Source organism: Podarcis melisellensis (genome assembly GCF_964234715.1).
Source record: "Podarcis melisellensis genome assembly, chromosome: 10".
Classification (NCBI taxonomy): domain Eukaryota; kingdom Metazoa; phylum Chordata; class Lepidosauria; order Squamata; family Lacertidae; genus Podarcis; species Podarcis melisellensis.
Window position 1 is genome coordinate 32,591,081 of NC_138542.1, and position 56,235 is coordinate 32,647,315.

At 42.6% G+C, this 56,235-nt stretch overlaps 1 protein-coding gene across 1 annotated transcript; it reads right to left on the reverse strand.

Annotated features, from left to right (window-relative positions):
• Positions 1 to 16,442: 16,442 nt before the first annotated feature.
• TSPAN8 (tetraspanin 8) lies at positions 16,443 to 39,405 on the reverse strand. The gene is made up of 8 exons (XM_081928113.1): positions 39,191 to 39,405; positions 33,029 to 33,091; positions 30,417 to 30,545; positions 23,862 to 23,936; positions 23,670 to 23,777; positions 20,152 to 20,277; positions 18,461 to 18,544; positions 16,443 to 16,684 (listed from the first exon to the last, which is right to left on the reverse strand). The coding sequence occupies exons 1-8, from the start codon at positions 39,248 to 39,250 to the stop codon at positions 16,631 to 16,633; spliced, it is 699 nt and encodes a 232-aa protein (XP_081784239.1). The 5' UTR covers positions 39,251 to 39,405; the 3' UTR covers positions 16,443 to 16,630.
• Positions 39,406 to 56,235: the final 16,830 nt, after the last annotated feature.

A 56,235-nucleotide genomic window follows, 5' to 3' on the forward strand; every position in this document is an offset into this window, starting at 1 on the left:
AAATCCAGGTTCTCATCATGTATTACTTGGAAAATAAATACAACCCAGGTGGTTAAGAAAGCCCAGCAGAGACTCCATCTCCTCAGAGTATTGCGGAAGAATGATGTCAATCAACATCTGATGATCTCCTTCTACCAGTCAACAATAGAAAGTGTCCTTTCGTACTGCATCACAGTGTGGTACACTGGTTTGATACCATCTGATAGGAAATGCCTACAGAGGGTGGTGAACACAGCACAGGATTTTATGGGCTGTCCCGTGTATCTGCTGGATGAAATAATGGAAGAACATTGCCTCAGGAGAGTGAGGAAAATTCTCAGGGATGATTCACACCCTGGCTGGCACTTTCTTGATCTCCTGCCCTCAGACAGAAGATATAGAAGCATGACTAGTCGCACCAACAGGGTAAAGAACAGCTTCTATCCGTGGGCTGTTAGGCTGCTAAATGAAAAGATAACAACAGGGCAACTCACTTTCGGGTTTGGTGGGTGTGCGTCAGTAAAAGAGGGGAATTAAGACTAAGAAAGCTGAGTGGGGGGTGCTCGTGTAATCTCACTGTATACAAGTTATACAAGTGACAATAAAGTATTTCAATTATTTCAATGTATGAATTGTAATTCAGACATAATTACTTTCATTAAGACAGTCGTGGGAGCAATCATTACACTAAAATGGGAGAAAAACTGTATTACTGACTTCATTGGTTCCAGACTCTCTCAGTTTTTTCCCCATGCATAAGATCCAGTGTTTAAATTAAGTACTATTGACATCCAGTGGAGAGTTAGAATAATCGCAGGCACATAAATTGATCATATAAAGATTATCTTTCAGGCAGGATGCATGTATATGAGAGCGAGAGAGAGAGAGAGGATTGAAACGCATCTAAATTGCTAAACAACCTTAAATAGCATTTGTGTCCATTTTTAATGGACAAAATGCTGCACTTTTTACTGGTATTGGAAAACAGAAGAAGGGGGTGCTCTGCAGGAGTGGGACTCTATCAGAGACGTTTAGTTATAAAATCAAAGCAACAAGACATATAGGATGTCTTTAAAGATGACTTTAAAGCTCAGTGCTTTGGCTCTTTGCTATGGGCAAAGGGATCAATTTGTCATCACCATCTACTGCTCTGGAAAGATCTGCTGGGATACAAGGGAAACATTATTTTGCTCAAATGACAGGAAAAGTAGTTATTTATTTACCTGTACCTCAGCTGCGGCTCTGATGTATCATGTATTGTTGATGTTACTGTTAAAAGCTAAACAAAAATACACACATGCATGTACACACACACACACACACACACATTTCTGAGGAAATCTGGGAATAAATAGAAATGCAAACTCTGTTCTTCCAAAGAATTTATTGCTTTGAACACTTAGATTGTCGGAGAACAATTGCTTTCTTGAGTATTTGCCATCCCTTCTTTTCTACGGGGAATCCTAAAATTATGATAGATAGCTGGTGATGTTCCTAAAACAAGTTCTCTCTTGATATCCTCCTCTCAAAAGAAGATCATGAGGAAAGATGGCCCCATACAGAGAGATGCTTATTTTGTTTATGCTAAGGTTTCATGCTGAACAAGGGGCTGATGGGGACCACAAGTCAAAGAAAGCAAGCAATAAAGGGGGAGATGTTTAAGTAAACTATCATAACCCTCAATTTTTATTAAATGAAATTTATTTGAATATATGTATCACTAGCAGTCCTTGTGGGACATGGGTGGCGCTGTGGGTTAAACCACAGAGCCTAGGACTTGCCGATCAGAAGGTTGGCAGTTCGAATCCCTGCGACGGGGTGAGCTCCCGTTGCTCGGTCCCTGCTCCTGCCAACCTAGCAGTTCAAAAGCATGTCAAAGTGCAAGTAGATAAATAGGTACCACTCCGGCGGGAAGGTAAACGGCATTTCTGTACGCTGCTGTGGTTTGCCAGAAGCGGCTTAGTCATGCTGGCCACATGACCCGGAAGCTGTACGCTGGGTCCCTCGGCCAATAAAGCAAGTTGAGCGCCACAACCCCAGAGTTGGTCACAACTGAACCTAATGGTCAGGGGTCCCTTTACCTTTTTAGCAGTCGTTATGTAGTCAAAATGGCACCATCCGTGTAAAAAGAGAGAGGCATGAGCAGGCATTTACTGGTGGATTAGAAGCATTTACTGGTGGAAAAATGGGGAAGATATAGTTGTTTCTGGACTTTCAGGAAATCCATCTAAGGTTGTCAGCATTCCCATATGAATGTTGACGTTCACCAGATTTGGGAGATTCCATACAACTTGTATATTCCGCATGTATCAAGCTTGCTAAATGGGATGCATATTATGATGAAATTATGCACGATACATGATTCATCCATCACTCACATCACCTATCAAATCATAATGATGCTTATATGGGCTGCCTCACACACTCCATATGATATACATCACATCACCACCTTAGAACATCTGCTCTCGCCTGGACTTAAGCGCCTCACCTTCAAAAGATGCTGGCAAGTGACTCATCTTGGGTATGTTTCAAAATGATCAAGTCCCTGCGAGAATGATTGATTATTTCCAATTTCCATCTGTCTCCGGGTGTAATGTTCACGGATTCAAGAAGCTGGCGCAGTCCAGGTATGAAGCAAGTAGCCCACCTGGCTCTGCTTATATGTTTCCTTCTTCTTCTTCTTCTTCTCCTTCTCCCTCTCTCTTTCTCTCTCTTTGAATTAAAGGCTGTGTAACCTAAAACCTCTATCTTCTGCTTTTTAACATTTCACACAAGGCTATTTGGGAAATTTATGGTGGTTTTTAAAAGATTGGACTTTTTCATTTGGTGTGTCACACTACAAACACAATACAGTACCTGCTAACCAGATGGTTTGGGAATTACCAGCCAAAAAAAAAAGAGCAGGCAGAAGAGAGGGGGAAAGTACAATATCTCCTATTTAGAAGTTGCTGCATGCCATACGCATGGCGTTCAGGTGATATTAAGGGGGGGGGGCGTCCTGAAAAAATTGCAAGGCATTATTTTAAACACAAACAGCATTCCGCCTCCCCGTTTTTACAAGTACACACAATCTAAATAAGCTTTGAACTTCCAGATCTGAGCGTTTGCAGGGGTTGGCTTGTAGCAGTTGCTCAGCCAATATGACGGCAACGTTGGAATGGCTCCAGGTATTTTTAATCAGGGAAACTGCACTGCGCTGCATGAAACAGATGGGTCACGTTTGCCTTTTACATGGCTAACATTTTCTTTAACTTAATAGAAAAATCAGTACAAACCATACACTGAGTTCCAGAAGGATTTACAGCTTCCCGGCAGCACATATAGTACTGCCGTCATAACTGCAAGGCCTAATAGGATCTTGTAACGTTTTTATAGAACACAATTTATTTTTAGAGATTGTAAATGATACAATGACTGTGTCAGTATAGGGCCAATCAAACCGGTTTACTATCATATCAAAATTAATTCTGTGTTTTCTTTTCTTCCCCCCACCTCCACCCCAAGCTGGCATTAAAGCAAACCAGATGTTTCCCATGAGTAGTTCAGTATTGTTAACCACGACAAAGCAGAAAGCAAGCTTTGCAGGGACAGTCCCCGCTCTCAAATTCTCAGAGAAATGGAGGAAGGTGGTAGATTTTTACTTTCACTGCAATGTAAGGATCAGGCCCCATCTGCACTATACTGTACACTGAAAGCAACATCATACCACTTTAAACAATCATGGCTGGCTTCCCCCAAAGAATCCTGGGAAACGTAGTTGGTTAAAGAGGCTGAGAGTCGTTAGGAGACCTCCTATTCCCCTCACAGAGCTGGCCGAAGAAAAGTCTATTAAAAACCCAGAATACTTTGTAGAGAGCAAACTGAAGCCTCTTGATGAGAGCATCAAATTCAATGAGAGATTTTTGTAAAAAATATATTTATCGGACAAGATTTAAATACAGCTCAATCCACAAAAACCTCTAAGCAGTTTCATATCCATTGCAAATACCAATAAAATCAAACATTGACAGCAAATGGGCATAAACATAATCAAAATATAAATAAGAGCAGAAGATTTAAAAAACATATTTAGAATAAAATGGCACGCATATATAGAATAATACTGGCATGTCCAGTAGTTTTCAGTACCTATTTTGCCATGCTTTTGAAGATTACTGAGATGTAGCCTGTCTTATGGGACATGGGTAATGCTGTGGGTTAAACCCCAGAGCCTAGGACTCTGGCGGGAAGGTAAACGGCATTTCCGTGCACTGCTCTGGTTCGCCAGAAGCGACTTAGTCATGCTGGCCGCATGACCCGGAAGCTGTACGCCATCTCCCTCGGCCAATAAAGTGAGATGAGCGCCGCAACCCCAGAGTCGGCCACGACTGGACCTAATGGTTAGGGGTCCCTTTACCTTTACCTTTTAGCCTGTCTTATTGTGGTTCTTGGTGCATCTTAATCTGTTTTTATTGTGATGTGTTTTTACTTACTTTGGTTTATTGTATTACCTTTTAAAGATGTGTTCTTACTGTTGTAAACCACTTTAGGATTTATATGAATTTTTAACATCAATCAATCAATCAATCAATCAATCAATCAATCAATATGCCAAGACTGCCTTTTAACAAGTCAGATAATTGGTGCACTTAGCTCAATAATGTCTTCTCTGACTGGCAGTTCTGCTGCAGAGTTTTCCCGCCCTGCCTGGAGGTGCCAAGAATTCAACCTGAACCCTTTGGTGTGGATGCTCTTCAGAGCTACTAGAGCTCTTCACCAGGATTCAAAATAAGAATCTACTCCAAGACTCAAATCGGATTGAGAACTAGCTGTTAGTGAAAAAATAACAACTGTAGAATGAATTCAGGTGCTAATTTTCTTTCTAGACTAAATATGAGGAAATGGTTCCATAAGCATAACCTTCAGAGATGTTTAATTATTGTTTACAACCTACAATTAAGGGATTTACTGACGTATATATTTCTTAAATTTCTATCCTGCCCTTTCTACCAAAGGAGACCAGAGCAGCAAACAACCAAGCATCAAAACAATACAAATAAAACAAACATTAAAAAACACCTAGAAACTTGTTAAGAACACTGTTGAAATATAAACACTAAAATAAATTTCCATAACTTCCTCAAATTCAGAATAAGATCTTTGTACTTTGTACTTTGTACTTACTTACGCGGGTGGCACTGTGGGCTAAACCACAGAGCCTAGGACTTGCCGATCAGAAGGTCGGTGGTTCGAATCCCCGCGACGGGGTGAACTCCCGTTGCTCAGTCCCAGCTCCTGCCAACCTAGCAGTTTGAAAGCACGTCAAAGTGCAAGTAGATAAATAGGTACCACTCCGGCGGGAAGGTAAACGGCATTTCCGTGCGCTGCTCTGGTTCGCCATAAGCGGCTTAATCATGCTGGCCACATGACTCAGAAGCTGTACGCCGGCTCCCTCAGCCAATAAAGCGAGATGAGCATCGCAACCCCAGAGTTGGTCATGACTGGACCTAATGGTCAGGGGTTCCTTTACCTTTTTGCTTACTTAGTCATTCTTCCCTTAATATTTTCCCCACTCATTCCCCCCATTTTTAAAAAATTAACACTCACCCGTCTTCCTCTTCTTCTTCACCTGCCCCTGAGCCTTTCTCTTTTACAGCTGCAGTGTTCTTTGTGTATGTGTTCAATTTTAGAATCAATTCCTAAAATATTCATCAGAAATGTAATTTAATTATGCTACAAGTGTAATCATCATCATATTTCTTACCCACCCTTCACTGTAAGTTCATGGGATGGCGTCCTTAAAATACAACATTAACAACTTTTTAAAATAATTGTATTGCTAATAATTGCTGCTGCATTCTCTCCCAGTGGTTAACATCCAATAGTTGTAGAGGTACAATTACTTGTGTGTTCTTCTATACTGTTGTGTGACTTTTCCTCTGTATGCCACTCTAATTTTATAGACATCCCAAACCACAAGATGCAGAGCACTAATAATGTCACAGGCATTAGCACAGTAGATGGTGATGGGTATGCTCAAACTAGAACCCAGCTCAGAGGACTTACCATTTTGCATCACAAGATGTCACGGAATGGTAGGGATGCCGGGGCTGGCAGGATGAGGACGACCCGGAGGAAGGCATCAGGTCAGGAGACCTCAACAGCCTCGTAGAACATGAAGATGTGACAGAAGGGCTGGGGGTCAACGGGGCAATGGGAGAGCAGGAAGACAGCATGGAATGCTAGGAACACAGGGAAGCAGAGATTACACAGTCCTCCATCTCAGAAGGAACCAGGACGCTGGGGGAACATGACTCCTTCCAAGAGCCAGGAGGAGGATTAGGAGGTAGGAACAGCTGGAGCGGTGGTAGGAAGGAGCACTAGATTGAAAGCACATGACTCACCCCCACCTGAAGCCAATTAAGAGCCAGGCCAACAGCTGGAGCCATTGAAGCCAAGGCACACACACACATGGTGGTGAGTCTCTCCCCAGCAACTAAGGGCTATATAAGTAGAGACGTAGCAGGCACTTGGATGTTCACTTGATGTGAGAGATGCGTGGGAGGAGGGACATCAGAGACCGACAGAGGCAACAATGATGGAGGCAAATGAGGAGAAAATCACCTGAACGATGGAGGAGCACATGGGTTGGGCCAGGGAGCTGCTGTGTCGCTGGGTGGCAGGAAAAGGCCAAGGCCATGGGCGCTTTGGGAGAACCATCATTGCCAACATTCAGGAGCCACAGCTAGCCAATGCATAGGAACCTCAGTCCTGGTGTTGGGACTGAGAAATACGTCTGGGGCCAGTGTGGCATGTGGTCCACTGACCTCGGCACTTAGTAGAAGAAAGTTGTTCATGTTTGAGTTGACTTGAAGTGCCTAGAGTCAGCTTTTAAGAAAGTCAGCCCTGCTGTAGAACATGTAGCTCCAGTGGCATAGTGTGTGTGTGTGTGAGAGAGAGGGGGGACATATGGGCAGTTGCTGTTGCCCTGGGCTAAAAATTCTTAGGGGCACAGAATTTCAACACCTGGTGCTGCCTCAATACATCTGTGTGCTTCTGTCCCTGGGCTCCGTTGAAAATGCTTTCTCCATTTGAACCAGGAAGTGACCTCTCCAGACACCAGAAGGACTCTTCTCTTCTTATCTCTGTGGCTGCAATCTCCTGGGTGATGCAGATGCTGTTAGGCAGTTGAATGTCCATGTGAACTCTGTCCATTCCTCCCTCCCACCCCACTTTGCTCAGGGCACTGACAACCCACACTGCACCTCTGTGTAGCTCCCCTCCCCCCAAAAAACCTCTGCCCACGAATAAGTTAGAGAATTTTGAGAGTCCATTTGGACATACCCTATGACAAACCTACTCACCCTCTGAAGACTCGGGGCTGGCTGCAGGTTTCCCAGTTTGGTATACAGTGGTCCCTCAGGTTAAGTACTTAATTCGTTCCAGAGGTCCGTTCTTAACCTGAAATTGTTCTTAACCTGAAGCACCACTTTAGCTAATGGGGCCTCCTGCTGCTGTCGCACCGCCAGAGCACAATTTCTGTTCTCATCCTGAAGCAAAGTTCTTAAGCCGAGTTACTATTTCTGGGTTAGCAGAGTCTGTAATCTGAAGCGTATGTAACCCGAGGTACCACTGTATACCAGCAGTGCAGAAAATCTTCACTACAATGTCCTTTTTCATGAGGGGTCGTGCGTCCCTAGAGAGTACTTCTTTCAGCTCTCCTCCTGCAGTTATCGCCACACCTTACAATTATATGCTCATGATCAAACAAGTAGTGTAGCAAATGAGCCATTTTCTGTAGCACTTGTAAGCTCACATGCTGGCAGCCAGAGCTGCTAGAGAAAGCCATGGAACGCTTTAAAACAAAACGTTTAGAACTATTATTAGCGCCTGCGTTATATGGCTATTGGCTTTTTCTGCAGAGTTCTGTTCCAGAATAATTCTCAGCAATATCCATCCCAGGCTACATAAATAAGCAAACTCGAGAGGATTTGTAACCATAAAAATCTATACCACCTATGGTTTCAAAATAATATGAATGCCTGCCATATAGCAGAACACATGCCAGCTGTCTCCCTCGGAAGATTTAAAATGCATTCTTCCTCACCACCAGGTTCTCTCCACCAGCATGAAATCTATGACAATTGAGGTCCCTCCCCCATAACTTTGTTGCAGTTGTTATAGCTAGAAAAGAAGTTTATTAAATTCAACTTGCAGTTACCTCCATCCAAAAGCTGAGTTCGGCTTTTGGGAACCCTAACAGTGAAGCCAAGTTGAGCTCTGAGAAACTTATTTTTGTACATTTTTAGTTCATGGTCCCCCCCCCCAAAAAAAACCCCCTCCTGAAGTGAATATTCTCAGCCAAAGGCAGAGATTAATGGAACGTTTATGCCTTGTCATACATTCCAAATTTATGAACTCATAATTTAGCAAGATGACTGGAGTGTCAGTCACAATATTTACAATCCTGTAAAACTGCTTACAGTGGGGAAGATTTTGTATCCCTTAAAAGAGAGATTGGTAAGCACCGGCCATGTTGTAGAAAGGGCTGCAGAAGAGTAATTAATTGAAAATTATCCACTTCAGGAAGGCACCAGACAACCTAGATTCACTCTCATGTGATACATATTTAAGACGCTGCACAACTCCAAAGAGTAATAGTCTTTTTGCTAACATTTTGTGCTAATGAATAACACATATGATCTGTTTCCTACAGAACTCGAAGACTCTGGAATTCATATTTCACTCCTTGACATTGATGTAGGGCAAGTAATGTGTATTAACTATAAACAGAAAGAAGCTGGATGATATTGTTTTCATCTGTAACATGTAAAGTATCCAGTCTGCTCTCCTTATTACTATCCAGCTACCTAGCAGAGATGAGCCCAGTGGGTGTGAAGACAAGATGAATTTAGCCCCACTGAGTTATAGTGTATGGTTACCAGATATTTTTTCAATGAATCTGGGGACACTTTAAAAAATAAATGAATTACATGCTTTATTATCCCTAATTACATCTATACATCAGCTGTTTTGCTGTCTTGAGAAATCCAGAGGAGAAGAGAAACCTGGGGGGTGGAGTTGGAAGCAGAGTTTGAGAATACGACAGTGGGATGATCACAGAATCACAGATTTGGAAAGGACCTCTGAGGGGTATCTAGGCCAAGCCCCTGCAATGGAGGCACCTCAACTCAAGCAGCCTCAACTTAAAAGAACATAAGGCTTCCCTGCTCCAATTTGACTTCTGCAGTTCCCAGCCATCAGAGACATTCTCTCATTCACGCTCTCTCTCACACTCAGCTGCCCGGCTCCACGCCAGCTCCGCCGCCACTCCAGTTGGCCGAGGGGATCGAAGTCATCTCACCCCTCCGTGCCTTGCCAAGCAGAGAAACCGCACACCTTGCGCACCCTCTTGGACAACGGCGCGCCTCCCACCCATGACTCACGAGCCTCCCTGATCTCCTAACCCCTTCCCCTTTCCTTTAGCACAGCGGTTCTCAACTTGTGGGTCCCCAGATGTTGTGGGACTACAACTCCCATCATCCCCGAGCTCTGGCCTTGCTAGCTAGGGGTGATGGGAGTTGTAGTCCAACAACATCTGGGGACCCACAGGTTGAGAAAGGCTGCTTTAGCAGATTGGGGGAGGCTTGGGAGTCGTGGGCGGGCAGCTGTTTCCCGTCAGGGGCGCAAGGCAACTCTGGAACCTCACCTGATCTCCTGCCCCTTTCCCCCTTCGTTTTGAGAGTTTCACAGGGTGCGAAAGAAGAAATTTGCACCTTGCCCAGCAGAGAAACCACGTGGGCAAAGGCCGCCCACCCGCGATCTCTCAAAACAAAGGGGGAAGGGGGCAGGGGGCAGGAGATCAGGGGTGGCGTGCTGTTGCCCAGGAGGGGCGCAAGGTGTGCGGTTTCTCTGCTGGGCAAGGTGCAAAGCCCTTCTTTCACACTCTTCAATTCCCCCACCCACCTCTGCCTCTGCCTGCGCAAAAACTATCTTCCCACCCTTCCAGCTGCATATTACTCCAGGAGAGCAGGGTGTCACTTTCCCGGGTACATTTAATGAAATCTGGGGACGGAATTTGTACGGGGACAGATTTGCAAATCTGGAGACTGTCCCCGGGAAATGGGGACGTCTGGTAACCCTGTTATAGTGTCACAATGGTGATTTCTATTTAATGCTCCAAAGCATGTGAAAAAAATGATTCTGATAATCTGAAGTTCTGTTTCTCATTCTGAAATAGGAAAGAATCTTGTAGCATCTTAAAGACTAACAAATCAATTATGGCATAAACTTTTCTGGGATAGACTGTGCTTCCTGACTTGGCTCTGCTTGATGCATCCGATGAAATGGAATCTAGTCTGCAAAATTACTTTCAAAGGAAGCCGAGTACCTCTCTGCATGTTCATTCTGAAAGGTTCTTGCTGCTTATCATGGGCTTATCATGCTTTGAAGAATACTTTCTGTTTGTGCCACATTGTACTGGATTGTGCAAATTGATCTGTGAGGGATTAGACATGTAGACATGCAGTGTTGTCAGTTTGTGTTGCACTTGATTTGTTCACAGTCAGGTGCCAAATTCAAAGTGTCTATAGGCTAATTTAAATTTAAATTGGGGCTCTGGGACTGTCATTTTCTTCTTCATTGCCATCAGAATCATCTAATATAGTATATTATTACAGAAAATGTAATATAGCATCACAGTGATTACCAGGCCATTTTTGGGCTGGAACTCACTGAAACTCAGTTCCAGCACCTCTCAGGTGAGAATCATTGCCATTGTAAGAGAACAGGGAAAGTGTTCATGGTGAGTTCCGGCACTTCTTTTTCAAGAAAAACGGCACTGATCATTACTATTAACAGCATCCGCATGCTGCTTTCTTGTCTGAACCCCCCTCCCTATTGTGGGTAACAGATCAGATTGCAATACAATACAATACAATACAATACAATACAATACAATACAATACAATACAATACAAATACACACATTTTCATGGAAGAAACCCCATTGAATGCATTGGGATCTCTTTTCCCTTACTATTTCCCTTACTTTCCCTTATTTTTAAGGGCTAACAATTTTTAGGGCCGGCTCTCACATGCCTCGGTCTCTCACAGCTAAATTATAAGTCAGCACATGCAAAATTGCATTGGACATTTTGTATTGAAAAGGACTGTGTTGTGAGATTATGTAGGGTGGTAGGAAATTATTGCTGTTGGTATTAGATCAGGGATGCCTCATTCACACATGCAATCATTACTTGTGCACTACATCAAGTAGTACACATGCATGTGTGATCTGGTCCCATCACGGCTTATCATTTGCTATCTTTCTGCTGAGCAGTTCTGACTTTCTAGATGTTTTCCCTCTTCATCTCCAAAACTATTCACAATTATGTGCTTCAATGTAAATTTTTCTGACTCTGCTTTTCCACCTTGGAGTTTGCTTTGTTATGCCTCCAAATAAGAATCCCTTAGAGATCAACCTTTCCTGGTACAATCCTTTTAAGTGATGTTACAAATTGTTCTTTGGAGAGAGTCTGACCTAAGTATAGTGTCATCTTGGTCGGGATTCAATATTGAGACATAAATCAACAGCTTGCAGCAAAAATAAAATAAAATACAAGCATGATTTTAATTTGGGTCTCACCTCTTCTGGCAAAGGGAAATGCAGGTTGTTGGCTTTACTGTTCTTTTCCTTATGGTCTAATATTGTAACGATTTGCATCTATGATTTCTGCTATTGTAAATATCTAATTTCTTGGCCTCACATCTCTTCCATCTGTTTGATTTAACTGGCTTACATGAGAGCTCAACCTAACCTTGGCTATAATCATTGTGGTGTAAAAAAACAGTGCATAGATTTATCATTCCATTGAGGATTTACTGTCAAATTCCATTTTTAGCTATTCCAGACATTAACATTAAGCAGTGAACGTGGTTGAAGAAATTGGCCTCTTGGCACTTTAAAAATAAGTTAATTGGTAATGCAACTGTTCCCTTTCATATGCATATTGAAAGTTCATTTTTTTTTTGAAATTTGCTGTGCTACATTTGTTCTAATAACGTGCTGACATCTACGTTTTGATGGACTGGCTTTCTCATATGCAGCAGAGCATAATTAATGCCATTCATTGATCCTGCTGCTGTAGGATGATCTCCAAGGATATGATTTTTGTGTGGCACATACTGTACTATACCCTTAATCGCAAGAACAGGGAGCTGATATTGCATCAGACCAACGATCCATTTAGCCCATCATTCTGTCTCCAAGTGTGGTAGTAGGGCACCATTTCTATTTATCAATCCCTCACTTATGAAAGGATCCAACATCTTCTTCCCTGTCTCACATTGAGATAGAATGCCCTTTTTGATCATTTCCATAGGGGAAGTCATGGCAGTCCATTGCAGCAGAAACTTGTGGTGCCCTAGAGTCTTAAGACATGCATTGTGTCATGAGCTTTTGTTGATGAGATTCTGCTTCATACATCTGGTGGAGCTGATTCTGGTCCATGAAAGCAAAGGCTATGATAAATTGGTCAAGTCTTTAAAGCTGCCACTCTTCGTTCGTCTTTCTTATTATATAAATTCCATTGATTACACTTACAGTAAGAAACAATTCCCATGTCCCATCATCCAGCTGTTGTGTTCCGTCCTTCCCACGTTGCAATGAATAATTACATAAAATGAGCAGGCATCACAAGTGATAACTGGACAATATGAAGACACAGAGAGGGGTTGGGTGAGGGGAGAAATAGAAACAAGTTGTCTCTGTAAGCACAGAGCACACCTGTCTTCCACTGCCTCCCGCAGTTTGGTCAAACTCATGCTGGTAGCTTCGAGAACACTGTCCAACCATCTCGTCCTCTGTCTTCCCCTTCTCCTTGTGCCCTCAATCTTTCCCAGCATCAGGGTCTTTTCCAGGGAGTCTTCTCTTCTCATGAAGTGGCCAAAGTATTGGAGCCTCAACTTCAGGATCTGTCCTTCCAGTGAGCACTCAGGGCTGATTTCCTTCAGTGTGGAGAGCCAGTGTGGTGTAGTGGTTAAGAGCGGTAGTCTCATAATCTGGGGAACCGGGTTCATGTCTCCGCTTCTCCACATGCAGCTGCTGGGTGACCTTGGCTAGTCACACTTCTTTGAGGTCTCTCAGCCCCACTCACCTCACAGAGTGTTTGTTGTGGGGGAGGAAGGGAAAGGAGAATGTTAGCCGCTTTGAGACTCCTTAAAGGGAGTGAAAGGTGGTATACCAAATTCAAACTCTTCTTCTTCTTCTTCCGAATGGATAGGTTTGATCTTCTTACAGTCCATGGGACTCTCAAGAGTCTCCTCCAACACCATAATTCAAAAGCATCAACTCTTCAGCAATCAGCCTTCTTTATGGTCCAGCTCTCACTTCTATACATCACTACTGGGAAAACCAGGCTTGCCCTACCACCCACCAAAAGGGAGCCTTCCCTCTACTCTCCCACCACAGCTCCTAGGGAAAGCCTGCTGGATCAGGCCAGTGGCCCATATAGTCCAGCATCCTGTACTCATAATGGGCAACCAGATGAGAAACCAGCAAGTGGAACCCAAGCACAAGACCACTCTCCTGTGGTTTACAGCAACTGGTGATATTCAGAAGCCTACTGGTACTTACTTCAATCACTGCCCTATTGCCAGGCTTGCCTCTGCTCCTGTCCTGGAAAGCAAGGGTAGGTCAGAACTCTGAGGTACCTGCAGAGGAGAGAGAGGGCAACAGAAAAGTCAGACCTGTTAATGCTGTCTCCTCTTTCCCCACGCTGAAAGGATAGTGTGGCTGTGAGATGCACAGAGCCCCCCTTTTTTAAATAGTGTGTGAAGAACTCAAAGAAGGCTGTGCATCCTTACCTATGAATAAGCCACATTTAAAACTGTTGGGCTTCCTTCCAGGTAAACAGAAAAGAAATCTGTGCTGTTGATGTCTCAAAAACATGGAGTTTGCGGATTCCTCCATTGCCACTGCCCTACAACAGAGCATTATATAAATGGCCTTGTGCTGTGATTCTGGCTCTTTTCATTGCAGCCAGCTAAGCTGCTTTTGGAGGCAGAATCTGATAATACTTAGCACCCACATCAGCATCTTCTTCTCAATCTGAAGCAACAGTCTCCAATATTTTCCATAGGGAATAGCACAATACCACTGATCTCAGTAAGTATGCAATTGGCAAGCCTCTAAGGGTAACCACAGTCCATTTCTTTGGCAGATGAATAACCAATTGAATCTTTTCTTGGATCCATACCAATTAAATATCATAGCAACATAATCAAAACAGAGCTGCTTGAAGGCTGTGTACTCAACACAGCACAAAGGATATTTTTTGGCAAATAACTACCCTGACTTCAAAACTGGAGATACTTACCTTAGCTCTTCAGACAATTGCAATATTAGTATTGTATTAAACATGCCAGTCCTGACTCCCTCTGAAGTGCCTTCCATTCAGTTGCTGAGTTTGATAGAAACTGTCCAATGTCTCCAATCCTGATTCTAACAGAGGAATAGGGAACTCTATTAGATCTTGAAGGGCCTGGAAAAAACGTGTCTTCCTCAGAGATGCCACACAAATATGGCTGTTCAGCAGTGGAGTCACCCAGAATTTAGGTCTCTTGTCTTGCAAGAGGTGGGAATGGATAGTTGTCATAAAAAGACTATGGCATTCCTTGACAGAGTATAGTATGAGTGGCAGAGACCCAGTTGACTGTTGTGATTCAAAGAGTTTGGCTATGAGAAATGGTCTAGGAGACTGCAATATTTAGAAATCCACTCCATGTTTTTCTGATGTTTCTTGCATAACATAATCTGAAGCCCCTCCAGCTCAGGCTTTAGTTAGGGTTCTCTCTCTCTCTCTCTCTCTCTCTCTCTCTCTCTCTCTCTCTCTCTCCAACATCAGCCTGTTGCACCTCCAACATCAGCCTGTTGAACTAAAACTCTCATCAACTCCACCCAGCATGGCTGATGGCAATGGCACTCCTAAACATCTGAAGGGCACTGGGTGGATGAAGGATGCACTGCACAATCTTGATTCAGTCAGGCAGCCATTAAAGACTCTAGTTACATTGGCTTCAATCTAAAGAATACTTGTTTGATACTGAATTTGTTGCAATAAAACCAAGTTCTCCTTAGAGCTTGTTTCTCTGTTTTCCTGGATCCCTGAATAATCTTACACACACTTTCCTGAAACCATTTCTGAAAAGGCAGCAATTGAAATAAATCTGCCCTATGTGTCCCCCTGACACACAGTGGAATTAGTAGAATGCTTGACTAGTTAAAATATCAGATAAGAAGTGAAAGTTACCTTGGATCAGATCTTCAAAAGTGCTTTGAGCTCTCAGCACCTATAATTTTGAATTGCTTAACCTGAGGCTTTTAAAACTGAGCCAAGTACACACAGAGTTTTAAAAACCAGTTACACAAATGTGTGTTATTCCCTTTTTGGGGGTAGTCTAATATCACAGCCAAATGAAAATATCAGATTCTATCTATCTGATAGATAGAACTGCAAGGGTGGCTGAGTTTTTGTCAATAGTATCTCTTAGAGTGGTGAATAGCACTATTTAGCGGGAAGAAATCCCAATGAAAATCCTCATTATTATATATTTTACATGGCTGTTTATTTGTATATATTTTAAATTTTTATATATGGATGTTTTTGATGTTTTACGATGGCCCACACCTGTAACGCCTAACAAAGGTTTGGCAAAGTAAGAAGAAAAATTAGATTTGGCAAATATTTTATAGCATCATTCCTTCTTTTTCAAGAACCTTTAGAAACAAATTAGTTAGTGGAGAGGAGGAAAAGGGATAGGAATGCTGGGCTTGGTCTTTTTTTTGGGGGGGAATGGGAAATTTTTGGGAAACTTAACAGGGCTTGTTGAAAATAACAAAAAAATCTCATGTGAGCCCCAAATACGCATCTGTCTATTCATTCTACACGATTCTAGCCTTGCATCCTTTCAAGCTGACCTCTGGTGATAATTTGACTGCATGGGGTATGACTTTAAAATACAGTCATTCCCATTGGAAAGATACTGAAGAAGATACTTGCTTCAGAAGGTGCACCACACAGGTGGGATGACTCCTCTGGGCTGGGTAATTTTGCTTTCATCACTGAGTGGACTAACCTAGCATTTCCCAATGTTCCTGAACTACAACCCCCATTATGTCTCAGCATTGGCCTTGTATTAAGAGTTCAACAACATTCAGAGGAACACAGCCCCCGCCCTTGTCCCTGTTATAAGTAAAGCATTTCCAGTTGTGAAGCTGAAGTATGTGTGTCCAGTTTTAATTCCAAACAAAAAAGTATTCCTTGCTTATCAGAAGCCGGAAAACAGTGCGCTGCGACAACACAATATGTGTCAAGTCAATATGCTTCATTTTGTTGACAAGTCGTCTTCAAATTAAAAAAAGGTGGCAGAAGTGTACACATAGGTATGTATTGCATTACAAAGAAACCAGTGACAGATCATTAGTTTCTCTAATTTTAAACAGATTTTATTTCATAAGTCATGAAGAGTATTTATCCATTGGTGCTTCGGCTGTTATCATCACAGCTGCTTCTGGCATTTATTTGCAGGTGCCAAACCAAACATCCATCTCTCAATCTACAAAGGTTTCTCATTTGGCTGGTGGCATATTTCTGACACTTCCATGGTTTCATTTTCTCTGGATTTGGCAGTAAAGGCTCATTGAAAACACCAGACCAAGAACCTGGAAAAGAAAGATGTTTATGGTATTATTTGGCAGCTTCAGAATATCCCCCACATACAGGCAAATGCGCAGCAAGAACATTTTGTTTGCAAATTTCTTGGATTTACATACAGATGAAATGTGCTATGCTGAAGACCATTTCCAAAGTAATTTTTAGAAGTATGACTCGAGAATAGTGGGATTTTAATTAAACCCATATATACCACACTATGGGAAACCTAAATTTATTCTGAAAGATGGATTGCTTTAATGGGTGAAGACATTGCCTTCTATGGAATTTGTACTTCTGTTTTCTGCTGTAACGTGGGGAGGGAATCAAATCTCATAGTAGCTAATAAAGGTTTTTCATACTACTTCTCTCTCAGAGAGAACCGTCCCAGAATGAAGCCCTTCGGTTCATCAGAAATGAATCACGATGTTCATAGAATCATAGAATCATAGAGTTGGAAGAGACCACAAGGGCCATCGAGTCCAACCCCCTGCCAAGCAGGAAACACCATCAGAGCACTCCTGACATATGGTTGTCAAGCTTCTGCTTAAAGACCTCCAAAGAAGGAGACTCCACCACACTCCTTGGCAGCAAATTCCACTGTCGAAGTTCTAATGACTTGCTTAATAGTGACTTTGTCGAAGTTCTAATGACTTGCTTAATAGTGACTTTGCCCTAGAGGAAAGCTCTCACACTGAGGCAGGATGGGGGCACTCAATTTTAGCAGATCACCCCCTTACCTAACGCATCCCTCTTCACCATTCTCCGTACCATTCCAGGGGGTCCCCTTACTTCTTATGAAAGCCATTCAGCAAATACAAATGTACAAAACAGACTTTTTTTAAAAAAAACCCGAAACATACTATTTCCCTTTAAGACACACACTTTCAGGTTCAGCACGGATATGGATAAAGGGTCATCTCAGGATCAGTTTTAATTAGAAACCTGTAATTCTTTTCAAACCTAGCTAGTAAGAAAAAGGCTGCGTGTCTGACTCCTCTAGTAGCAAAGCAAATGGGCAGCCGTGTAATTCCTCACCTCCCAGCCCACATATTTCCCACATCATTAATTACCACACAATTATCACATGATTTGTCACCAGCTCATTTTGTTAAACATTTGTTATTCCTTTTTATTAACGGCCGTTTATATTATTTCATTTCACGGCTCCTTCCAGCTTCAGATGAAATTTAGTAGCAGTGGTTTAAGTGACAATACAGCTGATTTGCAGCAGTGTTTGGATACTGACAAAGGAGGAGTTGGCCATGAGCTCACAACATGCACAGGACCACATCTGGGCTAAGGGTGGATACTGCTGGCCAACATGCATTGCATAGGGGCCAGATTAAACCGCTCTGTGTGGCTCCATGAGACAGCGAGGTCACTCTTCCAAAAGAAGACCATCTGTTGTGGCTGCTGACGCTGGTGGAATCCACAGATCAAGGGCCACCAATTCGCGCCAGTTAGGAATGGCAAAAATACAAACTGATGCAGAAATGTGGTAAACTGTGTTTAAGGTGGGCAGTAAATACTAAGTGGGAGAAACTGAAATCAGCAGATTGGTTCAGCTCCTTCTCTCCCAGAGGAGTCTTCTTCAGGTCAAAGGTTGGAAGTGGAGTCAGCAAGCACCAGGATGCCTCTCCTCATTTTAAACCCACACACATTTACACCAATGCCATTCTTGGGCTTCTTAGTCAGCCTAAGGTGCTGCACAAAAGTGGGACATTTCCCCAGAGCTTCTTGGAGAAAGAGTAAGATAGAAAGAGCAAAAATAGCTGTAGATATACCTCAATGAATGCCAGCCCAAATGCTATCCCCATAACGATAACCATGTTATTCTTGAAGAACTCCATGATTACTTCTCTGCAAGACTGAAAGATAAAAGAGACAAAACTTAATGCAAGTGAAATATTCACTAGTAATTCATAGGCTTCTAACATGAACACTTAATGGGAATGAACTAAACTAGTGGAATCTCCCACCTTGTGCCAAATATAAGCCATTTGTGGCTTGGCGCCAGAAAGGCAAAACAGTGCACAACAAATATCTATTGTCTTAAAACATATATGCAAGTTTAATCTTAATTGAATGGTTAATATGCAAAACAAGCTACCCTTGTGTGCATTCATCAGGCCTCATGGAGAAAGTGAACATAATCCTTCCAGGAAGAGGGAACTATATATACACAATTTCCAACAGGCCTTGAGGAATATGCATATCTCATGTGAATTTTCAGCATTCTCAGGCTATTATATCTACATAATCTCCAAACAGGTGTTGGGAATGCATATGTGTTGATGGAGGTGACTCAGCTAGGTTCCTCTTTCCTCCTTTTTGAAGCTGGCAGTGCCAGGGGGGATGGGACGCAGAGAGGCCTGCTGCTCTTCTCTATGAAACTCATGCTATCATACCCTCCAATATCCCACTGATCAAAATCAGAACACTTGTTTTTTGGTCCCAAACTCTCACGGGAGCCAGCTGATATGCAGAAGAGTGTGAGACCACGAAAAAGCATCTTTTGGTCCAGCGTTCTGGCATGACCCAGCTGACTCACATCAGAGCACCGGACCGAAAAATGGGACATTCCAGGATCCAATCAGAAGCCAGGATGGCTTCTGTAACTGTGATGTCCCACTCAAATCAGGATGATTGAGGAGTATGGAACCAATATCTGTTCAATTTAATGCAGTGAAACTTCATACTAAGCCCATACGGACACACATAACATTCATGTGTGTGTAAATAGACCATACATCACAGAAATGCCAGAAGTCTTCGGTGACCTTCATTCCAAGGAAAGTACCCGAGTTTATAAGTGTGATATTGGAGTTCTCAATATTCAGAAAATGCAGGTATTGGGAATTCCATCCATGAAGAAATTTGTTTCAACATTTGTTGAAAACTGTCCATAGTGACAATGAATGTGAAGGCATGTACAACTTAGAATTTTAAATAGCTTATGGCATTTTCATTCTCATTTTTTTTCAGACTTTGTTCATCTTCTCAGCCCTCCATTAACGCATCAGGTTCTGGATAGCACGCTGTGTGCTATAGTACAGGGGAGATGCTACAGTAATGTATGTTTATATTTAATTCAGGAATGCAATACATGACTTGTTGTAATGCATAATACAGCAGCAATGATTAGGAGGAGAATTCCAGATGCGCACGCCAGAAGCAACCCATTCCAAGGTAGACAGAACACAATGTTCAATGCACATACATTTTGTGGTGGGGCCATTACTCTTCTTCAGATATGTCACATGGCCTCTAACTAGTTCAATAAATAGGACTGCAAGAAAAGCAACAGAAACATGAGTTTCCACATTTCGAGGTAAGAGGTGACAAGTGTTTGAGGCAAGTAATAGAGCAACCCTTTACCAATATGTAATTTGCCATGTCGCCCTGAATATTCAAGCAGTCCAAACAACAATAACCCTCAAAGGAGAATTATGAAACGCGTTTTCATTCTTCTTACCGTTGCATACTTATCTCCTTTGCAAACTGATGTCCCAACGTCTTTAGTGTCACATTGACAGCCATTATATGTGGGCTGTGCCTTTCCCCAGTCACTCTCTCCCTTAAGCAAACCACAGCATTTGTTCTATAGGAGAGGAAAAAATAAAGACAGTGAGAGTTCCCAACTAGGATAAATAAATAAATTATTATTATTATTATTATTATTATTATTATTATTATTATTATTATTATTATTTATACCCCTCCCATCTGGCTGGGTTTTCGCAGCCACTCTGGGCAGCTTCCAACAGAATATTAAAATACAATAGTCTATTAAACATTAAAAGCTTCCCTAAGCAGGGCTGCCTTCAGATGTCTTCTAAAAGTCTGGTAGTTGTTTTTCTCTTTGACATCTGGTGGGAGGGCGTTCCACAGGGTGGGTGCCACTACCGATAAATGGCATGTGTCAAGATCTCAGAGAACTATTTAAAAAAACCAAACCATGTGACTAAACTTGCATATAGGGGGGGAAAGGAGAAACAGTAATAATGGTACCACGTTGAATGGCTCTTCTTCTTGCTGTTGCAGTTAAATTATACTCACCAAAAATCAGTGGGAAGCAGGGAGGACTAAGTGCAACAAATAAACAGAAATTCTCAAGAAAAGCAACTTTCTCAGAATACTATCCTTGTATAAGATATGTGTGATCCAGAGAAATCACATTTTTCTTTCAGTTATCAAAACTAAAGCAGATTTCTTTTAGAATTTTGGTCCCATTTTATCCAAATGTCAACTTTTCATGAGGAGAGAAAGGTTTTGACTTTGAACTTTATTTTTAAAAAATCAGCTGGTGCCACTCTTTACAAGAATCAAGGCTCACATCTGTTGTAGTCAATTTAATGGGGTGTTTATGAAGGGATGGGTGAATCTGCCAATTTAATCTTCTGTCATTTTCTAATTTTTCCAGTCTTTAGCTCAGTTCATCACATGTTCAAACAAACTTTTTTTAAAAGTCCTCATGAAAATTCATCAGCCTTTCAGTGCAACACAGCGAAGTTTGTGATAAAAGTTCTCAGCTTAGGAAAACCCAAGAGTCCTGCCTTGCTCCCTGAGTTTTCCACCATTTCCGACCATTTGTGTATATCTGTGATGTGCATAATAATGCTTTAATCGTGTTTGTTTTAATATGTTTCCGAGACCTGTCTGCTTTTTCTATGTTTGTTTGTTTGTTTTTTGGCTATAACCTGTATTTAGTTCGTCAATAAAATCTAATGCATGCAACTATACACATTTGCAAAACATTTTTTCCCGTAACATTATGTGCTTTTGTTTGTTTTCTTCTACTTATATATGAATTTTCATGCACACCTTCCCACAGTATATGTAGCTTGTATACATTTTTGGCTGTACAACTGTATGACAAAATTTGGAGAACCGTGAATTTTGCATGAAAGGTGTGCTTTTGTTTGGGTATTGTTTGGGGAAGTGCAAATTAGGCTGAAGCAAATTTCTCTCCCCAACCATATTTTTATACACTGTGGGTCGTATCTAGCAGAGACCTCCACCTGTGCAACAGAACTTCCTCTCACTCTTTTCTCTGCATGCACCTCTCCAAAAACTGAACCATAGAATCATAAAATTGTAGAGCTGAAAGTGACCCCAAAGGTAATCTAGTTCAACTCTCTGTAATGCAGGAATCTCAACTAGATTATACATGACAGGTTGCCATCCAACCTCTGCTTTAAAATCTGGAGGATTAGGGAAGGGCACATAGGGAGAGAAGTGGAAAAGGAAATATCATTGTTCAGGCAGAAGTCCTTGCACTAAGGAGATGACTTTCCTAGATGCAGCCCTATTTCTAGGGAATGTCTGAAGGCAGCTCCTTATAATTTCATACACTGGTGACTGATTAAGAAGTAGAGGGCAACTAAGAAGTAATCATTTCTTTTCAACCCCAGCGTAGCTACTGCTTTAGGAATACAACCCTTATTACTAGATTAAGATGGCTTATTCCCAACATTTCCATATTGGTTTGACATTGGCTTACTATCCTTCCTTGTTTTGAAGCCATTGACCATAGTTTCCTAGTTCAGATGAAAAGGGAAACTAATTAACGGAAGGCTTCCGAATGATTTACTTGTTTGTGCAAAGAGAAGAGAGAAGGGGCTGTGTGCGCACCCTGAAGTCTCGCTGATATCTTGGCTTATTAAACCAAGATATTATCATCCAAACGTGGCCATTAGGAAATACCATTATGAAATAATACCATTGCCATTTTCTTTGAAGTAGAAGGGATACCAGCCAGCAGTGGAGGAAACAGTTTAACTAAACGAGGTTAAGAGTCTGCATTCTGTAACTCTACATTCTTCCATTCTAGTCCCCCTTCTTTCATAGTTTTGTTCAGTAGAAAGTTGGTTCCTTCCGTAGAAAGCAAAACTGAGATGTTTCAGGCACCACATAAACAAGAAGCGGAACAGTCATCCCAGCATAAGCTGAAACAGATGCTTGCCATAAGTTCTTACAAAGACACTGATAGTTTCAAAGCCTATGTATTTGCTGCATTCAGTTCTCTAATGTGAGAAACCCAGGTCTCTCTTATGATAGGCACCTTGAAGCACTTTGGCCATGAGGAGCAATGGGTGTCTCCTGGCCACCTGCCTCTTGAGCCAATCACTCAGTAGAAGCCCCTTTCTTACCCACCTCCCAACTTGGCCTTGGGTGAGAGTAAGAATGAGTGAGATTTCTAAAGGCCCAAACATACTTGGGTTTATTGAACATTTATCCTAATTCGTTTGCATAAAGTTTGTGAACAGGAGATACAAGGTTGGCTTTTATCAAGCATTCTTTCTGATTTGTTTGTGAGGAGGTTATATGCACAAGTGAGTATTATTCTACTCGATCCACTGCCTTTCCCCCATCACTTTGATTACCACAAAAAGTCTGATTAATTTACTTATATTTAGGAAGCAGGCTTCTTATGCACCAAATCCACTTTAATTTTACAGTCTGAATGTGCTGACACATGACTGATTCCCACCTACAAAATAGCCAGAGTCTGAAAGTGATGTGACTTAATGTATGAAACTGGTCCAGATTTCAGATCCAAGGCTTGTAAGAAACATAGATTTAACCATTAAACAGCCGGTTCCCCAAGAATTACGGGTCTAGACATATCTTGAGTCCAAGCACCAACGAGTAAGAATTTCAGCTTTTCGCATTTTTTTTTAAAAAATGTTAATATCCTGTTTGTTTTTATTTTATCTTTAAAGTTTAAATATATAACATCGCAATTAATTAAAAATAGCATATGGATGCATTTACACTTATTGGGTTAGATTTATCGGGTGGGTTTACTTGTATTCCGAAATAAGTTAATATGACTATTGTCACAACCGACCAACCTTTTTCAATCTATTCACAAAGAGTAGCGGTTGTGTTCTTTTTCCAATTTCTTGCTATCACTATTCTTGTAACAGTTTTTTAAAAACAAAACCCCTCATTTGCCTTTATCTCAAATAAATCAGTAATATCATTTACCGCTTGCTCAAATTTGTGAAAACCGGCCTGGAAGTCTTGATACTTGTTTGAAGTATCCTGCAACATTTGAACCTCCTCGGTTAAGGTCTTGTTAACAACTTCTTCGACCTTAAAAAAAGGAATGCATTATCAATCAGCATATTTGATATACTTTCTTAGAAACAATTAAGCATGACTAAAAAAATGTGGTACCTTAGATTTATACACTCCTCCCAAAATACCAGCTACGATTTGAAGAAGCAGGATTATTAGTAGTCCAATGAAAAACTGTTGGGGGGAGAAACAAAAAAGAGAGCAATTAATTATCTAAAAGCAGGGTACAGTAAAGGAAAAGGTAAAGGACCCCTGACAGTTAAGTCCAGACACAAACGACTATGGGATTGCAGCACTCATCTCACTATACTGGCCAAGGGAGCCGACATTTGTCCGCAAACAGTTTTTCCAGGTCATGTCAGGTGTCAGGGAACTGCCATCAGCTCAGAGGCGAGAGGTGGGAGGGCAGTTGTGTTACAGGGAGCCTCTGAAGATCTTGCAAAGCAGTTCTTCCTCTGGCGATGAGGGAAGCCCCAACTCCAGTGGAGAGGAAGTGGTGGGAGCAAGGGATGCTAGGGAGAGCCTCAACACCGAGCCTGAGCAAAGCAGAGGGGAGGCGAGCCCCCCTTTGCCAATGCCCACTCTGTGCAGTAGGCTTGGGTGCAGAGAGGGGGGAGAAGGATGTTATTCTAAAGCAGCAATGCGGCAGCAAGCAAAGGCCATAGCAGCCAAGACTGCTGCTTGTGGCTGGAAAGCCAAACAGGAAGTTTGTGACTGTTGCCATGGGAATAAAGGGGCAGTCCATTCTGTACTGAGCACCGGATGTTAGCTCAGTGGGTTTGTCATATGACCTGTGCTGGAAGGACATGGGTGGAGTTTATTCTAACTGCCGATGAGTGCAGACATGTTTTCTCTGTACTGAAGTAAAAGACAGGAATAAAAGATGTAAATAGATTTCTGTCTGCTTCTTTCCCCTCCCTGGGGACACAAGAGGGGAGAGAGGAGCAGTTGGTGTGTTTTCCTCACAGCCTGAGGAAAATCGCCGGAACGGACCTCGCGTATGTTTTATCCTGCCGGGAGTCGCCAGAGGGAGGTCTAAAGAATTCAGCCGGTGCCTGAACAGATAGGCACATACCTCAAGACGGGCAAGAATTCCAACAATGGTAGCAGAGGATGGTTGCTGTTTTCATCGACCTCTGCATCAAGAAGTGGCCTCCATGGAAGCCTGAGGTGAGAAGGCTGATTCTCTGCAGCCAGAAGCTGACCAGAGGAATCTGATAGCCAAGCAACGGAGCCCAGGTATGAGTTTTTCGGGCTTAGAAGAGTGAATGCAGATTGAGTTATTCTCTGCTTCACGGGGAGCAGTAGATGGGAAAGACAGCTCCAGTCAAAAGAGAAACCGCATTCCAAACATTCCTGTGGTTAATCCTGTCCAAGGGATGGAATGCACTGTTGCTAAGCGACGCCCTTCAGTGAAGGCCATGCCTCAGAGAGGAGAAGTGAAAGTTAAAATGGAATGTTTTGTCTTCAGAGTCTGAAGAGCTCTTGGAAATTTCCAACGCAGCTAGCGTTCAGAGCTGCCAGGTGGCACAGAGTGTAAACAAGCCAGCTATTGGATTTTAGAGGCTTGTGTTTGAGAGTCAATGCAAGGACTCAAAATGGATGCCAAGAGGGGGGGAGGCCTGCCTACTCCAGACCTTCTGACCAGTGACAATTATGCATCTTGGTCTATTAAGATGAAGGCCCTGCTGCAGAATCAGAGACTGTTTGGGGTGATTGAAAATCCCATTCCAGCAGCACCAACGCGTGCTTGGGAGTCACAGGATGTGAAGGCCAGAACTGCCATAATTCTGTGCGTGTCAGATTCGCAGCTGATCCACATACAAGATTTAGACCACGCGAAACATGTTTGGGACACGCTGAGAAGGACACATCAGAGAGATGCAGGTTCTTCAGCGCTGCTGTATTTTGAAAAGCTGACCAACCTGAGGCTTGCGCCTGATGGAGATGTTCAAGCGCACCTGACGGAAATGAAATTTCTGCGTCAACAGATGGTGGAACGCAATTTCCGTCTGGATGAAGAAGTGTTTTGCTTCATGGTGATCAACAGCCTGAATCGGACTTACAAAACAGTTGCCAGTCAGCTGGGGTCTCTCCCAGCAGCTGATCTCACGTCGGAGAGGGTCTTTGCCGTGGTTCTTTGTGAACATGACAGGCTTGCCGCCCTGGAAGTCAAGGACAAGGGGAGCAAAGAACGGAGTTCTAACGCCCCTACTGCTGTTGCTACTGGAGAAAATGCTGTAGCTTTGAACGTTGTCCGATGCTACAATTGTGACCAGACTGGGCATCTTCAGCGGTACTGCAAGAAGCCACGTCGGAACAGAGGAGCTAAGGCGAGCTCCACAACGTCTGAGGCATCAGACAAAGGTCACACCAAGCCAAAGGCAAAGACTACAAAGGCTTTGATGTCGCTAAAAGCCACACCAGAGGTGGGAAACTTCTTTGTCCTAGACACTGGAGCCACAGTTCACATGTGTCGACACAGAGGACTATTTTCTACGTTTGAGAAGCAAAGCTTCGCGGTGCAACTAGCCAACGGTCAAGAGCTGGAAGCCACCGGAATTGGAACTGTGTATCTTGAAAGTCTGAACTTGACTATAGACAGTGTTTATTTGGTTCCAGAGTTGAAGTTTAATCTGCTCAGCGTTTCGCAGATTGCCAAGAAGGGACTAAAACTGTCCTATGATGATGAGAAATGCGAGATCTACAAAGATGGAGAGCTGTATCTTTCTGCCAAAGAGAAAGATGGACTGTATTTGTTGACTTTTGATCAAAGTGATTACATGGAATGTAATTCTTGTGATTCTAACATGATCTGTTTTACAGGTGTAGCCAAGAAGAACACCAAGCAGGTCACCTTGAGGGTCAACAGGGCATTTCAGCGGGTGTATGCTGATGTGATTGGTCCTTTAGCACCATCTAGAGGCAATGCAAAGTATTACCTAATATGTGTTGATTCTTTTACAGGTTTTGTCTGGCTTTATCTTTTGGAGAGACCGAAAGAAGCCTTAGAAAGGTTTAAAGAGTTTTGTGACAAGGTTAAAAATATGCATGATGCTGACATAGATTGTCTTTGCACAGATGAGAAGCCAATTTTTCTTTTACAGGAGTTCCAGAGGTTCCTGAAGAAGAAAGGGATAAGACACAAAACTGCTAGTTCCGAACAAGCTTGGAACAAATGTGTCTGTAGTAGGGTGAACAAAGAATTGCAAAAGGGAATGGAAGCGCAATTGCTTAGTTCACATCTGCCACATGAGTACTGGGCTGAGTCGCTAATGTCATTCTGTTACACGTGGTTGAGAAAGTTTTCAAAGCAGTTGGGAAGTTCTCCTTTTGAGAAACTGTTCCACAGAAAACCTTCAGTTGCCCATTTCAAGGTTTTTGGGTCTCATGTGAGAACAGAAGCTCCAGGTGGAGTAAAGAATGCCAGAGGCATTTTTGTGGGTTATGAAAAGGGTCTCTACAGAGTAATTTTGTCTGAATCTGGTCAGGTGATTCTCACAAAACTTCTAGAGAGTGCTCCTGAACAGGAGAGAGTAATTGTTCAAACATTTCCCACAGGAGTTGATGATGATTCTGATGATGATGATGATGAGTTTGATCTTATTGAGTTCAGTAGTACTGAAGATGACAGCGATAGCTCAGACAGCTCAGTTGTCACAGTCATTGAGAGGAAATCTCAGATAATGACTAGATCCTCAGAAGAGGAGGACGAACCACTGATTAAGCTTAGTACTGGTTCTCCAGAGAGTCCAAAGGCTGAACCAGAAAGCAAAGAAGAGCAGCACCTCTTACGTAGGTCTGAGAGAGCAACGAAGGGTGTACCACCCAAGAGGTATTCACAAGAGTTTGCTAACTTATGTGTTGCTGTTGTAAACGACCAAGGTCAAATTGAAGCTGTGTCTGAGTCAGAGACAAAGGCACAACAGAGAGTTGCTAACCAAGGTAATGCAGAAGCACTCATTCCTTGGAAGTCACACAACCAGAGAGGTACATTGGTAAAACCAGTGGCGGGTAGTTCCAAGGGTGGAACTGAAACAACAGGGGAATGTTATAAGTATAACAACTGTTTGTTTTCTTCTCTGGATGACGCTTTGCTCGCAGCACGCATTGATACTTTAGGGGGAGTATGTTATTCTAAAGCAGCAATGCGGCAGCAAGCAAAGGCCATAGCAGCCAAGACTGCTGCTTGTGGCTGGAAAGCCAAACAGGAAGTTTGTGACTGTTGCCATGGGAATAAAGGGGCAGTCCATTCTGTACTGAGCACCGGATGTTAGCTCAGTGGGTTTGTCATATGACCTGTGCTGGAAGGACATGGGTGGAGTTTATTCTAACTGCTGATGAGTGCAGACATGTTTTCTCTGTACTGAAGTAAAAGACAGGAATAAAAGATGTAAATAGATTTCTGTCTGCTTCTTTCCCCTCCCTGGGGACACAAGAGGGGAGAGAGGAGCAGTTGGTGTGTTTTCCTCACAGCCTGAGGAAAATCGCCGGAACGGACCTCGCGTATGTTTTATCCTGCCGGGAGTCGCCGGAGGGAGGTCTAAAGAATTCAGCCGGTGCCTGAACAGATAGGCACATACCTCAAGACGGGCAAGAATTCCAACAAAGGATGCGGGGTCACACGACTGTTATGCTGGGGAAGGTATAAGGACCGCCCACTCCCAGATTCTGCTAGCGACTGAGCAGACATGGACTTGCGACGCTCTGCACTGTAAATAGTTTGTACAGATAATTAAGCCTGGAAAAGACAGGTCAGAGTCTTGTCTGCTTGCTCTCGAACAACCACACCCACACCTGGCATCAGGGTAAAGTAGATTTCTGTTAATCTGGCCATTGTATGACATATTTTGAAGTGAGCTGCAAATGTAATTTTTTAAAAAATAACAATTATTATTAGTTGCTTGTAAGCTCCATTTTGCATTTCTACACAATATATATATATATATATATATATATATATAGTTTTTATGATGTTGGTATATTTGGTGATTGATCAATGCATTTATTGATTTGGTCCAAGCATATGTGTAGAAATGTGTAGAAATGAAAGCATTAAGAGAAGACTGATGTTACTACATGTTGACTCCAGTCATCATTCATTCGCACAGCACCTACATGCATAGGCTCCCATATGTGGAATCCATACTCTAGAAAAATGGAAGGTATGGACTGACACCGATTGATGAATGGTTTAAGTTTGCTTATATGTCGCTTTCCCCCATAATGAGCTGGGCGCAAAGCAGATTTCAGGAAACATTCAAAAACATCCAAATACAGAAAAATGGAAAGACACATGAAAGGAACACAGAACATGTCAGTAAATTCAGAAGTAGCAAAAAGCAAATAAAATAAAATAAATGTCAAACAGAATAAATTCAGTACAGTGGTACCTCGGGTTACAGAAGCTTCAGGTTACAGATGCTTCAGGTTGCAGACTTTACCTCAGGATGAGAACAGAAATCGTGCGGCAGTAGTGGGAGGCCCCATTAGCTAAAGTGGTACCTCAGGTTAAGAACAGTTTTAGGTTAAGAACGGACCTCCAGAACAAATTAAGTTCTTAACCCGAGGTACCACTGTATTACAAAACAACAGCAGCAGCAGCAGCAACAACAACAACCCACCTAAGCTTAAGTACATAAATACTTAAGCAAAACAAAAGTTAACCAACCAAGTTTTTGGTATTGGTCTTGCTGCACTCCAAGGAGTCTGACTTGAATTCAGTTCAGAAGGGAGGGATAGATGACATGCAACTGGCTCCCATAGTTTTACTCCAGAAGAGATGGACAACAGGCTGTGTATGCTTTCAAGTTGTATATGCTCTGGCTGTGTCCAAACTGGGCTCTTGAAAGTGTGGTAATCAGGAGTGGTGAAGTCATTGGGTGTGACCCCAATTCATCGCCTCTGTGTAAACAATTCTAAACAGGGATTCAGAAATGTAAAAACTTCCCAGCCTTTTATTGATTCAAGAGGTACTCTTTATACATTATCCCTAATATAATGGCTTGTGAAATATGCATGCTAAACTATATATTTTTATTGTATTGTGTATATTTGTTTATTTAGATGGTACGTCTCTTGGGGTATAATTTCATGTTTTAATTGTATAGAGTCATGTGTGCTAATGGTGCTATATAAACAAATGATGATGATAATTCAATTAATAACAATAATAATCCGAGTCAAATTCCTTTACTGTATCCTTCTGTCTCATGTTTCCTTCATAGTCCACAGCTGCAAAGAAGGGAATTCTTGCCTGTCGCTTTGGAACTTTTTAGAAACACTAAATCATTTCATTGAATATACAGTGGTACCTCGGTTTTTTAACATCTCCTTTGACGAACGTTTCGGAACTCAAATGCCGAAAACCTGGAAGGAAATGCTTCCGTTTTTGAACATGCCTCAGCGGTCAAACGGCTTCCGCTGAGGTACCACTAAGTTTTTCTCAAATTTCTCTGTAAACTTGCAGGCTGCCCTTTGCGCCTCAGTTTTCGAACATTTTGGAAGTCCAGAACAGATTACGTTCGAAAACCGAGGTTCCACTGTAGAATGCTCCAAATCACAGACAAAGAAAGGAGACAAGAAGTGAGCACACTAATGTAAACATTGGTGTGGAGAGGCTAGTGTTGAAGTTCCTGCTACTGAATCTCTTACCAGGAGGAGCATGCATTGGCTTTCCTTCATGGCACCACAGCAGCCGAGAAAACCCATCACCATGATGATAGCGCCCACGGCAATGAGGAGATCAATCCCAGCAAACATGCCACTGCCTTTGTTGAATGACTGTGGAGACAGAAGCAAATATGGTAAACAGAGAAAGGACATTCTTCTTCAAAAGCAATGTGAAAGGTAGTCAACAACTCTTTCCTCTAGTCTACTGTGGATGGGATCAGTGGGAAAAGGCTTTTGCACCAGTGCTATTTCATGAGTTGAGCCACAGCATATCTCTTACACCCAAATACCCAAAGGGCACTGCAGTATTGTTGCAATTTAGGGCAGAGCAACTGGGTTAAACCACAGAGCCTAGGACTTGCCGATCAGAAGGTCAGCAGTTCGAATCCCCATGACGGGGTGAGCTCCCATTGTCCGGTCCCAGCTTCTGCCAACCTAGCAGTTCGAAAGCACGTCAAAGTGCAAGTAGATAAATAGGGACCGCTCCAGCGGGAAGGTAAACGGCGTTTCCGTGCGCTGCTCTGGTTTGCCAGAAGTGGCTTGGTCATGCTGGCCACATGACCCAGAAGCTACCTGTGGACAAACGCTGGCTCCCTTGGCCAATAAAACAAGATGAGCGCCGTAACCCATAGTCAGTCACGACTGGACCTAATGGTCAGGGGTCCCTTTACCTTTTTTAACTGCTACAATGCACTGTTTTGCGTTGCTCAGGTATGAGTGGAGAAGGGGCACAAAGCAGCACAGGGGGTGTGGAAACATTTTGCTCAGCCCTTTTGGCTTCAAAGGCCTGTTCAAATGGCATACCCCTCGATATGTACACATAGCTAATGGGGAATAGGAAGGTGCTTGCTCATTGCATGCCTGACTTCCACACATTCCGTGGAAGGTTGACAGAACCTATGAATGTACATGTGGGTGGGTGGGATTGTAGACTCTGCCTTTTGCTGGGTCTCCCACTGCAAGAAGTGTGCCTGAAAGCAAATGTGGGGCTTCTCTTGATCTAAAAGGTACAGTTAGTGAAGATTCCTGCAGCCCGATTGCTGACAGGAGTGAGACCCTGTCAGCATACGACACCCCTGGTTAGAGGCCTGCACTGGTTGCCCATTTGCTACCAGGTCACATTCAAATTATTACTATCAGTTTATAAAATCCTTAACAACTTGGGACCAGTTTACCTGCGAGGTCACCTTGCTCCGTATATGCCCACTTGACTGTTTCAATTCGTGGAATGGGCACTGTTACAGAGACCACATAATACTCGTTCTACTTTTGTAAGAAATTAATTTTTTAGTGCAGCAGAGCCCACACACTGGAACTCCCTGCCCATTGATTTCACTGTATTATTTCTCTCAGCTGATAAAAGCATTTTTTGTTAAGACAACATATGCCTACCCATATATTTCAATGTGTGTTTTAATCTATTTTTAGCTCATCGTTGCTTTTAATTATTTGGGAATGCTTTAAAAAAAACCCCTTTCGGTGACAATATTATTGTTTTATTATTCTTTTTGGAAACAGCTTTGAGGGGTTTTTTGTTTTTTTTACAATCAAGCTGCGTAGAAATGTTCTGATGTAAACAAACAGGGATAACTGCTCAGATTTTGGGCACCTCCAAATATCCTTTTTTTATTGCGCACGGTGATTTGTGCTCATGATGGTGTCACTGTAGTTGTAACTCTACTTTCAGGATTGTCTCTCCAGTCACTTCAGTTAGTGGAGGCACCCAAAGAAAGGTTTCAGATTATGGTGTTGGAGGATGGACAGGTTTTTAGAGGAGAAGATGACTGCATTGACTCCAGCAGCAGGCCAGTCATAGCCCTGTTTAGGGAAGTTTTTAATGTTTTATGTTTTATCGTGTTTTTAATATTCTGTTGGGAGCTGCCCAGAGTGGCTGGGGAAACTGAGCCCGATGGGTGGGGTATAAATAAAAAAATTATTATTATTATTATTATTGGATTTGGCTTAAAATGTATATGTAAATTACTTAAAATGTAGCATGCATTCATATACTCATCTACATTCCTTATATTATGTTTAAAGTGGAAATCAGGTGTCTTGTCCTTGATCACATAAATAAAATGTCTTCAGCACACCTCTTTTTCTCTCTCTCTTCAAAAGAGCATTCAAATTAATACAACTCGAGTGCATCTCTGGATTATTCAAGATTTTAAACCTGCAATCCTATGCACAGTTGTTTGAGAGTAAATCCCAATGAACATAGTGGTACTACTTACATCCCTACCTCCCACCCCCAAAAAATCAATTGAATGATGAAATATATTTTTGAAGCAGTGGGTAGCTGAGATAAGGCTCACACTTTAAATGAAGGAGGTTTCTCTTCACAGGAGCCCAACACATGGGACAAAGCTTTCTTCTTTCTCAAATGTGTCTTGAATCAAAAGGAGGTCAAGGCAAATTATTGATTTCTAAAATTATGTTTCTAAAATTTAAAAAATGATTTTATTTTTTTAAAAAACAGCCATTATTTCTTGGAAAGCACAAGACTGGATGCCCATACCATTTTGGGATCAACAAATTATGGAGAAATAATATAGAAAAATAAGGATAAATAATATGGTGAAAAACAAACTTACTTCTTGAGCATCTTTGTTCACACGCATGTAAATAGAGGCTGCCAGAATAGCACATCCACACATCTGTTTATGGAAAGACATTGGTCAGCAGTATAAACAGAATGTAAAACAATTACTTTTCAACAGATGCCTGCTTGCAAGTTCAGTGCATACAATCACATGGAGTAGATATAATAATATCATGTGTTCCAGCTCTCCAGTCTCTGTTTGCCAGGAACTGTCCCTGGCTGCTGTTTTGCTCCTAATTTTCCTTTAGAGAAGAAGAAGAAGAAGAAGAAGAAGAAGAAGAAGAAGAAGAAGAAGAAGAAGAAGAAGAAGAGTAGTAGTAGTAGTAGTAGTAGTTTGGATTTGATATCCCATTTTATCACTACCCGAAGGAGTCTCAAAGAGGCTAACAATCTCCTTCCCTTCCTCCCCCACAACAAACACTCTGTGTGGTGAGTGGGGCTGAGAAGAAGTGTGACTAGCCCAAGGTCACTCAGCAGCTGCATGTGGAAGAGCAGGGACGCGAACCCGGTTCACCAGATTACGAGCTTACCGCTCTTAACCACTACACCACACTGGCTCTTTAGAGGATGATTTGGTCAAATATCTGACAGCATGGACCATGAACACACAGAGTCAAGTTTCCCAGGTTTCAGCCCTCTTCCAGGTGTCCAGTTAACATCTTCCTTTTTTTTTTAAATTCTTTTTATTAAGTTTCGTTTAAAGCATACACATGACAAAGTAAATAGATGTGGAAAAAAAAGGAAAAAAAATAAAAAGTAAAAAAGAGGGAAGAAATAGAGAGGAAACAAGACAACATAGCACATTACATTTACAGTTCGACTTCCATCCCTCTTGATTCCGGATTCCTAATTTTTACAAAATTCCATTTTTACAGCTGTTGTTGTTTAATAACCTGAAACATCGAAAGTTTTATAATAAACCTACTATAGTTGGTATGTTTTCATAATTTCTTTCTATATATATCATAAATTTAGCCCAATCGTCCCTTAACTTTGTATTTTTTTGGTTTCTTATTTTCTGCGTCATATTTGCCAATTCAAAGAAGTCATATAGTTTATTTTGCCATTCCATCATCGTTGGTGTGTTCGTGCTTTTCCATTTTTGAGCAATTAGCAATCTGGCCGCTGCTGTTGAGTACTGGAACAAAACTACGTCTTCTTTCCTAATCTCCTCTCCTATGATGCCTAATAGAAAGGCCTCTGGTCTTTTTGGGAAAGTGTATTTTAATATTTTTTTTAACTCGTTATATATAGTATCCCAGAATTTTTTAATTTCCTCGCAGGCCCACCACATATGCATGAAATTACCCTCCTTTACTTTACACCTCCAGCAGACCCCGCTACCAATCTTATATATCCTGTTCAGTTTTTCTGGTGTTAAATACCATCTGTGGATCATCTTTTCTATGTTTTCCCTGATTGCCGCACACGCCGTAAATTTTATTCCCTTCTCCCACAGTTTTGACCATTGCTCGTAGGCTATGCTATGTCCTATATCTATTGCCCATTTGACCATGACTTCTTTGATCTCCTCATCTTTTGTGTCCCACTCCAATAGTATGTTGTACATTTTAGATAATAATTTAGAATTACCTTCAATTATTTCAATCTGAAATTTCGATTTTTTTCATTCATTCCAATTTTTTTGTCTTCCGCCCATAAGGCATTGATTTGATAGTATTGTAGCCAAACTGTCAGCTTTCCCTTCAGTTCCTCGTACGGTCTTAATTTCCACGTGTCTTCCGATCTTACCAATAGGTCCTCATATGTTAAATTCTCTGCTCCCGTATTTATATTTATAGTTGTTATAATATTAATTGGGGACAGCCACCAGGGGGTTCGCCATTCCAGTAGTTTTTTATTCCTTTCCCAGGCTTCATACAAGGGACCTCTAATGATGTGACTCGAAAATCCCCTATGCACTTTCCCTTTGCTCTGCCATAGATAGGCATGCCAGCCATATCTATTATCCGCCCCTTCCAGGTCCAATAAGTCACTATTTTTTAGCGTGATCCAATCTTTGACCCAGCATAAACATGCGGCCTCATGATACAACTTTAAATTCGGAACAGCGAAGCCCCCTCTTTCCTTTCGGTCCGTAAGAATTTTAAATCTAATCCTTGGTCTTCTACCCTGCCAGATGAATCTGGAGAGAGTCCGTTGCCAATCTTTAAACAGTTTAGGCCCCCTGATTATTGGGATGTTTTGGAAAAGGAACAACATCTTAGGAAGCACGACCATCTTTATCGCCTCCATCCTACCCAGCCACGATAAATTGACTCTATTCCAGACATCGAAATCTCTTTTAATCTCTTTCCAGACTACCGAGTAGTTATCTTCAATTAGGTTTATATTTTTTGATGTGAGCCAGATTCCTAAATATTTTATTTCTTTTGCAATTTTTATTCCGTATTTTCTTTCTAGTTCTTCTTTTTCTTCACTTTTTAGATTTTTTGTCAACATTTTTGTCTTCAATTTGTTTAGTTTAAAGCCGGATAACTTGCCGTATTCTTCCAGGATCTCTAACGCTTTGCCAATACTCTCTCGAGGTTCTTCCAAGGATAATATCAGGTCATCTGCGTAGGCCTTTAGCTTAAATTCCTTCAGTCCTATTCTAATTCCTCGTATCTCAGATGAGGTTCTAATTTTATTCGCCAATATTTCTAAGACCATAATAAATAGAAGCAGGTGTCCAGTTAACATCTTCCTCTGGGCTTAGAGCACATGCATAGATGCAACCAGGGTGATGGGGTAGGACCTAATGGCCCCTCTCCCAACAGCAGTGTTACTGTCGCTTATCGTAATGGTCTGGTATGGGGCAGGACAACAGAGAGGAGCAAAACTAGTGCTCCCAACAGTTTGCCCACAGTCCCAAATTTGCACCATCCCAGTAAGTGGCAGCAACACTGCTGTTGGGAGACCACTGCCACCCAACCGCATTGCCACTCCACTGTGCCACCCATCAGCACACCACTTCTCTTCCATCTCACAGTCACTCCCCACCATAACTACTTATTCACATACAGCAGGTGGAGAAAAACCCTCAGCTATGTGTGGCATGGGTTCCAGCACTGATCCTTGGTCTGAAGAGATACAGTGCTTCACGAGACATGCAAAATCTGAAACGTAATGGCAATCTGCTCCATGTGTTAGCCCAGAAGGTGATATGTAGATCAATTCAAAATGGCAACTATGTAGTGCTGAGGTGGCAGCTCCCAGGCCTCAACCTCATGTTGCCCTTCAGCAGCAGTGAGGAACCGAAGTCTAAACGTGGCCCCCTAGGCATCTCTGTTTAGCCCTCAGGACTCCTCTGAGGCCATAGCCCTATCCAGCCCTGTTCCATGTTGTCCTCAGGTGCTTTCGTCTGGCTAGAATATGATTCTGAACTGTCCAGTGCCTCTTGCCTGTCTGGTTAGAGTTTGTGTATATGTGTGGAAACCTTTGGCTTTTGTGTGGCTAGAATGCAGCCTAGAATACACACGTACAAGTGATAGCTGTTGCTCCACCATTTTTACAGAGGGGCTGTGCAAAATCTTGGGGTGTGCAGATATGGCTTAAAGACTGCAGGTTGTGTGTGTGTGTGTGTGTGTGTGAGAGAGAGAGAGAGAGAGAGAGAGAGATCATATGGTAGATAAATTCTGTACTTCTAGAGGTATCCTCATGCTTTGACAGCTTACAATATGCAGGCAGCTCAAGGGCAGATTTCCACTAGCAGGACCGGATCATTAACCGTGCTTAAGTGCAGACTAACCAGAAGCCCCAGTCTGTGCAGTTGTTTGAATGGCTGATCAACAGATACCTTTCATCAGGTTCTATTAAAATTCTCTGCAGCTGAGAACACAGCGGCTGTTGCCTTATCACATAGTGGAAAGGCTGTGGCTGTCTTTATTTAAAATATTGCTAACCTGCCCATCAGCATAACAGAATTCAAGATGGATTAGAAGCATAAGGTGTGCATAGACCTCCTGCCATATCTCTCTCTCTCTCTCTCTCTCTCTCTCTCTCTCTCTCTCTCTCTCTCTGTGTGTGTGTGTGTGTGTGTGTATTAGTCCCTCTGAACGATTCAAAGCTGGCTCCAGATTTTGGTGGGTTCTGGCCAAGTGATCTATAGTAGGCCCCATACCCACCACACAGCCTAAACACACAACTTGCCTAAGCCTCTGGTTCTTGTGGGCAAGAGGCTAGTGCTGCAGGATGATGGAATGGCATGTGTCTAGAAAAAGTGGAACCGACAAAGCTGAAGGGAAAATGCAAGCTACATTCTTTTGTCCCCTAGTCAAGCTTTTCTTTTATTCGCTATTCATATAGAAGCTAGGTGCTAGGGCTTGAACTTGGGATCTTCTGCATGCAAAGCTACAGTTCTTCTCCACAACTGTGGGTGGGGAAACAATGAGTGTGAAGAAAATATTAAAGGTAGAAGAAAATAGATATAAGTTTCAGCTGAAAGACAAGCAGGACGATGAACAAACATTGCATATACTAGAAAGCAGGTCTGTATGACAATCAGTAGGGGGGATGCATCCTGTTTCGCCTTGCCCTGCCACCACCACATCCCTTGCCTAGGTTGTGTGGTGGCAATATGAAGTGGTGGGGCACCTGTGGGGGTGTTGCCTGAGGCGGCTGGTTCACCCTGCCTCATGGGTGGGCCGGCCCTGAGAATCAGTAGAGTTCATAGATTTAAAAGGATGAATTTTGGAAATGTTATAGATGGAAAGCCAGTAGGCCATGACTAAAACAGAGATATAGGCAGAGAGAGCGAGAGAGAGAGAGTAGGAGAAGGATGAAGGATTATGTGCATTGAAAGTGAGGGCTTAGGTCAAAATAAAACAAAACATTATAGTTTTGATCTGAGGAGGAAGTTAGATGACAAATGTTTTAGACATAGGAATATCTCTAAATGCTTTTTGTGACTGGGTACGTATTGCAATATGTCTTGCTAAGAATTTGGGAATGGGGTTTACTCCCAAAAGTTCATACAAGTAACAGCTCTGACCTGAAGGGTTTCAGTTCACAAAGTCATCCGGGGATATCATGAATAAATGCATTTGCATTCTCTCACTGAAATAACTTGAATAGCATGAGGAAGTAATTGATTCTGAGGAAGACATTATGGGTTTTTCCAGTATGCACCAGTCATAGCTGTCAACTTTTCCCTTTTCTTGCGAGGAATCCTATTAGGAATAAGGGAATTTCCCTTAAAAAAGGGAAAATGTTGACAGCTATGGCACCAGTCAATAGACCATGGGCGTTGCCAAGGGGGCAATTGCCCCCTCAATCAATAAAAATACTTAACCACCTGAGGTTCTGCCCTCTCCTAACATAAAGCCTGCCCACCCCCGATATAAATCCTGGCTATGCCCATGCAATAGACATACAAAATACTGAAGTTTCAACTCTGTGCCTTTCCATTCCCAAGCCACTATTACAATTAGCCTAATTTTGGTCAAGATCTTCAGAAATCTGAGCACTAATCATCTAGAAATATCAGGAGAGATAGAAGTTTTGTACTCCTTTGGGTTGGTGGCAGATGGCTGACTGCATGCAGGTACCCAATTGGTGGTCAGTGTATTATTAGCAATATTAAAACAATGCCTTTCTTTCCCCAAAACCCTTTTAATGTGCTGTTTAACCCATGTGCTTCAGCTATACCAAACTACTGAAATATAAGTCATTTTGGCCACATGAATTTAGGGGACATTAGAAAGGCCTGGGTTCTGAGCTTGCCCTTGGAATTTCACCCTACTCCCCACCCAATTGTGGTTTTTTAAAAGTTATGAATTGCCGTTCACGTGTATCTCAAGGTGATTTACAAACATATTTTTTAAAAAACAACAACACTCAACTAATTAATGAATTGCCTTTCACATGAGTCTCAATGCAATCTACTAACATACAACAGAAACATACAATAATAGTTTTTAAAGCACTGCCAAAGGATAGATTTAAAAACAATACAAAATGAACACCTTTACATCTTGCTAGAAAAGCATGTTGAAATGAAAGAGTCTTCAACTGTTTCCAGATAGCAAGCACCTGTTAAATATCAGCAATAATGCTGTTCTACAAATACCTCGTTATTGTTTAACTGCTGTTTCAGTATCCCTTGAATTCACTTTGTTTCGCATGACAATCATTTTGAACAATTCAGACTTACCCAGAACAAAAAGTTGAAGATGAACATAGAGTACTTCATGCAGCTGCTGACACCAGCCATTTTTTTAATTTTTTAAGAAAAATTCAGCAAGATCAAGGGTGGTTATATAAAAGTAGCACTTCTTAGAAGAGTTCCCCCCGTCGAACTATTTCTGATCCTCGCTCTTTGACTAATCGGCTAGACCACTTCCTTACTTTTTGAAAGCAGAAAAGGAAGTTCTGAGGAGAAAAGAAGTTCAATTAGTCAAGCCGTGCATATCTTGTAGCTAAATATTAACCAGGCAATTTTAAAAAGCACCAGTCAGAGCTATCTCTAATGCCTGTGTGTGTGTTTTTTCGGTTTACAGCAGCAACATACATCACAGCTACGTATAGTCTTACCAGTCCAACGCCTGAAAAGTAAATGTACTTATTGGAGCTTGGTGACGGTGGTGGTGGGAAAATCAGAGCGCTGAACTTTAAAGGGCTAGTGTGTTAAGACCAGTTTTTAAACATAAAAACTTAAAAGAACATGTAACAGTTTTAAGATTTTCCCTTTTACCCTCATTTTGGCATAGAAGCCATATTTACTATTAGCTCGGTCTTTTAGAAATGGGATACATGGAAGACATCTATATGTAACAAGGGGAGAACTTGGAGGTGTTTGCAGAATACAACCCCCATGCTTTTCATTCCCATTTTATGGTTTCAACTCTCTCGAAGACTTCCTTTTTTCACACAAAGGTAGGAGTTGTTTCTGAATGAACACCAGGTTTTTGCTACGGCTGTTTATTTCATGTACAGTACCTCCAAAATTAACGTCAAATTAAGATGGCCAGGGGTCCTGGAGCAAATCCTTAAACAATGTCCCTTTCTTCCAAAAAGGAACACATGAAATAAGGAACCACAAAATAGGGTATCTTACGTATTAAGGCACAAGTTTTGTGGACTACAAAAAATAATCTGAGCGTGCGCAGTTTCACATTTTAAACTCATCACTATTTTTCTTCACATCCTGCCTTGGACTACTCACCAACTCTCAGTCCAACCTTTCTCACTTGGCTGTTGTGAAGATATATAATGAAATATAGCTACAAAGTTATACTTAGTGCTTGTATCATGGGGATCAAATTTTGGTTCCTTTAACTAGAGCGATACATCTTTGTACCATATAGGGCATGTTTTTCTACCCTCCGCCACCTAATTTAGTACACCTCCAATGCTTCAACCAATCTTAAACTGATCTAATTGTTGCATGTTTTAGATGCCTAAGTCCTGCTTGTGTTCAGCTGAGCTTACTCCCAGGTTAGTGTGCAGAGGGAACCACTTCCTTCAGCCTGTGGTTATTGGGAGTCTGAAGAAGGCAGAAGGAACTGCTTTCATTTTATTTAAATGATTTGTTTCTATTTTACAGATACATCCCAGTCCAATTCCTTAAATCAAGGGGCACAGAAAAGTAGTGTACGGGCACCCCAACAGGAAATGAACCTGCTGAACATGTTCAGGAGTGTCCAAGCCAGTTTTTACAGGTCTCTCCTGTTTTAAGTGATCCCTTCCTGCTCCCAGTTCCACTCCTGTCCATTCTTCACAAGGTCAAGCTTGCTTGAAATGGGAGGACTGGTAGGGAGGGCTGGGGAATGATTCTGCTTTTGGAAGGAGGGGTGGACACAATCTTCCTAGTGCTTGGCTTTCCTCAGCTTTTATGGAGAACATTGGAATGACCGCTCCCCGCTTAAAATGGGGGGCGCCCTTTGCGTGGACGCGTGCAGCCCCTAGATCTGGAGCGGCTCCATCAGCATAGGCTTGGCCTTGCCTTCCCTCAGGTGGGATACCTGGAGGTCTCCGCCTACCTCAGTCATTTGCCCAATCCCACCTGGGGGAAGCGTTGCCAAGGAGACCAGGCCAGAAAAGCCTTCTCTCTTTTCTCAATAATTATCTTGGGATAACCTGACAGCATTCCAAGGTGAGCCACAGAGGAACTCACCCATTTACAGGTAAGCTACAACTTTGACTCTTTCAGAGAAAACAAAGCCTCTCAGCTAAATGATTAACCTGAACCTGTTCAAGTGTCATACAAAAGACACAGTAACCATTATTATAAGGGACAGAGGGTACCACGCCCTTCAACTCCAAAAAAAATTCCAATCCTCTGCTAGTTTCAGTTGAGTTATTTACTTTCACACCCTATTGTAAAGCCCCATTGTTTAAAAAAAAAATTAAAGAAAAAACTCGGCATGCCTTGCTGTCCTCAGGAACTATTCACAAGATGTTTGCTACATAAAAAGCAAAGGTGTGGGTTCATAAGGGGGGGAAACATCAACATCCATCTAGGCAATTTTTTAAAAATAGGGCTAACCAAAATTTCACAAAAATGTGGCAAGCTTTCAAGTTCTCCAGAACTTTTCATCAGGCAAGATGTGTGCAAGGAAAAGAATGAGGAAGAAACAAAGAAAAACAAAAGCAGGCGGAATCTTGTAGCCACGGGGTCAGCCTGTAGACTCGGTTCCAAGAGTGAGACTGCAGACTGAATAAATTGCTCCCTGGTTGGGGTGGGGGTGCCCTCATCTAATAGTAAGTGATGTGTCAAAGATAAAGGTTCATAGGGCACCTTTCTCGAATGCAGCTGAGAAAACAAAATGTGGTATACTGAATGCTCCAAGTGGCTAAAACTAATCAAAGTCACGATCTTGTTTTGTAAGGAAGTTGTGTCTGAATAGAGGTAACGTTCATGTTCAAAGTCTAAGAGCTTCCTTGTTCTGGGCTTCCCACCCATATGACTCATATTCCTTTGTCTCTTATAGGTACAGTCAGTCACTAGATAAAGGTGTGAGGCAGCCTGCTAACCTCATAAAGATTTGGTGAGGATTTGTTTTTTTACTTTCCCAAGAAAGGGCTGAGGATGTACTGCCAACCGACTGAAACTCAATCCAGATAAGACTGAGGCACTGTTAGTGGGTGGTTCCCTAGACCAGATGGGTGGGAGGTTGCCTGCTCATGATGGGGTTACACTTCCCCTGAAGGAGCGGGTTCATAGCTTGGGGGTACTCCTGGATCCTTTGCTGTTGCTCGAGGCTCAGGTGGCCTCAGTGGCCCAGAGTGCCTTCCATCAGCTTTGGCTGGTGGCCCAGCTATGCTCCTATCTGGACAGGGATAGCCTAATACTGCTGTCTATGCTCTGGTAACCTCAAGGTTAGATTACTGCAATGCATTATACGTAGGGCTGCCCCTGAAGACAGTTCAGAAACTTTGGCGGATGAAGAATTCAGGGGCCAGGTTGCTCACCAGAGCAAGACGGTTTAAGCATATTACACTGATCCCAGTCCAACTATAAAAGGTAAAGGTACCCCTGCCCGTACGGGCCGGTCTTGCCAGACTCTAGGGTTGTGCGCTCATCTCACTCTATAGGCCAGGAGCCAGCGCTGTCCGCAGACACTTCCGGGTCACATGGCCAGCGTGACAAGCTGCATCTGGCGAGCCAGCGCAGCACACGGAACGCCATTTACCTTCCCGCTGGTAAGCAGTCCCTATTTATCTACTTGCACCCGGGGGGTGCTTTCGAACTGCTAGGTTGGCAGGCGCTGGGACCGAACGACGGGAGCACACCCCGCCACAGGGATTCAAACCGCCGACCATGTGATCGGCAAGTCCTAGGCGCTGAGGTTTTACCCACAGCGCCACCCGCGTCCCATCTAGTCCAACTATACTGGCTACCAATTAGTTTCCGGGCCCAATTCAAAGTGCTAGTTTTGACTTATAAAGCTTTAAATGGATCAGGACTGCAATACCTCAAGGACTACCTCTTTCCATATGAACCTACCCGGATCCTGAGATCATCTTCTGAAGCCCTTCGTCATGTACCCCCTCCTCGAGAGGTTTGGAGGGTGGCAACACGAGAATGGGCCTTCTCAGCAGTGGTCCCTCATGTGTGGAATGCTCTCCCCAGGGAAGTTCACCCGGCACCTTCATTATACACCTGTAGGCCCCACACAAAAATGTTCCTTTTTAACCAGGCCTTTGGTTGATCCGATTTACATCTTATGCCCTTTTAAAAATGTGGGTTTTTTTTGGGGGGGGGGTTAATTGGGTTGTTGTTTTTATTTGTATTCTATATTTTGTGGTTTTATATCTTGATTTTATTATGTGAACTGTCCTGAGACCCCCGGATATAGGGCGGTTTTTTATTATTATTATTATTATTATTATTATTATTATTATTATTATTATTAAATAATAATAATTAATACTGAATAGCCTAATTCTGTCCCATTTCAGTCTCCCTGGCACTCAGTCATGGGCCTCTTCTGCCCTGTTTTGTGCAGTTCTTTTTAAAGAGCACATGAAAAGTCTGTATTTAAATTGTACACATTTTCCATCCTTTTTTAAAAAACCATTTTAACTACAATTGCCAAAACAGTAGAGCAGCTAGAATTAATTTTTATTGAACCTTTTATTGTAAACAAAACCATAAAGGGAACATTTCCTCCCAATTCCTCCCATGGATACACTCCACACACAAACAGTGCCATCAACTCAGCTATTTCTTTCCCCTCACAAAGAGTAGCCAGCCAGCCAGATACCAAGACAAAATTCAAGTTTTTATCACAAGTAGTGGAAGTAGGACAGCAATAGGAAATGAGCAAAGGAAATAAAATGTGCATGTGCTCATCCCTGTTACCCAGAAATATTAAAGGACGATTAGTCAATGTGGTGCCCTTGATGTTGCCAGTCTACAGGTCTCATCATCTCTGGTCATTAGCCATTCTGGTTGGGGCTGATGGAAGTTGTAACCCAACAACACTTAGAGGACACCATGTTGTCTACCCCTGCATTAAAATATAGTGTTGTTAGGGCAGTATGTCTTATGAGAAATGGTTGAAATATATGAGTTTAGCATGAAGTAGAGAAAAATAAGGCATATACCATAACTGTCTTCAAAAATTTGAAGGCCTGTAGCACAGAAGATGGAGCAGATTGTTCTATATTAGTCCTCTAGAGTGGGTTCTAGAGAAACCTCTGCAGGAAAACATTCGGTTAAACATTCGGATAGTAGTGGACAGCTTGGAGGGGTGGCAGCACGTACCTGACCTCCCAACAGCTGATTTGCTTCTGCTTACTAGGAAGGACAACAGGAGGGCTAAAGTGACAGGGAGGTTGCTGCCTAGTGCAAACACACCAGCAGAGCCAATTCAGTGCTCCTGCCAATGTGTTAGCACGGTGCCTACCTCCCTGCTTTCTCATCCCACCTTCCTGGTAAGCAGCAGTGACTCAGTTCTTGGAATGTAAGGTGAGAGCCATCACTCCATCATGACACCGGCTAATGCATTAGGAGAACATCCTACTGCCAAGTGCTGTTCAGTGGCGCTTCAGGAGGTGGTGGAATCTCTTTTGCTGGAGGTATTTAAGCAGAGGCTGTCAGGAATACTGTAGTTGGTGCTGTTCAGTAAGTGAGACTAGATAACTTGCAAGGTGCCTTCTAAGTCAAAAATTCTATCATTCTAATAGTTCCACTGTTAATAGAGATATATAAAAAGTGTAATATAGCGCAGAGCATGTGAATCAGAAGAGAAGGGGTTTTGTTTAGAATTATGGTGCTGGAGGAGACTCCCATGGACTGCAAGAAGATCAAACCTATCCATTCTTAAGAAAATCAGCCCTGAGTGCTCACTGGAAGGACCGATCCTGAAGTTGAGACTCCAATACTTTGGACACCTCATGAGAAGAGAAGACTCCCTGGAAAAGACCATGATGTTGGGAAAGATTGAGGGCACAAAGAGAAGGGGACGACAGAGGACGAGATGGTTGGACAGTGTTCTCGAAGCTACCAGCATGAGTTTGACCAAACTGCAGGAGGCAGTGGAAGACAGGAGTGCCTGGCATGCTCTGGTCCATGGGGTCATGAAGAGTTGGACATGACTAAACGACTAAACAACAACATTGTTTCACCAGTCTGGAGAGCTTGATGAAAGGAAATGCTAGGGGAGGCACAAGGGATATTTAACCACACAGAGCCACATCTTAGGAATGTTTGAAATGAGTGTTAATGAATTTCCTGGGCATAATGAGGACTGATTCTGGCACTGCATTTCTGTACATGGAGATTTTGATCAATTGTTGTTTTGCAGAGCCTTTACCAACACTGGTGTTGCATCTTATCTGCAAGCACACCTCAAGAAACCTAATAATGAATGGGTGGCCTTCAGTACTTGGTACAGAACTGATAAGGAAATAAGGTTCACTACAGTGACTCTTCCCAGGAGAGATGAGAAATTAAGTTTTAGCTCTTGGAAAGCCAACACCCTGGATACTTGGCTGGCGGCCATAGCAGTGTGCTAGGTGCAGGAATCGGTAAAGGCAGAGGCACCTTCTCCCTTTCATTGTTGTTTGTGGAAGGAAGTAGGCGAGGGGTTCAGTGGTTTATTGAGGGAGAGATCGGACAGCACTCAGTTGTCAGTTATATGATCAGGTGTGTAACAACCACAGTTTAAACTATAGCTCAATTTTCAAAGCCCATTTATAAGCCTGAAAGTAATTCACCCCTTCACTAAGAGCAATGGATGCAGCTCCCTGGTCTGCATAGAGAGATTCATGGGTACAGAGAAGTCTGCAAAAACTACCGACTGACCCTTGGAGGCTCACACTGGAGGCTCTTGGTAGAGGGCATGCCCACCATGTTCCTTCAGCACTTTGTCCTCCCAAAGGTGCACAATGACATAGTGCTGCTGAGATAGCAGCAAGAAACAATAACGAGAAAAATCAGCAGACCAGCCTGATTCAGGAAGCAATGAGTCACTGGATTTAAATCTGGAGCTGCTTAGAGTCCCGCCCCCCCCCCCTAAAAATAGCAGTTACTAATAAATAATCTAGGATCTGGCTCACACCTTAGGGAAACTGGCAGTCTTATATGTTACATGAAGAGCTGGTTCTTGCACTATGCACCATATAGATGAAGTAGTATGTGACGGAAGGGCAGGCGTCACAATAGTGGGACATGTGGGTGTACAGGCACATTGCCTGTGCCCCAACTCACAGAATCGTAGAGTAGGAAGGGACCCTGAGGATCATCTAGTCCAACTGCCTGCAATGCCAGCATGACTAAGCTGCTTCTGGCAAACCAGAGCAACACACAGAAACACCGTTTACCTTCCCGCTGGAGCGGTATCTATTTATCTACAGTGGTGCCTCGCAAGACGAAATTAATTCGTTCCGCAAGTCTCTTCGTCTTGCGAGTTTTTCGTCTTGCGATGCACGGTTTTCCATAGGAATGCATTGAAAATCAATTAATGCGTTCCTATGGAAAAAGCCTTCCCCCGACCTCTTCTGGCGGGCGGCATTTTAAAATCGCCCGGGACAGCGGAGGACTTCTCCGCTGTCCGGGGCGATTTAAAAGCCCCTGGGAAGGCAGGCAGGGGGGACAAAGGCTTTCCCGCCCGGCCGCCCGGCTTCGGGACATCGTTCCGATGCCGGGCGGCTGGGGGAGGCTTTCCTGCCCCACCGCCCGGCATCAGGACGATGCCCCAATGCCGGGCGGCTGGGGGAGGCGTTCCTGCCCCACCGCCCGGCATCGGGACGATGCCCCGAAGCCGGGCGGGGGGGAGGCTTCAAAAGCCGTCCGGGGGCTTTTAAATCGCCCCGGACAGTCCCGGGGCGATTTAAAAGCCCCCGGTTAGGCAGGCAGGGGGGGCAAAAGTCTTTGCCCCCCCTGCCTGCCTTCAAAAGCCGTCCGGGATAGCGGGAAGCACTTCCCTGCTATCCCGGACCGCTTTTAAAATGCTGGCGGTGGGGAGCAAAGCCTTTCGCCCCCGCCGGCCTTCCTGGACCTCTTCTGAAGTCCGGAGGGGGGGGAAGGCTTTGCTCCCCACCGCCAGCATTTAAAAAAAGGTCCCCGAGATTTCCCTATGGGCTTTCGTCTTGCGATGCAAGCCCATAGGGAAAATCGTCTAGCGAAGCGTCGCAAAAACCGAAAAACCCTTTCGTCTTGCGGGTTTTTCGTCTTGCGAGGCATTCGTCTAGCGGGGCACCACTGTACTTGCACTTTGACGTGCTTTCGAACTGCTAGGTTGGCAGGAGCAGGGACTGAGCAACCGGAGCTCACCTCGTCTTGGGGATTCGAACCGCCGACCTTCTGATCGGCAAGTCCTAGGTGTGGTTTAACCTAGATGTGGTTTAACCCACACGCATCCCTTTCACAGCTGTCCTTTATGGGGATCAAAATGTCAACCTTGGCATTATCAGCATCATACTGAGCTATGTATGTACAGTGATAGCTACATCCATTCTTAACCAAGCATGTAAAAATGAGTTTCCCAAAGGAGTGAACTGGCCCTAAGTCACTACAAGTGAAATGACTCCATCTTAACTCACTTGTGAATTGCAAGCAGTGCGGTCAGGCCTAGGAGCAGAATAGTGGCAAGCACCTTATAAACAGAGGTGGGTGGTGAGTGAAGGAAAAACCTCACAAGTTGCGAATGTTCGAGTAATGGGGAAAGAAATAATTGCCATTCAAAATAAACGTGCATAAATGGCATTCTCTCCAGCCACACACACTTTGTTTAGTCAATGATTGATTATTTAGTTTGTCTGGTCTCCATATTTATGACAGGAAGAGCTTTGCCAACTGGAGCTGTTGATTAGGTATGTGCAACAACAAATAAAAATAATACGAAGTCAGCTGGAAAAATGTGTTTCTCGCTTAGCTAAACTATTATGGCCAGAGTAAAAAACTGAGGCATTTGATGGAAAACTTTTATCGCTATAAAAAATCTCCCATAGATGCACTGCACACACTGCGCAGCCCACATTCCTTCCCCGGGCCTCCAAAAAGTAAACTAATTGGAATTGGAAAGTGCTAATCTTGGGGAATTAAACAAAGAGTTGGCTCTTGCAAGTGGTGAATAAACCTGTGAGGGAGCAAGAACACAGAAATAAAGAAGAATCATCAATCACCTCGGTGTGAGGCAGAGAGAAGCATTTCGAAAAGGGCAGGAGAATCTGGAAAATGTTGTGAGGAAAGTGAATGCAAAAAAAGTGCTCAAGAACCAGCACTGGTTTTGGCGGAAGGATCCAAGCACCCCACAGCAAAGTGGGCTCCCTCATATGTCGCAACCACACATAGTCATCTGCCTATTCACTTCCCCTGGCTTATCTGGAAGCAGCAGCTGTTACAGGGAAATAGGGATGTATGAATATGTCCAATTTTGGTTTCTCTCAGTTCCATTTTTCCCCCCTAATCCCTTCACATTTCCCCATCAGTTTGCTTTTTCTAAAGTCCTCATGAAAATTAACCAACCTTCTCGTTCTAATACCTCCTCATATATATCTATATTTATGTGCCCTTTTGCCTAATACACACATTTTCACAAGCAGTCTTCCCATATATAGTACCTATTATATTATTTTCAGTAATATATGCATTTATCAGCATGCTTCACACACAAACATATGCATTTTTAAAACAAAAAAAATTCCTTCCAGTAGCACCTTAAAGACCAACTAAGTTAGTTCTTGGTATGAGCTTTCATGTGCATGCACACTTCTTCAGATAACATGCACACGAAAGCTCATACCAAGAACTAACTTAGTTGGTCTTTAAGGTGCTACTGGAAGGAATTTTTTTTTGTTTTGACTATGGCAGACCAACACGGCTACCTATCTGTAACTGGAAATATGCATTTTTGTATATCTAACCTGGATGGAAAACTGTATTGCAAAATTCAGAGAGTATAGAATTTCAAAGAATGACCCTGTTTCAGTTTGCGTTTTGTTTCAGAATTAGATAGGTTTGCCTTTAAATGTGAATTGAATTCCTTTCCCATCCCTGCTGGGAAGGTACCCGTCATTTATATTTCCCATAATTCAGTAGTACACAGGGAGATTTAAAATAGCTGGCAGTTTGGCACTGGTGCCATCCCTGACAAGAACAGACAAAAAGAGATGAAGAACTGAACTGTTAATTATTATCAAATATCCTCTCCTGGATGAGGGTGGAGCTCTGAAATTTGTTTTGAATATTTGGCATTAGGCCTGCCATGTAAAGTCACAATAATGAAGAAAATGCCTCTGATCATGTATAGATTAGTAATTTCGCTTTGTGTCAGGCTCCACACAGCTCATCTGATCTTGGGGGGGGGGGGGGGGAGTAATGTAAGCAAAGGAAACCCATGAAGTCTAGAAGTTAACTAATCTCAATATGGCACAATTGCAAACATCCTCATGGTGAGAAACATGTGTCAATCATGGACATAGAAAGTTCCCAAATGTCACATTTACAATGTATGCAGATACATCAAGCCCTTCAGCCTTTCATAAGCACTTGTCACAATCAATTTTTAAAAGCATATGTTTTGATAATCATATTGTGAAAGAATGAGAGCTTTTGAGCTTATATGGCAAGGCAGAGCAGGCCTTTTGTCCCTCAGAGAGCTCTGAGGGATGGCAACATTCAGAAGGTGCCTTGCTCCCATTATCTCACACTATGACAGAAGCCCTTAAGCCTTTCCTCAGCTATCTTAAAGGGACAGAAGCCCTGCCGCTCTTAGCATACAGGCTTCTAGGCTCTGCCAGCCACTCTGAAAGGTTTGAATGCAAGGGCTATAATCATGGGTGATGTGGCTGGATGGCAGTGGAAGTAAACTTTTTCTTAAAGTGTTCCAGTCTTAAAAGCCAGATCACAGTACTACTAAGATGCAGTAGATGGCAGAATAAAACACAAAAAGGGTACTAATGGAACAGGTATGAAGCACGGTAACGAAAAAAGAGAAGTGGAAGCCATTCCACATCTGGTCCTTCAAAGCGACATTCAACAACCTGGGGTCCTCCAATTTAAGCATGAATCCAGAAACTATAATCTCCTAAATTGTAAAATACATGTAAAAAAAGGGGGGTGTAAGTCATATATAGTGTTTATATATATAAAGATTATACTGTATCTTATGTGAAAGGATGTGTGGATCCAGAATTGGCCTCCACAGTCACTTATGGACTCGCTATTAAGAAGTCAATCTTACTTGGCTATGAGTGATCGCCAGAGAGGAAGAAGAAGATATATAGATATATGGCACTTTTTGTTATGATTTGTTACACACCCTTTACCCCAAGGTCCCAGGCTGGGTTGCAGCAATTAAAACACAATATTAATACTTCAACACTATTTGTTACGATGCCCTTTATATACTGTATATATATATACATATATATATATATATATATATATATATATATATATATATATATGCAGGTTTTGGTGTCCTCGGGTGTCTTCCCGTGTAAAAGTTGGGGTGTCTAGGCGACGTTTCGACGAGGTCTCACTCGTCATCTTCAGGCTGGTGCTTTCGGCTTCTTGTAGATGACGAGTGAGACCTCGTCGAAACGTCGCCTAGACACCCCAACTTTTACACGGGAAGACACCCGAGGACACCAAAACCTGCATTCCTGTACCCGTGAAAATCTACGAAAGCATATATATATATATATATATATATATATATATATATATATATATATATATATTATCACCTAGTAAAAAATCCCTTGATTACATCCTTCATTCTCTTTCCAGCCGTCCTCCCCTTGATCAAATCTCTATTCTGCTGGCTGGCAATAATGTATCTATTACTGCACTGGCTGCAGGTATTGCCTTGGCAGCAGGTAAGTTGAGAGCCAGACACCAAGAAAAGTACCAAAATGGGGAGTATGAGTTGTGTAGTTCTTAAGTTACGCAGGTGTGATTTTTGCATTTTTGTGTGTCTGTTCTTCTGCTGTTGCAGTGCAGTTTTAAACCAATTATTTGTATTCTATACATTGTGGCTTGTGTCGATTTGTGATGGCTTATAGCTTTTAGCAATAAATATTATACTGAAACGCAATATAACATAACATTAATAACAGATTTAAATAACTTAAAATTACAAAATTTAAGGTGGGTCCCTATCCTAAAAATATACACTTCAAGTACCAACAGCCATATACATCTTCAGCATCCAGCAAAAGTGTATAATAAAGGTGCTATGTGTAGCTCTGTGTGAATGGGAGTTCTGCAGCTTACAGGCCACCACAGATAATGCTCTATCCTGTGCTACCCCTCCCCCGATTTTCAGAGGGTGGCATTACAACCAAGCAGGCCCCCTCGGCTGATCCTAGCACCCAAGAGGGCCTGTGGGGAAGGAGGCAGTCTTTCGGATATTTGGGGCCTGGTAGGGACGCAGGTGGCACTGTGGGTTAAACCACAGAGCCTAGGACTTGCCAATCAGAAGGTCGGCGGTTCGAATCCCCATGACGGGGTGAGCTCCCGTTGCTCGGACCCTGCTCCTGCCAACCTAGCAGTTCGAAAGTTCATCAAAGTGCAAGTAGATAAATAGTTACCATTCCAGGGGGAAGGTAAACGGCATTTCCGTGCGCTGCTCTGTTTCGCCAGAAGCAGCTTAGTCATGCTGGCCACATGATCGGAGGCTGTACGCCGGCTCCCTCGGCCAATAAAGCAAGATGAACACCGCAACCCCAGAGTCGGCCACGACTGGACCTAATGGTCAGGGGTCCCTTTGCCTTTACTATATTTAAGGTATTTAAATAGTAACTTGAAATGGGCCCAGAAATGAACTGGCACCTGTTTTAAAACAGCTTACATGTTTACATGGGAACTTCAGCTAGCAATCTGGGTGCTGCATTTTGGACCAACTCAGGTTTTTGAGTCATCTTCAAGTGCATTACAATATTCCAATATACACTTCAAGAATCCAGAGCATGGAGTTCAGATGGCCAAGTCATCTTTCTCCAGTAGGAACCGTAGCTGGTGAACTAACCAGAATTGGGGGAAAAGCATTCCTAGCCACTTAAGCCTCCAGTGAAAGGACTGAATCCAGGAGCACCTCCAAACTATGGACCTGATCCTTCAAAATGAGACCAGTCCCATCCGGAGAAGGCCTTCTCCCTACCTCCTGGACATGAAGATTTGGGACACATAACACCTCTGTCTTTTCCACATCCAGCTTCAGTTTATTGCCTGACATTGTGAAGCTCATACATACCTTCTGGATTCATGCCTCAGTCTGTCAGCTTGTTTTTCCTCATCTGTCTCACCGCTGCGTCTTAGGACAGGTCCAGGAGCTGCATGACCTTTCCCAATTCATGTTTTATGGAAAAATAGAGCTGAGTGTCACCGGCGGATCAATGTCACCTTGCCCCCAAATCCTTAAAACCTATCCCAGCGGCTTGTAAAGAAAGCAGGGAAGATCTGAGGCTGAGTCCTGGATTCAGGGCATAAGGGGTGGCAGTATCTTTGGTTGGGGACACATTGTGCCCCACTCATCCCTGACTGAGCAAATAACTTCAGACAACTCTGGCTTCATACGGATATTAAATAGGATTGAAGACAAGATAGTGCCTCTTCATATAAAACTGGCACAATTTTATATGAATGTAAAATGAGAAACTCTATTTATAGTTGTGCAATGACGTATGAGTAGCTCATGTGCTGTCAGACAACTATGCTGGATGTTCATTTTACTTTCAGTTGAAGAGCTCTCAACAGCGGCGTTTTGAAAAGTTTGCTCCTTTAATCAGCTAAGGGGTTGTTCATTTTGCTTCCCTTTGAAAGCCTTTCAGGAGAAAGGGTTTGAAAGAATATGAAGGAAAATGAATAAGGGAAAGTATTTTTAACTTTCCAAAGGAGTATTAAATAGTAGAGATTAAAGAACAGAAGATCTGAAACAACTTGATGGTGTCTTTTCAAGTGAACGTGAGTAGGTTTGACACATTCACATATGCCCTACAGGTGCACTCGTCCACTGAACCCAAACCAAATTACGAAGTGTGTCGTTTACTATAAAATGAATTGAACAAGTTCAGTCTCTTGCAATCATAGAGGTACCACAAGGGTCATTTAGTCCAACCCTCTTAATAACGTACAGTACTCATAATACTTGTTGCAATTGTTTTGCCACTGGAACAAACTGAGATGCAAAATGCTTGATATTTACCACTGGCATTCCTGAAGCAACCATCACCATACATAGCCCAGAACCGTGAAAAATAACTTATAGTTCAATATAAATCCATCTTTTCTTGCTTCTGGGCAGATATTGGCTTGCAGCGCTTGAGAGGATGTTGACCAACGAGGAGATAAATAGTAAGAACATAAAATCATAAGGGGGAAATAATTTTGCAGGGAAATGAATGAGGGAACTGTGTTTCTTATGTGTCAAAAGACCAGCACAACAGGTATCCTGGTGTAATTCCCATGCAACAAAAGGTTAAAACCTAAATAAAGGATTTTTACCTCTCATTGTGGACTGTTTGTCTGGAATTCATTGTTGCCTCAAACTGCAATAGTCTGAACTGATTATTTATTGATGACTAGTGAAACTGGGCGATTTTTGAAGGTTGTGGGGTTCTTGAAATGTACCCGTAAATGTCCAAATTTCTTTGGGGTACTTGCCAACTTTAATATCATTGTTGACTTCATAGAAATGAGGATGAAGTTTGTACATTACTTATGCCAAAAATATCTGCTTGGCCTTGACAAATGGAAGATTTTTTTAAAATATGTATCTTTCTCTCTGGCCTAGTAATGACAAGAACTACCAGTAATATCAATATTTGAGTTTCTGACATTTATTGTAACATATAGTAGAGCACGGTTTAAATCACAGCTGAGAACGTTCAAGAACTTATTATGACAAGACATTTAATTTACTGGCCAGGCTTTTTGAGGGAAAGGTGTGTGTGCCAGAGATCCACATTTAAACTTTGGATTGTTTTGCATTTTCAGTTCAGGTCACAAATACCTCCCACTTCTGTCTCCATTTTGTTCTTTTGTGAGGACCTTGTTAACTTTTATAAAGAGAAAGCTCGCCAGATCATCCTGACCTTTCCAAATCTACCTCTCCCTCCTATTCTTTCTCTCTTTTATTTTTCTCCCCCACTCCCACTACCTTTCTTAGACCTTTGCCTTGACCACAGTACGCCCAGCTCGTAAATGCTATCAGAACCTTCTCAAGACTTCTTCAAAGGATGTAAATTACTTCCTTTTCTCACCATTCATCAGTGATTTGAAATATATTGAAACCACTAACCACTAACCACAACCCCTCACATGTTATCTTCTTCTTTATTTGTCAATATAGCTTTCAGAGTTATGAATTTCACATTGCTTAATAAAAACGATATGTAACATTTGTACTATGCAGTGCTGCATCTTAGGGCCAAACTACACGTGAAATGGAAGATCTGGGATTAGGTCTCCCAGTATTTTCTTCTTTACTGGATTTTTTTTTAAGTTCTGGAGGAAGAGGGGTGGTTTGGACTGAGAACATAAGGTAAGGGAAAGAGGTCCCAAGCTAGTGCAAACTATCCCCTGGTAGCACTATTCACTGCAGAGGGGGAAATATACAGGTTCTGTCTATCCCACACCACTCTGGCTGCAAGTAGCCGCTCAGGAGGCTAATTTGCGTCAGATAATGGGAATGGTGGAGGGTGAACTCTCCTCCCTGCCACCACAGCTCCAATGTGATTGAGTCCTACTCAGAAATAGTGAGTGTCTGGAAGCACTCTCAGAATCCTGTTATGGACGCAGGGCAAATAACATCTCAGGAAGAATATTCATTTCTACGCTTCACTTTCACTTTAGAGACTATGAACATTTGAAGTCAGACCATTGGTACATCTTTCTGACTGACAGTGGGTCTCCAAGGTCCCAGACAGAGGTCTTTTCCAGGTCTGCGAGCTGATCGGCTGTGATATGGAGTTGCCAGTTACTGAACTTAGAACCTGCTGTGTGCAAAACATGCATCTTGCCAATGACCCACAGGCCTTCCCCCAAACTGCAGGAGAATTAGAGCCCATGGAGTTAACAGCAAAGAAGGCAATAGCAGCTACTTTGTCCCCTCAGCAACTCAACTCAAAGTCAGGTCTGGAGAACCTGTGGCCCTCCAGATTTTGCTGGACTCCAGCTTCTATCAGTCCCAGCCAACTTGGTCAATGGTGTGGGATGATGGGAGCTGTGGTCCATCAACAAAAACCACAAGTTCCCCATCGCTGCTGTGGCATAAGTGAAAGCAACTGCAGTGTCCATGAGGTTAGCCTTGCCCTTTGTGGCTAGTCATAAATGAGATCACTCATGCGCCAACCTTACTATTACAGAGAATGGGGTAAGAAAATAGTTCAGGATTTTTACATGGTTCAGTGGGTGTCTATTTATAGCAAGAATGGTGCAGTGGGCTTTGCCATAAAACATAGCCATACCATATAGATGGATCAGCTGAATCTATGTGGTAGTAAAGCAGGGAAATACCTTTTAAAAGTTGGACTATTGTTTCGGAAAGATATCTAAATCTATGTCAACCTTTTGGCTCTTGAGATATCTGGAAAACTTGCAAAATTAAGTTCTCCCATGAGAAACATAATCCTTCTTTGATTCAGCGAGGCCAATAAAAATACCACAAAGCAGTCTGTTTTGCTTTCTTCTCCTAACTGAAAGTACAAAATGAATTAAAACTTCCAAAGTGTTTAGCTCTTTCTTTTTTTCAACTATCCCCAACTCTACCCATATTAACATTTAGAACTCCATGTTTGATCTAGGCAGCTGACATCATGAGAAGATGATTCCCCTTAATGTCAAACACCAGATCATTATATATATCCTCACCAACCTCAATATTTACAATATCAAGCAGGGGGGAAATAGATCACCCTAATCAGAGATAATATCACCCTAAGCCATTTGCTGGCACCCACAGTCCTTTTATCAATATATGAGTATCAGCACTTTGGTTTGGAAAATATGCATGCACGCACACACACACACACACACACACACACACGTAGCCAGCCAGAACAAATTCTTGCCATTGGCGCTTTTGGCTGTGGAGTTTCCTCCGTTTCCCTGGGCACATTTGATCTTGGCTGTAATACTGGTCTGAGTTCAGAAAAGTCTGTTGTTCAGCTTTCCCTCGCAGCTCCTGCCATTGTGCCATCTGTTTAGTTTTAAAGCAGAGGTAAAAAAATCACAAAGCGAGATCCTTTGTGCATCATTATAGCCAAGTGGCTTGATATCTTGGCAGCCTGGTTAGCCAGACT

What these genes read in the sequence shown, in the direction of transcription:
- TSPAN8 (XM_081928113.1), bottom strand. Translation starts at nt 39,250, where the DNA reads ATGGCTGGTGTCAGCAGCTGCATGAAGTACTCTATGTTCATCTTCAAC. An exon ending in TCTTCAACTTTTTGTTCTGG is followed by an intron (nt 33,092 to 39,190) that starts GTAAGTCTGAAT and finishes TTCCATAAACAG; the next exon opens with ATGTGTGGATGTGCTATTCT. An exon ending in TTGGGCTGGCATTCATTGAG is followed by an intron (nt 16,685 to 18,460) that starts GTATATCTACAG and finishes TTTCTTTTCCAG; the next exon opens with GTTCTTGGTCTGGTGTTTTC.